This window comes from Lactuca sativa, chromosome 5 (assembly GCF_002870075.4).
Source record: "Lactuca sativa cultivar Salinas chromosome 5, Lsat_Salinas_v11, whole genome shotgun sequence".
NCBI lineage: Eukaryota > Viridiplantae > Streptophyta > Magnoliopsida > Asterales > Asteraceae > Lactuca > Lactuca sativa.
The window spans coordinates 334,262,241-334,324,252 of record NC_056627.2 but is presented as its reverse complement, the minus strand read 5'-3'; the positions used below and the strand labels follow the sequence as shown (position 1 = coordinate 334,324,252).

The 62,012-nt window shown below is 38.6% G+C and overlaps 1 protein-coding gene and 1 long non-coding RNA gene across 2 annotated transcripts; both read right to left on the bottom strand.

Annotated features, from left to right (window-relative positions):
• Positions 1-20,429: 20,429 nt before the first annotated feature.
• On the bottom strand, positions 20,430-22,774 carry LOC122198157 (uncharacterized). Its single transcript, XR_006192035.2, has 3 exons — positions 22,400-22,774; positions 20,921-21,064; positions 20,430-20,767 (listed from the first exon to the last, which is right to left on the bottom strand). It is a non-coding gene; the product is annotated as an uncharacterized LOC122198157 (long non-coding RNA).
• A 1,041-nt stretch (positions 22,775-23,815) lies between these two features.
• LOC111908809 (homeobox-leucine zipper protein HAT14) lies at positions 23,816-26,430 on the bottom strand. Its single transcript, XM_023904611.3, has 4 exons — positions 25,900-26,430; positions 25,402-25,802; positions 24,337-24,416; positions 23,816-24,209 (listed from the first exon to the last, which is right to left on the bottom strand). Exons 1-4 carry the CDS (start codon positions 26,240-26,242, stop codon positions 23,942-23,944), a joined length of 1,092 nt encoding a protein of 363 aa, XP_023760379.1. The 5' UTR covers positions 26,243-26,430; the 3' UTR covers positions 23,816-23,941.
• Positions 26,431-62,012: the final 35,582 nt, after the last annotated feature.

Genomic DNA, 62,012 nt, shown 5'->3' with positions numbered 1-62,012 from the left:
TTCTTTTGGGCCTTGATGATTGGATTATAAATGGGCCATCCAAGATCAAGCATATGAACTAGAATAATTAATGGGCTTGGTGGTAAGGCCCATATGAGGAGTTGGGCCTAATTTGGAAAATTGGGCCATAGTTTGGGCCTCTATGATTATTTGATATTGGGCCATTAGAATGTTGAATGTTGGACTAGACTAAATGGTTGGGCCTTATGGTAAGACCTTGTAAGGGTTTTGGCCAAATTTAGAAAATTGGGCCATATGTTGGGCTTTGATTTCTAAATGACTTTGGGCCTATGGATTGGGCCTTGGGCTTGAATAAGCCAAGTTAGGGGTAATGTAGTAATTACCCAAAGAATATACTTATGGTTATGTATTGGGACCCAATTATTAATTGGGTGTTATTTTGGTGTTGACAGTTCGGGAATCTGTCAGCCAGCAGCTGGGGTCGAGTCTGCGGGACTTCAGCAAGTGTGGGATTGTGTCTTCGGGACTTCAGCAGTGTGAGGTGAGTTACCTTCCAGTAGCGGTGGGTCTACGGCCACAATGTCGGCCCACCAGTAGGAGTTGTATGTTAGATGATTGTCTTTGTGATATCATCTAGGTTTGTTACTACCTGATATGTTATATGCTGGCATGATATGTATATGTGATAGTAGTAGAGTTCGGTTGTTAGGACCGAAGGGTTGCTCAGACACCCCAAATATGTCTGATAGTATGTGATGATATGTTTATATGCTGGCATGATATGTTATATGTGATAGTGGTAATAGGAGGGGTATAGTCCCCAAGTTCGGTTGTTAGGACCGAAGGGTAGCTCAGACACCCCAGATATGTCTGATAGTATGTTTATGTTATGATATATGTGATAGTAGCAGTAGGGGGTGGAATAGTCCCCGAGGGTTGGTTGTTAGGACCGACGGGTAGGTCAGCACCCCAGAATGGCTTGACATGGGTAGGTCAACACCCCTGAATGGCTTGACACGGGTAGGTCGGCACCCCAGAATGGCCGTACCGGGTAGGTCGGCACCCCAGAATGGCCGTATCGGGTAGGTCGGGCACCCCAGAATTGCCCGACAATATGTATGCTATGTGATTGTATGGTATGTGGTATGATGGGGGAACTCACTAAGCTTTGTGCTTATGGTTTTCAGTTTTGGTTTCAGGTACTTTGTTTTCAAAGGAAAGGAGTCGGCTCGATCGCAGCGCATCACACTATGTTTTCCGCACATGAGATCCTTGGGGATTACGCTCTGATATGGTTTTATGATACTATGTTTTTGATTACTGTCACTTGGGTCTTGACATGAGACTTTATTATGAATGTTTTTATATTGATGGTTTTATGTAATAACATAAATAAAAATGAAAATTTTGGCCTGTATTTTTGGGATGTTACAAGTTGGTATCAGAGCCTTGGTTTGAGGGATTCGGACATACTATCGGGTGTGTCTGAACTCAAACTAAGGGCTTGGTATGAAAATTTTCAAAAGTAAAACAATTTTATAAAAAGGAGTTTGAAAAGAATCTGAAAAGAGAAAAGAACTTTGAGAAGGAGAAAGTGTGTGATGCGTGCAATCAGCCGAGCTCAAGTAAGTCTTCCCCAAGATATCCATACATGTTATGAGATGTTATGATATGATATGCTTATGAGAACTGCATGGTAGATTAGGCTAAGGATCTAGGAGGATGCCTTATGTGCCTATTATATGTGCTTGTAGACTTGCATGCTAGTATTGATCAGTCAGTGATAGGATAGCCTGTTTAGGTTATGCCTGATTTTTTTTGAGCCTTTGAACTGCATGTACAGATTCCTGATTAGAGGATAGAACGATCTAATTGGAATATGATGGTTTGATTTTCCCTTGTCTGAATGCTGCTTGCTTTGTGCTTTGTGGGACTTTTAGTAATGTGAGCTAACTATTAAGTGAATATGCTAAGTCATATGTGGCGCAGACTGGATAATCTCAGAGTGATAGATTTGACCCTATTGCGCAGCTCTTGTTTGAGTCCAACCGTTCTAGGGATGGGTCTATTACTCGAAGGATTATCTGATCTCTGTTGCATGTGGCTATATTCATGAGGTAGCTAGTTGACATTACTGGGAATCTTTCAGCAGCTGAGGACTGGGTGGGTTCGGGAACCTAGGGAAACCTAGGATATAGTTCAGTGAGTTAGTAGTGAGGCTCAGTTACACTTGGGTGTACCAGTTGAGGAAGTGACTTGGAGGATCCGGGAGGATTGCTGAGGAAAGTATGGATAGGTGTGGAAGGTAGTATTGGGCCCGTACTACTGAAAGCATAGGATCCATACTCGAATCAGTAAGAGACTTGGAGAATCTAAGAAGCTTCAGGGAAGAGTTTGTGACCCAGTTTGGGAACAGAAGATGTTCCAGTTGTTGCAGCTTAGCCATTGGAAGCGAGATAGTGAGCGTGACAGGGTGTCAGACCCTGAAGGATATGATTTCCAAGAGGTTGTAGATACGAGATCGATTGGAGCACCCTAGAAAGAGAGGGTTGTGCTAGGCGGGTATAGTAGAGGGTCTCGGGAAGAGACCCATGACTTCTGATCATCGGGTGAAAGGCCAGCAGGGCCTGAGTCAGAGCAGCGCGTATGATAATGTACACAAGGGAGTTTGTCGCTCCGAGGGTTTAGGCTACTTCAGGGTAGCAGGATTGATCATGTCAACAGAAGGTGATTAGTATTCCTCCAGATGTTGCGGGTATGTCATCTTATTAGATGGATATTGGGAATACGTATTGCTTTAAGTTTGCGAGTGAGTTTGGATAAGTCGGATCTCGAGTCAGTTTTCTGCTAGTGTTCGGTTATCAAGGACCGTATATGCCATCTTGCATGCCGGAAGGTCCTTGATGAACCTATAGAGGGACGTATCTTGCGGAGTGGGTTCCACGCGCACTGTTATCATTTCGGATCTTTGTCAGGATCTATGCAGGAGTATTATTTTAAGGATACTCGATCAGGGTTGGAGTGATTGTTCTCCAATGAAGTCAGCGTTCAGAGGTTCTATCCTTGTTCAGGTATGGTAGGCAATTGTCTATGGATGAACTTTGGAGTTCAAGGCACTACCGTTGCTAGGACAGAGCCGGTGACATGAAAAGGATAATGTTAGTCGCAGGTGTTAGATGCAAAAGTGGTTGGTCATAGCATGTTTAAGAGAATTGTATTTTCGCATGGGCAGTGCTCGGTCAGTGTTCAGTGGTACTGCAAGATTGGAAATGAGAACGAGGATTCATCAGCCAGAGTGAAGATTAAGGTCTTCAATGGTCAGCCTGGGAGATGAATTGGGGTGTCAGAATGGAACAGATTTCAAGAGTACTCTTCAAGATTTCAGAGGATGGGCGATCTTAAGGTTTAATCGGTGATTAAACGCTAGCATTGGTAAGCACACTTTGTCATCGGTGGGATATTTGAAAGCGAGACGGATTGGGAATCCTTCAATTCTCGCATGCCATGAAGACTTAGTCGAATCTAATTGGGGGAGAGACTTTCTATAAGGTTCTCCAAATGTGAGTTCTGGTTGCGCGGGGTGCAATCTCTTGGCCACCTTGTCAACCAGAAGGGTATTCTAGTTGATCTGGCCAAGATAGAGGTCGTGATGCAGTGAGAGATTCCGAGGTCCCCATCTGAGACTCGAAATTCCCTGGGTCTAGCAGGTTACTATCGGAAATTTACATGGGACTTCTCCGAGATTTCGGTTCCTTTGACCCGACTGACCAAGAAGTCGGTGGCCTTTCGTTGAGGACCTGAATAGTAGGCAGCCTTCAATACTCTCAGACAGCAGTTGTGCGAGGCACTGATTCTCACCCTGCAAGAGGGTGTAGATGAGTCCATGGTTTACTGTGACGCTCTGATCACGGGCATGGGTATGGTACTGATACAGTGGGGTCACATGATAGCAGGTTTCGGGAACCAAATTTTAGTTCCGGTTAGGACTCAAGTTCAGTTGTGTGTTAGGTCGAGTGCGTGTTCGACCCAGTTGGAAAGTGTTATAAGACTACGGGGGTAGCCGTAGCATTCACTAGCAGTCAGATAGTTGGAAAGTGTTATAAGACTACGGGGGTAGCTGTAGCATTCACTAGCAGTCAGATAGTTGGAAAGTGTTATAAGACTACGGGGGTAGCCATAGCATTCACTAGCAGTCAGATAGTTTGGGAAGTGTTGTAAGACTACGGGGGGTAGCCGTAGCATTCACTAGCAGTCAGATAGTTTGGAAAGTGTTATAAGACTACGGGGGTAGCCGTAGCACTCACTAGCAGTCAGATAGTTTGGGAAGTGTTGTAAGACTACGGGGGTAGCCGTAGCATTCACTAGCGGTCAGTTAGTATGGAAAATGTTGTAAGACTACGGGGGTGGCCGTAGCATTCACCAGGTTAGCAGATAGTACTAGAGTGTTGTAAGTCTGTGGGTGTAGCCGTGGCATTCACTAGGTTGGTAGATGGCATGAGCGTGTTGTTAGAACGCGAAAGGAACAGTAGTACCCACCAGTTCGGGTGCGGCAGTGAGGATATGGAAATCCCCATATTGGATTTCGGTATTACCCAGATGGATTAGATCTGGTTGAGCCAGTGATAAGACTGTAGGAACGCCACAACAGTTATGAGATCAGGGAAGTAATGGACTGCTTAAGGGCGTTTGTGATGTAAGGCTATCATTGGTTAGGTAGCAATCACTTTTAGTCTTAGATTGGATGATGACAGGATGCGACGCATGGACCCAATCGATCAGATCAGGAGGTTGTTAGAGCCACAGTGGCATGATAACTAGTCGCAACTAGTTTTAGAGAAGGATCACGTTCAGAAGTCATGCGAGACGACTAAGTGGGAGTCTTTTGGCCCCACAGCCGGGCAGAATCCCGATATTTCAAATGACTGATGGATGAATTGAGGCCAAGAAGGTCTCGATAGGTTTTGGCAAGCGGCCATGAGGCTGAATACTGCTTCAGGCAGTTTAGTATTTGGGCAGTGTTACCATTTGTGTTTCAGGTTGCAAGTACGAACGGAATAGCTGGTTGATCTGGGAAGTGACAAGTCAATCACAGCGGGATCAGCCGAGCCTTGTCCAAGTATAAGTGATCTGCAGGGATAATTGGGTTTGTGAACCTGTTTTATAGTGAGAACCTAAAGCTATCAGAAGTTGAGTAGTCTGTCAGGGAATCAGACTATCACTTGGCAGCAGATTTTAGACGGGGTCAATGAGATCTTGTTGTGAGGCATTCGTTCACCTGTGGATTTTAGGGCTTTATGAGGATTGGTCGTGGCTACCCTAGGAAGGCTAGGGCGTGCCCAGATTGGTAACCATGCTACTAGAGTGGTTGGGCGAGTAAGGAATGGTAAGGAATGATTTCGAGGACGAAATCTAATTTAAGTGGGGGAGAGTTGTAATACTCTGTTTATTTATTAGATAAATAAATAAATTAATGAACGGATTTTAGGAAAACTCTAGTGGGGAGGGGCCGATATTGGCAAAATGGCCAGAAGTTTGTGAAAAAAACGGGTGAACTCGTCACCCTCATGTGTGCAGGGGGGGGGGGGGGGGGTGAAAGTGGGTTAGATCTGATCCCACATCGGCTGGGAAGGAGAACTAAGCATTCCTTATAAGGGGTGTGGATACCTTCCCTATCACAACGCGTTTTAAAGCTGTGAGTGCAGCAGATCCCATAAGAACTCTGCAATTAAGCGTGCTCGGGCGGGAGTAGTACCAGGATGGGTGACCCCCTGGGAAGTCCTCGTGCCGAGTGGCCCAAAGCGGACAATATTGTGATACGTGCCAGAGTGGGATGTTACAAATGGTATCAGAGCCAGGGTACGGGTCGATGTGTTCGACGGGGACGTCGAACCCTATAATGGGGGTTGAAAGTGGGTTAGATCTGATTCCACATCGGCTGGGAAGGAGAACTAAGCATTCCTTATAAGGGGTGTGGATACCTTCCCTATCACAACGCGTTTTAAAGTCGTGAGGGCAGCAGATCCCATAAGAACTCTGCAGTTAAGCGTGCTCGGGCGGGAGTAGTACCAGGATGGGTGACCCCATGGGAAGTCCTCGTGCCGAGTGGCCCAAAGCGGACAATATTGTGATACGTGCCAGAGTGGGATGTTACAAAAGGCTTCGTCTAAGAACTATCACAAAGTTAAAGCCCGAGATAGTGCCTCTTCTAGTGGGACCAAAGTTGATCCTGCTAAGCCCTGCCCTAACCCAAAGGAGGCAGAGTGCCACCACTGCCACAAGATAGGACATTGGAAGAGAAGCTGCCCAGAGTACCTGCAAGCCATCAAGGAAGGAAAGATCAAGCCGTCTTTCGCATGTATATACACAATTAAATCTAACGATTCATCTTATGCTATTTCTTGGGTTCTTGATATCGGTTGTGGTTACCACATTTGTTCTAATGTGCAGGGACTAAGAAGAAATAGGGATGTGGAGCATGGAAGGATTAATCTAATCATGGGGAACAGAAGATCGTCGCCTGTGACCAAGATTGGAGTGTATTCTTTTGTGCTTAGGAATGGTTTAAGTTTAGATTTGAACAATTGTTGCTATAAGCCAGAAATGGCTAGAAACATCATTTCATTTCATGGTTTGTTTAGACAAGGTTTTAGATTTTCTTTTAATAATGAGAATGGTTCTATTTTGGCTTATCTAAATGGTGTCTTTTATTTTGAAGCTATACCATGTAATGGAATTTATGAAACTGTTATGATTGTTGATAACTTAGGAAATGATGTTTTGAACATAGATTCTTCCAATAGTATGGATAGAGCATCCTTGTGGCATTGTCGTCTTGGACATGTCAACAAGAAGCGCATAGCCCAACTCCAAAAGGATGGAGTGTTGGAGTCATTCGACCTTAGGGAAGATGACACATGCGAGTCTTATTTGCTTGGAAAGATGACTAAGTCACCCTTCGCTGGTTCTTGCGAAAGGGGTGAGGGTCTATTGGACCTAATACATACCGATGTATGTGGACCGTTTAGATCAACCACGAAGGATGGGAACCGCTTCTATGTGACTTTTACCGATGACTATAGTAGATATGGGTATATCTATTTAATCAAGCAAAAGTCAGAAACTTTTGAAAAGTTCAAAGAGTTCAAGAATGAAGTGGAGAACCAATTGGGCAGGAAAATCAAGATGCTTCGATCCGATCGAGGAGGAGAGTACCTAAGTCTTGAATTCGACGATTATCTCAAGGAGTGTGGAATAGTTTCACAATTGACGCCTCCTAGGACACCGCAGTTGAATGGTGTGGCAGAAAGGCGTAATCGAACCTTATTGGATATGGTTTGCTCTATGATGAGTCGTGCTTCACTACCTATCTCTTTTTGGGGGTATGCCTTAGAGACTTCCGCCCATATCCTTAGCCGAGTCCCTACTAAGAAGGTTGCCAAAACACCTCACGAGATGTGGACAGGGAAAGCTCCCTCGTTGGCACATATCAAGGTTTGGGGTTGCGAGGCTTTCGTAAGACGAGATACTCACGACAAGCTTGAACCTCGTAGTGAGCGATGTATTTTCATCGGCTACCCACAAAAATCCTTTGGATATCACATTTATAGACCGAAGGACAATGTTGTCTTCGTTGCGAGGAGAGGAGTTTTCCGAGAGCGAGAACTCATATGCCAAGGAGACAGTGGGAGGCAAATTGAGCTTGAAGAGATTCTAGAATCGATAGATGAAGGAACCTCTACCGCTGGCACTCAACCCGAGGAGGAAACTCCGGTTGAACCGATTGACGAGTCCTTACCTCTTAGACGTTCCGAAAGAGTTAGAGTTCAACCCCAGTTTTATGGGTTTCATATTACTACCGAAGGGGACACGTATATTAGTGATGGTACACTAATAAACCTTGATGAACCTAATAGCAATAAGGAAGCCATGGCAGGCCCGGAGTCTGCAAAATGGAAAGAGGCAATGGATAGCGAGATCCAATCCATGTATGATAACCAAGTTTGGAATTTGGTTGATAATGTGCCCGGACGTAAGACCGTTGGGTGCAAATGGATCTTCAAGAAGAAGACCGACGTGGATGGAAACGTACACACATATAAAGCGCGATTGGTCGCGAAGGGTTTTACTCAAACTCCCGGAGTTGACTATGACGAGACCTTCTCACCAGTTGAGAAGATAAAATCTATTAGAGTGATGCTAGCAATTGCCGCATTTCATGATTATGAGATTTGACAAATGGATGTCAAGACCGCTTTCCTTAACAGAAAGTTGGCTGAGGATGTTTACATGGCTCAGCCAGAGGGGTATGTGGATCCGAAGCATCCGAATAGAGTGTGTAAGCTTGAGAAGTCCATTTATGGACTTAAGCAAGCGTCTCACAGATGGAATCTTTGCTTCGATGAGAAAGTCAAAGAGTTTGGATTTGTACGAAGCGAAGATGAATCGTGTGTATATGTCAAAGTCAGTGGGAGTATAGTAAGCTTCCTCATTCTATATGTCGATGACATATTACTCATAGGAAACGACATCCCGACTCTGCAGGAGGTTAAGTCCTAGCTCGGGAAGTGCTTCGCTATGAAGGACCTCGGAGAGGCTTCCTATATTTTGGGAATAAGGATAGTAAGAGAGAGAAGTAAGAGACTAATAGGACTTAGTCAGAACAATTACTTAGAGAAGGTACTGAAACATTTTAGTATGGAAAACTCAAAGAAGGGAGAATTACCGATACAAAGTAATGCCAAGTTGAGTAAGACTCAAAGTCCGAGTACCGAAGCAGAAATAGCAGAAATGAGCCGAGTACCATACGCTTCCGCTGTTGGCTCAATCATGTACGCTATGACTTGTACTCGCCCTGATGTAGCCATTGCTTTGAGCATGGTTAGTAGATATCAAGGGAACCCTGGCAGAGCCCACTGGATTGCGGTGAAGAATATCCTTAAGTACCTTCGGAGGACGAAGAAATGGTTCTTAGTCCTCGGAGGGAGTGATGACTTGAAGGTGCGAGGGTATAGTGACGCCAGCTTTCAAACCGACAGGGACAACTACCGTTCGCAGTCGGGCTGGGTCTTTACCCTGAATGGAGGAGCAGTGACTTGGAAAAGTTCCAAACAGGAAACTGTAGCTGATTCAACGTGCGAATCAGAGTACATTGCAGCGAGCGAAGCGTCGAAGGAGGCAATATGGTTGAAGAACATCATTGGTGATCTTGGAGTTGTACCCGCTATAAAGGAGCCCATGGAAATTTTCTGTGATAATGAAGGAGTGGTTGCCTTGACCAAGGAACCGAGAGATCATGGTAGATCACGACACATCGACAGAAAATACCACTTTATTAGACATCGTGTAGAAGAAGGACAACTCATAGTGAAGAGGATATCATCAGAAGATAACCCAGCAGATCCGCTTACGAAGGGACTGAGTAGGGTTAAGCACTTGCAGCATGTTAAGAGCATTGGGCTGAATGATGATATTAGCATAGATTAGATAGTATTAGAAACGTATAATAGATAAATGTAATTAACATTTGATGATTAAATAAAGGAGTTTTATTTATGAGTAATGTTACTGACTTATGTTAATTGTTTAACTATTGTTTCATTTTGCATGTTTTGACTTCCAGAATAATTGAGTTTATTAAGAATAATCGAATTATTCAAATTGTCCACAATCGTTCATATGTTGGAGGTAGATATGAATGAAGATTGTCGTGAATTGGTGCGTAGATTGTCTAAATGGTATTAGACATGGCAAAAGATTGCTGCGACGTTCATGAGTGCTTATGAACTGGTTTTGAGCATTGGAACAAACCCGTGCTTGCTGGAATCACCTTATGGAATACGAAAAAAAAGGGTGATCGCAAAACGATAATATCATATAGTCTTAAAACCTAGATATATGGTTTGTTATTTGTTAATTGATTGTACATTGATAATGCGAAAATGCATTGGTAACTCGATGTTATAAAACGCATTGTTGTGTATAGTTGATTAATGAATAAGTAAATGCATATAAGTCGAAGTTTATCTGTAACTTTTATCCTAAGAAGGTAAAAGTGATATCTCGGCCGCTCGATGATTTGATTTGACTTATGTGCCGGGCCCGGTCAGAACTGAATTGATGTGTTCGATTAAGTTCTATGTCGAATAAATCGGTGATCGAGAAACCAAAATGCTAGACTAAATATTCCATAGAATTGTCTGCATGATATCTAACAGAGGACTGTACGATCCCTTATCTAAAGGACAAGATTGATTAGATCAGAGTTTGACAGCGTCTTTGAGAGCTACGATTGCAAATCGAATTGTACTTGTGCATATAGTTACTAGACTTATCCAAGTGGGAGACTGTTGGAATAGTGTCTAAGGCTGCAACTATATTAGACAAGTATTTGACCCGGTTATGCATGGTCCTTTTGGGTTGCCTTCACCATAGCAACTTGATAGGATGATTTATTGTGAGAGAATAAATATTATTAATATATTATGAGAATAATATAAGGAATAATAATATTGTTATTTGATTAATATAAGTCATAGATTAATTAGTATTAATTTGGTGACTTAAAAAGATTAATTAAATAAGAGGGTATAAACTGTCAATTGTTTGATAGTTTCACTTTGGGCTGTAAATCCTTAAGGGATAAGGGTTGGACGATTTTAGGGCTTGGGATAGCCTCAAATTCGTCCAAGGCTTATCTTTGGAAAGGATTTGGATTACTTTAAGGAAAGATTATCCAACTAGGGTTTAAGGGTGAAACCTTAGGAGCCTTACAAGTATAAATAGACCCCTAGGGCAAGGGAAATCAGCACCTCTACAAAAGCAAAGAAACCCTGGCCGATTTCTAATCCCTCTTCTATCTCTCAAATCATCCTCCTTGCTAGTTGGTGTTTGTAAGCCATTACAGGAGTGACAATTGTGACTCTAGAGCTCCAAGACAACAAGATCAAAACAAGAGATTCAAAGGTAAACTTCTAGATATGATTTTGTATTGTTCTTATACCTAATTAGTCATTAGAAGTCTTGGATTCAAAGCATGTTTAATTAGAGAAACCTAGATCCAAGCATTAGGGTTTGCATGTGGACATAGGAATGTTCATATGGCCAAAACCCATCACTTTTAATGTCTATTTGGTGTAATCTGGTATGATTGTGATCACTAAGGGGGGGGGGGAATGAGCCATATCCTCCCAACCTACTATAACATCAGTTTTTTTCTCTCTTTTTTCTTCATCTTTCCTTACTCACAACATACGAAAATTATATCTTTCTCAACCAACTCAAACCACTCAATTAAAAAAAAATACAAAACAACTAAGGTACAAGTCTTAAAACACATGATACAAGAGAAAATGAGAGAAAGTAGAGAGAGATGATGAAGCGGGTTAGTGAAACCAATTAAACAACCCATCACTCCCAACCCACTCAAGAGGGATTGGTATCTTGGAGGTACCAGTGGTAACTCTATTCCTAATTAAGATTTTACCTTGATTGTTTTGTATTTTTTTTTAATTGAATGGGTTTAGTGGGTTGAAAAAGATATGGTTTCCATGTGTTGTGGGTTGGGAAATATGAAGAAATATAAAAGAGAAAAATTGGCATGGCAGTGGGTTGAGTGGGATGGGAGGGAATGACTCCCTCCTACCTAATGGCATTACTTTTGTATGATTCTAACATAAATTTCAATCGGGGCAAAAAAATACCAAGTCTTATGTTTGGATTAAAAAAAAGGGGTTTGACCTCAAATTGTATGCTTTTTGTTGGTAATATGTTTTGATTACGCAATTTATAAATTCTGTAATTTTGATTTGTTTGTACCCGTAAAAGAACATCGCAAAACTTACACAACGAGTAATCCATGTCTTCCATTTCCACAAATATGTCCCTGCCTCCCTATGTAACGAACTTTTCATGTAATAGAATATCTATTGTTAACATGTATGTCCTCCTTAGATTAGAATTCCAAATATATGAAAAAAATGTAGAAAACCAATTAAAAAAGTGACCCATGGTTCACCACGGTCTCACTCACTAGTTTAACTTAAATGAGTCAATCTGTCTAACCCATTTAATTAAATAGGTTGGGTTGGGTAAAAATTATCAATCCGTTTTCAACTAGTCAAACCATTTAACTTTAATATATATTTAATTTAATATTATTTGAATATTATCATGTATTAATCAAAGTATTAATTTGTAAATTATAATGTTGCATTATTATTTTCTATGTTTAATAAAATTCAATCTTAATTTCCATCCTTTTTTAGCACCGATAATACTGGTCACTCTCCAAAATCACTATGAAACTAAACATTTTTAATGTTATTTGAACAATTTATTTGTATTTATGAATTATGATTTTGCTTTTATCATAATTATGAAGTTTTATTTACGTTTTATAATTTAATTGGTATAATATTTTATTTATATAATTTATTTAATTGATTTTAAATGAGTTAACGCAAGTTTAATCCATTTATTTAATAGGTGGGGTCGGGAACTACATAAATAGGCCAACCCGATGACAACCCATTTATCTAAAAGGTAGGGTTGGGTTGGAAATATCAATCCATTTAAATAAAGTGGTTGGGTTGGGTTGAAATTTTCAACTCAATTATTAAATGGGTTGAACCCAAACCCAACCCAACCCAAACCAACCCAGGTCGACCCATTGCCACCTTTACCTTTGACGTCTCGCCACCAATGTAAATCAAGTATGCAAACCTGATGAAGAATCCAGACGAGGATGCTTGCAAACTCTACCATTCCAAGATATCCATCGATCCAAGTAGCTCATCGTGTGCATTGATGTTTTACTAGAGGTGTATGAGTTTTGTTTTGAGATAGCAACCAGACTGCTTCACCTACACTTAATTTCAAAAACACATTAAAGGTAATCAATTAAAAAGTACCAGAAAAAGGCAACCAACTAAATTAATTAGGGCATTATCGATGATGTTAAGATTAAAATCGAACAAAGAGACTGTAGTTTGGGCATCGAGGTAGTAGGGAAGGGAGACAAATCTGAGAAATTACGATGGATGGTGCATAGGGTTTGTAGTCGTTGGTGAAAACCATGTTAAGTGTACAAGAGACAGAAGTATGTGGTGCTTTTGAGATCGACGATTGTTAGGACATAAATTTGTGGTTTATACTTTGTTTTTCAAGGCTTTTAGAGTTCTCGGTTTAGGACCAAAATCTCTATTATTTTGGTGGGCTTAATGATGTTTTTGGTTGGGCTGGGCTTTAGTAATTATGTATTAGTATATAATGTGTTATTGTCAGCCGTGAAGAGAGTTAGCCATTCGGTTTTATCAGAGAGAGATTTAGAGAGCATTAATAGTTAGAGAGAAATCGTTTGATCTTATGTACCCAACTATTAATCAATAATAGTGTGCATTGAAGATTCGTGTTTGTGTTCTTATTTCATATTTATTGTTTTGTATTTATCAGTTGACTAGGATTCCGCACTAATCTCATGTTTTAGATTGATACCTAGATCGGGGTTTTACAATTGGTATCAGAGCTTGAAAACGGCTTAAAGTTGTTTTGTTCTCAATCAGTTTTCAAAACAATCCATAAATTTTTAGAAGTTTTTGGGTCTCCTTTGGCAAAAAAAATTCACCTTTGCTGCTATGTTCTTTGTTTATTTGGAAATTGCGATCAGAATCATCAATTTTGGTTTAGCCTAGGTGATTTTGGCGGCTACTAGAGTTCTCGGCCATCAACTAGGTCAAACATCTAGTTTTTGGTCAGACAAGGTTTCAGATAAGAGTTTTCTGTCTGACATTGTGTTCGGTCAACGATCTCGCTCAATGAGAGTTCTCAGTCAAGCTGGTTGACTTTCAAGGTTTTTGGTCAAAGGGCATTTACCTTGGTCTTCGGTCAAAATCAAATTGGTCCTTACCCAAATTTTGCAATCTAAGGTAATTCTTAATGAAACAAATTACTATACATATAAGGTCTTTTAATTAAGAAAATAAGTTCAAAAAAAGCATTGATGGTGGTTTTATTATACAAATGTTCAGTGAAGACCCTAAGACAATCTGCCATGGAAACTTTGATATAAAAATGTAGAAGTGCAAGAAAGCCAGTGTGGTGGCTAGATGTATGCCTCAAGGAAGTCAGAACTGAAAGACCTTAAAGGTTTTAGTATAATTTGTGTTTAACGAATTGGTTGGATATAAAGGTTTTGGAGGAGAACATTAAAGGCCACCAACTCCGACTATTGAATCACAAAATTCCACAGTTCATATTCGCAAGGTATCGTTTTAAGGGTTAAGTATAAGAAATAGCAACATACTTACATATATATATATATATATATATATATATATATATATATATATATATATATATATATATATATATATATATATATATAAGTTTATAATAACATCATGTTTTCATTGCATCTTATTGGAATATTATACTTTTAACATTTTACCCAATTATAACGGTGTCATCCAAATACAAATCAATTTCATTTCTACACTTGGAGGTAATCTTGATTTCAATTTGGTTTTGTTTCCATTTTCTTAAATTGTATTATATTTCTAATCATTAATTCCATTCTAATTAGCTATAAATATTGGATACATGCTTAGTTGTGGAATCAGATCGACTGCGGGAACCAGCTTAGCTGTATGTTCGGGATTTTTTTTATACAATACAAGTCTGGTGGTTTTTGTTTACATTTGAATTTTTACATGTTTGTTGATTTTGAGTACATTTGAATTTCTTCAGGTTTCAATATTATCAAGTAAATTAAATGTAGCTTTTAATTATTTTCAAGTAAATTCTGGTATATAGAAATCTAAATGTAATTTTCGATCCTTTTTCACATAAATTACATAATTACAACAATTTTACATGCCACTCTTCTTTGATGAGTGGAAGCTACATTTCCTATAGTATCTTGAACTGCTACACAAGCTTCCTGTGGGTGAGATTCTTTCCACTCTTAAACTAATTTCTAATTCGTTAATATATATATTGTATGTGAAAAGGTTGACCCATTTGCTTAAAAGTTAAAATTATGAGAATCTAATTGCTATGGATTATCATCAAATAAGTATGATCTTTGATCTATCTTTTTCTTAGGTGCTATAGATGGAAACAACATGAGTTATGATGTGAGTTCACATTATAATCCATAATATAGATGGGTTATCTGCATATGTTAATGGGTGTAATGCACTCAAGGGTAATTTTGGTACTAATCTTCAACCGAGCTTCAAATTATTCAGATTTTAGATTACATAAAATTTAAGAACATTTCTTATAAAAAATCTATAAAAAATATTTTTTAAATAAGCAAATTAGGATCTCTCGTGCAAACTCTAATGCAAGAGCAGTGAAGCTTAAAAATACTTGTTGTCTTTTTCTTTAACCTATCACTTTGGCATTGTCTTTTGTTTTAATCGGATGTTGGTGACAATTTACCATCTCCAAACGCCAATTTCCCGATTTCGAACCAAGACCTTAACCTTAATGATCTTGTGGCACTTTGAATGTCTATTTGGTGTAATCTGGTATGATTGTGATCACTAAGGGAGGAATGAATCATTCCCTCCTAACCTACTGTCACATCAATTTTTGTCTCTCTTTTTTCTTCAACTTTCCCAACCCAGAACACACAAAATCCTATCTTTCTCAACCAACTCAACCCACTCAATTAAAAAAAATAATACAAAACAACTAAGGTACAAGTCTTAAAACACATGATACAAGAGAAAATGAGAGAAAGTAGAGAGAGATTATGAAGCGGGTTAGTGAAACCAATTAAACAACCCATCACTCCCAACCCACTGAAGTAGGATTGGTATCTTGGAGGTACCAGCAGTAACTCTATTGCTAATTAAGATTTTACCTTGATTGTATTGTATTTTTTTTAATTGAATGGGTTGAGTGAGTTGAAAAAGATAGGGTTTCCGTGTGTTGTGGGTTGAGAAAAATGAAGAAAAATAAAAGAGAAAAATTGACGTGACAGTGGGTTGAGTGGGGTGGGAGGGAATGACTCACTCCTACCTAATGACATTACTTATGTATGATTCTAATACAACTTTCAATCAGGACAAAAAAAAATACCAAATCTTATGTTTGGACAAAAAAATGGGGTGTGACCTCAAATTATATGCTTTTCGTTGGTAATATGTTATGATTACGCAATTTATAAATTCTGTTATTTTGATTTGTTTGTACCTGTAGAAGAACATCGCAAAACTTACACAACAAGTAATCCCCATCTTCCATTTCCACAAATATGTCCCCGCCTCCCTTTGTAACGAACTTTTCATGTAATAGAATATCTACTGTTAACATGGATGTCCTCCTTATATTAGAATTCCAAATATATGAAAAAAAATGTAGAAAACCAATTAAAAAAGTGACCAGTGGTTCACCACGGTCTCACTAAATGGATCAACCCGTCTAACTCATTTAATTAGATAGGTTGGGTTGGGTAAAAATTATCAACCCGTCAATCCATTTAACTTTAATATGTATATATATATATATATATATATATATATATATATATATATATATATATATAATTTAATATTATTTGAATATTATCATGTATTAATCAAAGTATTAATTTGTAAATTATAATGTTGCATTTTTATTTTCTCTGTTCAATAAAATTCAATCATAATTTCCATCCTTTTTTTAGCGCCGATAATAATGGTCACTCTCCAAAATCACTGTGAAACTAAACATTTTTAATGTTATTTGAACAATTTATTTGTATTTATGAATTAGCATTGTGCTTTTGTCATAATTATTAAATTTTATTTATGTTTTATAATTTAATTGGTATAATATTTAATTCTATAATTTATTTAATTGATTTTAAATGGGTTAACGAAGTTTAACCCATTTATTTAAAAGGTTGGGTCGAGAACTACATAAACAGGTCAACCCGGTGATAACCAATTTATCTAGAAGGTTGGGTTGAGTTGGGATGGAAATATCAATCCATTTAAATAAACAGTTTGGGTTGGGTTGAAATTTTCAATCCAATTATTAAATGTGTTGAACCCAAACCCAACCCAAGTCGGCCCATTGCCACCTCTACCTTTGACGTCCCGCCACCAATGTAAATCAAGTATGCAAACGTGATGAAGAATCTAGACGAGGATGCTTGCAAATTCTACCATTCCAAGATATCCATCAATCCAAGTAGCTTTCTCGTGTACATTGAAGTTTTACTAGAGGTGTATGAGTTTTGTTTTGGGATAGTAACCAAACTACTTCACATACACTTAATTTCATAAACGCATAAAAGGTAATCAATTAAAAACTATGAGAAAAAGACTGCTGATTAAATTAATTAGTGCATTATCGATGATGTTAAGATTAAAATCAAACAAGCAGACTGTAGTTTGGGCATCAAGGCAGCAGGGAAGGGAGACAAATATGAGAAATTACGATGGATGGTGCATAGTGTTTGTAGTCGCAGGTGAAAATCATGTTAAGTGTAGAAGAGACAGAAGTATGTGGTGCTTTTGAGATCGACGATTGTTAGGACATAAATTTGTGGTTTATACTTTGCTTTTCAAGGCTTTTAGAGTTCTCGGTTTAGGACCGAAATCTATATAATTTTGGTGGGCTTAATGATGTTTTCGGTTGGGCTAGGTTTTAGTAATTATGTATTAGTATATAATATGTTATTGTCAGTCGTGAAGAGAGTTAGGCATTCGGTTTTATCAGAGAGAGATATAGGGAGCATTAACAGTTAGAAATCGTTTTATCTTATGTACCCAACTATTAATCAATAATAGTGTGCATTGAAGATTCATGTTTGTGTTCTTGTTTCATATTTATTGTTTTGTGTTTATCACTTGATTAGGATTCCGCACTAATCTCATGTTTTAGATTGATACCTAGATCGGGGTTTTACAATTGGTATCAGAGCTTGAAAACGAGTAAGATGAAGGGTTGCTTGAATGGGCGGTGAAGGACACATCTCCACATATCAACCAAAGATAGAAGAAAAAAAGACGAGTTTGTGTAAGCATCTGATTGGAAGCGTATCAGGCGGTGAGGACCTATGGAAACCATTTATTGATGCAGAAGAGAGCGATCAGTGAGAGTTGACGAGGATAACGTCGTTTGCTTAAGAAATTAGTGTTAGAAATTTAGGGCTTCTGGTGGAGATCTGGATACCAACTTGGATCGTGAGAACACTTTCCGAATTGATATTTCTATCCCATGCTTGGGTTATAAGAAATTCAGCCTAGGATAATCCAAGTGGACACTTACGATACTAGGCACATAAATCGTAAGCCAAATTGCTAGAAAGATTTTGTGAAAGTTTGAAGAAAACGAGAGCTAAATTTCGTGTGTTTCTTCTGAGATGGAAGAACCGTTTATATAATAAACGAGATTAGGGTTTCATTAGGGTTGGGCCGTCATGAGTTGCTTTGGAAGCAAGTCAGGGTAATCCGAATTTTAATGAGGATTTAAGGTTACCAAAACTAACGAGTTTCATTAGTTTTACCATATTCATCCTCAAGAATCCTAATTTCCCACTATGTTACCATATGTAAAATTCGGAGAGGTAGACAGGGGCTCTGCCCCTTGGACCTCGCTAGGGGCAGCGCGCTGCTCCTTTGGAAACTTTGGACCCAGGGGCGCTGTCCCCGGACCCCCGACTTGTTGTCGAACTAGCTTCAAATTTGATCTAATGCATGTGTGCACTTCGTACAAACCCGAACATATATTAGAATACAAATTATGAAGCCCCTTAGCTCACATATTAATTCCAATTACATAAAATGACATGGTGACAGTAAAATCACCAACAATTGGGTGAAAATAGGGATAATGGCAAAGAGGTCATATGGCGATAGCTATTTGATCGGAAGAAGATGAGGCGAGTCGATCAATGCAAAAAGAAGCCACGACTCTACATCCCAAGCCGACTTGTGAAGTTCTTGTTCATAAGTCGTGATGAGAATTAATATATATATATATATATATATATATATATATATATATATATATATATATATATATATATATATATATATATATATATATATATGGTTGTTTTTGCAAATAGCAAACAAAATTATTCACATAATCTTACAAAATTAACAAATGATTATTTTGATTTATATGTTTGTAATGAAAATATTTGTAAAAATGATCACATAATTATTTTGAGCTAACGTAAATGATACAACTTTTATATATTTCGCTACTAGATTAAAACCCATGTACTATACGGGTGATATGTTAAAATAACATATACTAACAAATCTCTATCTATCTTAGAAACGTTGAGTTAACGTAAATGATACAAGTTTTATATATTTCGCTACTAGGTTAAAACCCATGTATTATACGGGTGATATGTTAAAATAACATATACTAACAAATCTCTATCTATCTAAGAAACGTTGAGGGAAAGACCGACCTTAGCTTGGTTGGTAGATAGAGTGGAGGATTGTAGACCTTAGCAAAGGATACCACCAAAGGAAATTCTCTTATTTGAAGGAATTGTTTTTTTCAGGAGGATTTAAACATGTTTTTGGAATAAAAGTCTGATTTACAATATTACTTTTAGATATGATAACTGTCTAAATAACATGTTTGTCCAATGTTATCACTTATAGTACCATTACATAGACTATTTTTCTAATCAATATTTCTCAGTAATGTTACTGGAACCCATATAAATGGAACCATGACTTTTAAAAAAACTAGTTCAGATTTTTGGTCCAAATAAATCTATTGAAGGAATACATGTCTCATATGTTAGTATCACCTACCTTATTTTAAATTTTCATTTTGTTATGGTTTTTTTAGAATTATGTATCTTTTTTGTCGTAATACATATTGTCCGACAAAAGTTGATTATTTGATATTAAATACAATTAACAAATTTCAATCAATCATAAATAATTAAAAATATTAAGAACATTATTGGACGATGTGGTTTTAAAATTTTATATACATTTTGGTTAGACACCGTTTAACAAACATAGTAAATCTAATTAACAAACAAAAGTTACTGATGTAAAAAATTGATTTTGAAACTTGAATAAAAATAGAAACATCGATATCGGCTATTTCTTTATTTATATCGTCCAGTTAAAAACAAAAAACATTTCAACCTTGTACATTATACCACTACAAGTTCATGGTAACCCCAATTTTTAAAAGCCCTTTAGATCAGAACCATAAGTTAACATGCAACTGTTATGCTGGAGGTCGGTAGTTCGATCCCCAGGAGGCTACATTTTTTATTTTAAAACAGAAAAATAATTTGGAATAGATTTTGAACATGGAACCAAATGAGAGTAAAAGTGTAAAATACTTTAAGGCCAACAGATCAATTGCTTTATTTATTTACTTATAATTGTAAGAAATATTTAACTTCAACAAACAATAAAATAATAGTAAGAGATCTTTAATTTAGAAAAACCTTAAAATATTAGTATAAATATAACAACTGGATGTGCAATGTCCTCGAGTAATTGCAACAAAGGCGGTTTCAGTCTATTACTAAACCACAAAAAGTTGACCGGTGAATAAGTGATTTGACAGATAATTTAATGTCGTTTTATAGTATGGATAGACATCAAAAGCTCTTTGCATATTTTCCATTGCTCCCCTAACACATAAGCTAAAAGGAACATACATAACCACTATTATAGAAAGTAAAAATTCTGCAAAAAGTAGTTGGCATGACTTTGTTGCAACACATGATCATAATTCTTGGTTTCCCCTCTCAAATTGACCCAATTTGTTGCAATAGGGACAAATGCTAACTGCCAAGTCGTACAAATGCATGATACTGTGGATACAATTGCAAGAACCTCTTTCAAAATAAATGCAAAATTAGAATAAAAGTGTGCAAGAGAAGTAATCAAGTAGGTTTATACATGGCCAATAAGCGAGAATATTCGATAGCTCTCCATCACAAAATATAGATTCAAACTATCTTTACCTTGGTTTGTCTCTTCAAAGAGTTTTTTTTGGCTCGGTTCTTGTTCATGAAAGTTTTAGGTACTGAAGTTTGATCTTATGATCCATTCAAGTATGATTCCCCCACAACCGAACCCAAGCTTGGCAAATCCATTTCAAATGTTACCTGAAAATAGCAACACATCAAAATTTAACGTCTAAGTGTGTTTTTGAGTTCATACTTATCATGTTAATTCCTGATATTGTATTTTCTGCACACAATAAGGGACCGGTTCCATTCAAAGAGTTCATATTTGTCATCTAAACAAAACTATGAAGCTAAAAAATACTACCAACACAACCCTCTGTCATTAACATATTAAAGATTTTATATACTTACCGATATAACATATATTTAAAATTCCTAATTCTAAAAACTTTACGTGTAAGAAGAATCACATGTTCATGATGCTTGAAAAAGGAATATAAGAAGAATGACCGATATTTATTAGTTCATCAATTGAAATTTTACAACTATTTTTACAGTTCACCGGTTGAGATTTTCTTCTCATGTTGCGGTCGAGGAAACTATGAATGCCTTGATCAAATTTGACTATTAAGTTAATAGATAATTCCTATAAATGCTAAAAATCCAAGCAGTAAAACATAACAACGAAGGCTATCAACAAAAAAAAAAAACTCCTTTTTATAACATGAAAATAACTTGAATTTATAAATCGGTGATGTTTAAAAAACTCTAGGTTGGAGAAGCAGTTAAAAAACACAATAAATGTTGAAACTTGAATCGCCTTACCCAAATAAATTTTAACAGATAATACTGTTAAGTTAGTAACCCCAAATAAAAAAAGGATGACGTGATTATAGTATTATCATCACCATGATGAGCTTATGCAACATTTATTTGCAAGTGATTCAACATGCATTCATTAATTATATGCTCTTGGTTAAGATTTAGAGTCGAAAACTGAATTCAAAGTAAATTTTGGATTCCCCACTGATACCATGAAAAAAAAGACAACAAAGCATACAAATGGCTAGAAGATACAAATGAATATCTTTGGGGATTAGAGATTCGATTGATGCATATGCATATAATGATTTCGGATTTCAGTCATGGTTTATAGGAAAGTAAGAAATTCGAAGCCAATAACACCTACATCTAAACAAAAAGTGAAATAGACAAAATAAAACCTAGATAATCCAAGTATCCAACAAACACACCTCAAACCAATAGAAATTACAGATTTGAAGCTCAACCTGCGTCTGAATTTTAATGTAGCTCAATGTTTCTTAGATAGATAGAGAATATTGAGATTTGAATGCGAGGAAGATACAGAAAACCTGCCAATGATTTTTGGTCTTCTTGAATTTAAAGGGCTACTGATTTTACAACCGAAGGGAGTGAATTAGGGATTTTGAAATCCAAGTTAGAGTGAATCAAGGACTGAGATTTGAGGTTGGTTGAAGATTGAATTGGAACATGGAGGAGAAGCTATCGAACCTGAACATGGTGATGAGTCCGAAGATTTCAATCGCTCTCTCTATCTGCTTTTCAATCGAACACTTATGTAGAGGTGGTGGAGCTTATTAGGGATGAATTCAATATTGTAAAGCTTAATTATGGAGAAAGTTTGTGACGATTATGGTTTACATCATAAGATACAGAGTGATCACTTCCTGATTTAATAGGATTGCACTGAGCGGTTGAAGATTATATGATTTGCTAATTTTACTGGATTGATTGCAATGGAAATTGGAGAATACACTTAGTTCTAAAACATTTGAGTTGGATCGATTACATAACGGCAGAGCAAGAATTTCACGTGACAAAAATAGATAAGAGGGTGCTTAGTTATTGTCACGTGACAAAAATATACTTATTTATTAGATTAGGGGATAAATGAGGCCATTTCATATTTGAGATATATTCTAATTTGAACCGACCACTTGCTAAAATTATTTTTTTCCACATAGACTATAAACGTGTAGTATTATAGGCTTTCCAACTAAATGTCATATTTGTGTACCTTTGTATGAGTATCATTATCCACTTTAGTACTGTATGTTTTAAAAAAAAAAATTCCGTCAAATTTAAGTAAAATTACTGATAATTATTATATTATTTTTTAAGTAATATATTAAATTTTGTTAGATTTCGGTGAAAAATAAAACATGTTCGTTAATTTACAGTAGATTTCCACTAATTCAAAACAAATAAATGACATTGAAACGCGGTATATGTTTTAATTTAATAGTTATTTCGATAAATACAAAAAAGTCAAAGTCATTTATAATAATGTGGGTTTTCTTTTTCTTAAAATATATTTTTCTCTATTATTATTTATTTCGAAACTGAAATGATTAGCTCCGTAAATTCAATTCAAAGACTCGATAATCTCTAAAGACCAAAAGTTTAAAAGTGAAATTTTGGAATTAAATGTTTGGCCTTTTGAGGAATTGACTACATCACTTTTACTACTCACCAAATAGTAGTTGAACAATCAATTTTATGGTAATTGATTAGCTCATTACCCATACTTCTAGAATAAATATATATAAATTTTGGAATTTAATATATATATATATATATATATATATATATATATATATATATATATATATATATATATATATATATATATATATATATATATATATATATATATATATATTAAGTAACTCAATTTCAAGATGGTTGCATAATCTTGACTACATCAAAAACATATTGATATAGAAATATTCTTTTCCTTTATAAAGTCTTTCTAAATACGTGGGAATTGCTCGAAGTTTTAAAAGATTAATGATAAGATAAATAATAGAGAAAGGAGGGCAAAATAATCTATAATATAAAATTCTTAGTCAAACCGTAATATCTAACGAAGAAAGATAGAGGCCAAAAAACGAAGAAATAAGCATGTGGTCAAGAAAGGGCAAAATATTATTTACATAAGCAAGCATGCGAATTGCGTTTCAGTGGTTTTCTCAGTTGTTTAATTAGTCAAAATCGCATGAGCCAAAACGACATGCTTGATATATGTTAATGCTAGTGTCGGTGGCTGCCAGTGGGTGGTTGTTGTGGGCGGGGAGTGGCGGTGTTGGTGGTGGTGGTGGTGGTTGTGGTGGTAGCCACTCGTTCACAAGAAGGGCACATGGTGAGAGTGGTGGCTGGCATTTGCATGTAGAATGGTTGAGAAGTCTTTAACGCACGTAGTTCTTGAAGCTCCTTTTGCAATCTTCGGTTTTCTTCAGTTAGGGTTTCACAACATCTCTTTAAATACTCACAATCGACCTCCGTTTGCTTCAGTTTTGTCCTGTGATTATTTCATCAAATTTGTTTCAGTTTTTCTCTTATTAAATTATCTTTATTCAAAAATAAAATTCGTCAAAATTAATTGCTTTAATAATAAAAATAATAGATATATATATCATAATCATTACCTTGCCCTTCTGTTTTGAAACCAAACTTCGACTTGTCGTGGACGAAGATTTAACTGCTTTGCTAAAGCTTGCTTTTGTTTCTGCAAAAATAATGGATAAATAATATTAGTTGCATATTAAGAAAAATGTATTCATAGCCCAAATAATAATAACAGAATACACTTTCGCAACATATTCTCAACTACCTATAGTTTCAAAACCAGACAATTAAAATGTAAATGACATGATGACGTGCAACATTTATCATGTCATAAAGATATATTTTCACAAAAAAGTTGGTGTTAATATAATGCATCCCATAACATATAATCAATGAAATAGTACAAACATAACATACGCTTCTTGACAAAGTAGCACAGAATATTTACTACACCCAAATCATTTATTTCTTGTACTTGTGTCTTTGTGAGATATATTATGATGGGTGCATTGATGTTTGGCCGGATACATTCGGACCATCTTATAATATGATCATAACGAATGGGACCAGAAGTTTCTTCATCCACATACAAATAATATTATCTTAAATTTTGATAAAGAACAGAAAGTCTCACAGCTAACTGATACTAACTTGAGTTTATTCGATAATAATAATAATAATAAGAAGCTTTGAGTTCTTGGGTTTGAAGCTATAATGTGTGTTTAGAGGCATATGCAAAATCTTGAGCTTGAATGCCACAGTTAGTAAATTCACGAGAACCATGAGTTTAAATGGTAGATATCCCAAGATCATGTTAAAAAACTTCAAAAAAGATGACATCTTTTGCGACTTCAGACATATATACATACATAACTTAGACTGTGTATATATGTTCAAGCCCTAAACTCCAAGAACTAAGAATATCTTGTATGATTTCACTTTTTAATGTTTCTACCCAAAAAAAATTAACATGGTTTCACCGAAAAACTTTTTAATCTGAATCAAATATGATATAATTAATACCATCCAATTTCTTATATAAATTACGAACGATTTGAACACTTCAATCCCAAGATGAAATCTGCATGCCAATATCAAGAGAGAGAGAGAGAGAGAGAGAGAGAGAGAGAGAGAGAGAGACTTACAGGGTTGAGGGTACTGTGTTCTTTGAAGCTATCTTCAAGAAAAGCAGATTGTTCTTTAGTGAGTCGGAGCTTTTTTCGGGTCAACCCGTTTTCATCTTCATCACTCATACCACCTCCCCTTGAAGAAGCTCTTTGATCACTTTCGGTAGCCTCTATCAACTCCAAATTAACTGTTGCTAGATCCAAATCTCTTTTCCTCGAATGGAATGATCTTCCACAGTTACTGCTTTTGAAGATGGAAGAGAAATCCATCTGAAAAGATGACGTACCACTGTTACTGTTGTTCGGAGATGACTCTCCGCCGGCGGTTTCTTCCATGTTTTCCTGATCAGACACAACCGCCAACGGCTTAACATCAAGAACTTGCACCGCTTTATTCTGCGAACCCATTTCTGTTATCACTGTTCCACAAGCAAGATCAAATAATTAAAATCAACGAAGCAAAAACTGAAACATTAATTTGGATACAAAATCTCAATTATGAATGTTGGGTTTTACAGTTTTTTGAGAGCCACGGGAAGGACCGGTGAGAAGGCGTTGGTGGTGGTGCAGATCGGAGAACAGGAGAAAAAGGAAGGAGATCAAGTTGCAGTGGTGGTGGTGGCGGTGATGGATCCGATGAAGAAGAGGAACTTCTTTTCTCCTCGGATTTCCGATGTGCGTCATCATCATCTTTCTCTCTCATCATGTTCTTGAAGTTAAGCTCTACTTCAAGATTTTTACTACCTCCCAACCCCATGCAAAACCCTAAATCCTTCATCTTCTGCTGCTGAGATCTGCTGTGATGATCCAACAATGAAAAGGGTTTTGGAGTATCTCCCAAGCTCAAAGCTAGTTCCATACTTTCTCTCTCTAAAAATTCTCTCTCTCTCTCTAGAAAATCTGTAATGACATGGGAACTATCTACGGACAAAGGGAGACTTATATAAATGATGTTCTAGGGTACAGTATGTACGTATTGAATTAAAGAGCTTCTAGAGAGAGAAAGAGAGGGGATAGAGAGAGATTTTCTTGATATTGTTAAAAAAGAAAGAAAAAGGAGTTTAAACAAATGGAAATTGTATAAACACACGGCCCAACAACAAAGACAAAGTCATTTCTTTTAATGTTGTTTTGTTTATTTCCAATTAGAGCACTTGTTTTTGTTTGTTCTTTTGGTTTTTTAAAGTATCTTTCTTTGGATTTGATTTAGGGGGAAAAGATTGACCAAACCCAAATCTCGGTTGACAATCTCACGTGAATTTCTTTATTTATATAGCATGCCTACTTCTTGTGACTACAAGACTAAAGAGATAATATTTGCAATATTCATACACAAAAAGATTTGGTCGAGATAGTCGTAACCAAGCAAGGCTAGAATTGTCTTTTACTTACGCAAAGAACTGAACAATGGTCTTTTACTTGGCGTTTCACAAAAAGTATAGCGTAAGTCTTTATTCACATCATATCTGTTGTAGTCTAAGTTTTTAATTGCGTCAAAAAAGAAAATAATCACATGATCATATCTGTTGTAGTCTAAGTTTTTCATTCTTCCACGTTAATTATTTCAAAGTATGTTATGTTATTTTCTTATTTTTTTTTTATCAATTTATTAACATAAATAATTATTTTAGTTTTAGAACAAACAAATAAGACATTAATTATGATTAAAATTTTCCGTTATCTTAAAACAAAAAAAAAAACACATAAACCGAAAATTAAAAGAATATAAAATATTTACTATGCGTTTTTTCTATATTTTTGAGCTTTGTATATATGTTCAATCAAATTTAGGCAAATATTTTATGTGTTTTTGTATATATTTTTGAGTCTTGGTCAGGATATGTCTCCTGTGGAGTACCGAACTATCATTCGTTACCGCCTCATGATTCTTTTATTTCCAATTGACGAGATATGCCCAGTTTGCCGCAAGACGTGTTTGGATATCTTTGAGAAACATACGGTTCATTGTAGAGAGCTTCCTGGTTTCAAGTACAGACATGATGTGGTTAGAGATGTTCTCTTTGATGCTTGTCGGTGTGATGATATTTCTACGAAGAAAGAAGCGTCAGTGAACTTTTTGACGGACCCATAGGATGCAAGATCCACACTTAGACCGGCTGACATTTTGGTCTTTGGATGGGTAGGAGGGAAGCACGCGATCTGAGGATAAGTCCAGTCATGACGAAGAACTCATACATGTAACGCCTGGTTCCTGGTATGTATTTAATTCAAAATTTATTCACTTTTGTATAGAAACTCGACGAGTTGGAGGCCCCAAACTTGTCGAGTAGGAATGGACTAGGGCACGGGTTGTGAAGTCTACTTGACGAGTTGAGAGCCTCAACTCGATGAGTAGGACTGGCAGAATGAAACCCTAAATTTTAGGGTTTTACACCCTATTTAAACATCTTAACCCCAAGGTGTTGGTCTCATTTCCAACTTCCACGTCCCAAACCCTAAATCTCGAAACCCTAATGCATTGTGTAAGTTTGTGAGCCAACCTTGAAAGATTTTTGTGTGTTTAAAGCTTGTGGAAGAAGAAGAAGCTTGAGGACTCAAGAAGGAGTTTGTAGATCCAGAAACTTCACCCCATCCTCGTCACTTTTTGGTAAGCAAGTTTCAAACTTGCCAAATGATTTCTTAGATTTCTTTCTTAACACTTTTATTGGGTTTTTGGTCCAAATATTTTGATCATTGGGAAATTAACGTCCCAATTGAATACTTTATCAAATCTAGGGTCTTAAAGGGCTTTCATGGCATAAAGGTGCAAACTTCATGGCCATAGAAGCAACATGCAACCTTTAGACTACCATTTTGGCCTTTTAAGCTCCAAAGGGCCATTTATGAAGAGAAAGTTGAAGGCTTTACGTGTTCATCTAGTCTCTAAGGTCCAAATCTCTATTTGTACACCCTATTTTGAATTATTGATGGCTTTTGGATCAAGATTTAGATCTTTTAGAGTTAGGGTTTGAGCTAAATATCTTGGGGAAGGGTATTGACGGGTAAAGTTGGAAACTTTACCCTCCTAAGGACATTTCCAGCCTATATCTGAAGTATAGAGCTTAGATCTGAAGATTAGTGACTTAATCCATTGAGAGGGAGCAACAGACTGAGGAACTCGACGAGTTAATAGAGGAACTCGGCGAGTTGGGTCAAATTGTCCCAATTTTGTAAAAAGAAGAACTCGACGAGTCTGAGGAAGGACTCGATGAGTTGACTCATTTTATCACGATTCTGAGAAGCATGGAAACTCAACGAGTTAGAGGATGACTCGACGCGTTGGGTCCACTCGGAGTGTTGACTTTGACTTTGACTTGACATTGACTTCGACTTGGACCTTGACCAAGGTTGACATGTGAAATGGGTTTTGGTATGGAATGATATCTAAAGGATTATTGGATTTTGACTAAGTATTATGTTGGTAATGACAGTTCGGAGAATCATTGGGCGGTCGTTAGAGAATCAATACCGTGAGATTCGGCATTCAGCTTTGCGATGTGAGTTTCCTCATGTAGGAATGGGTCGAAGACACCAATGTTGGCCCGTTTATGTATGTTAGTATATTCCGGACTAAGGTCCGATGCCAGGCAGTGCCCGATGTAGGTTTATATGTTCCCAGACTTCGGTTCGATGTCGGGGAAAGCCCGAGGAATGTTTGTGTGCTGGATGTCTATGTGATTCTTGCATGTGCTTGTTTTATATGTTTCCAAACTTTGGTCCAAAGTCGGGGAAGGCCCAAGGAATGTTTGTATGCTTCCGGATTCCGGTCTGATGTCGGGCGGGGCCCGATGCCAGACTTCAGTATGATGTCGGGTGGGGCCCGATGTAGCGGGCAAGGCGCATGATATGTTATTATATGATTACATGATTATGTGATTATGTGTATGTTATGTGGTAGTTTGGGGAGAATCACTAAGCTTTGTGCTTACAGCTTTTAGTTTTGGTTTCAAGTACTTCCGGTAGCATAGGGAAGAGCTTGGGACGACTGCAGTGCACACACCATGTTTTTAGCCTAGGATGTTGTAACACCGTGACTTCCAAAAACAAAATTTTCATTTAAATAATCAATTTAATATTAAAAACACTTGTTTAAAATCTTATTCACATTCAAATTACAAAACATAGTTTCATTTTCATTATAATAGAAGACCAGGATCCTCCAAAATACAACTCTTTCTTCGGTGTGTACAATCGAACCGTTGCCATCCCGTGTTACTGTAAGAACCTGAAACAACATAACATAAACAACGTAAGCACGAAGCTTAGTGAGTTCCCCAATATACCTTACGCACATACGCCTTCCGGCCCGGACCTTTCGGTCCACATAACATTGCCTTCCGGCCCGGATCTTTCGATCCACATAACATTGCCTTCCGGCCCGACCTTCCGGTCCATGTGTCTCAGGGGACTTCCGTCCCTGCTGGGTAAACCTTCCGGCCTTACCCACGCCGACCTTCCGGTCCATCACACATCATATCGCCTTCCGGCCCATAACATATTCGCCTTCCGGCCCATAACATACATAGCACATATAACATATAACATACCACATATAGCATACATATCACATATCATATCCGACCTTCCGGTCACACAGTCAAACCCTTCCGGGTACAGTATAGTGAGAAGACTCACCTCGCGGACACTGGTAGATAGCAACTCCTAAAATCCCTTGCACTTGATCCTCCGAGCTACAAGCTCCCTGTAACATCATATATCCCTTATTTAATACTTCTATCTTCCACGTTAACTGCCCCTAAGAAATCACACCAGTCAACTCTGGTCAACAGTCCATTGACAGCTCGACTGGACTCGGCGAGTTCCCTGGCGACTCGGCGAGTCTGGTCGTCCTTCAATCCTCTAAGATTCCCCTTCTACTCGTCGAGTATCCTCTTTGACTCGACGAGTCACTCATGGAAGAATCGCGGGGCCACCCCGACTCCACTCGCCGAGTCTGAAGAACAACTCGGCGAGTCCCAGTGAATCTTCAAGCTACTCGCCGAGTCTGATCATCCGACTCGGCGAGTCCACGCCATGCAGTCGATCAAACTGCTTCCTGAGATACATATTTTCCCGAAATACACACTCATGGGACTTCTGGACCTCAAATCATCCTATTACTAGGGTATAAACTTTTGTATAACAACATAATAATCCATCAAATCACCAAATGGGTTTCATAAACCCTAAAATCGTGTACACATCAAAATAACAGGAATGATCCGAAACATTACCTGAAAACATACTCTCTGTGTCCTCAAACCTCAGAGCTCGATCCCCTTGATCTTCCTTTGGCCAAAATCCTTCCTCTTCTTGCACTACAATTCCCTCCAAGTCACTAATGGCCTTCAAGCTTGCTCTAGATGCCACAGTCGTTTAGGGTTCTCCACAATCGGCCAAAAGACGTGAAATGACGACATAACATCCCTTATATACGACCCAATACGAAACGGCTAGGGTTTACGCTGAACAGCGTCGACTCGCCGAGTCCATACCTGGACTCGTCGAGTCCAGTCGTGAACCCGCGACCAAATCTGCGACCCTACTCGGCGAGTCTGGCTCCAACTCGCCGAGTCTCCCCTTTAAAACACCCCCAAAATGCAACTTAGCAATACTTGAGATTTTGGGCTGTTACAATTCTCCCCCACTAGAATTAGACTTCGCCCTCGAAGTCTCATCCTGAAAATAGCTCCGAATACTGCTCCCGCATCTCACGTTCCAGCTCACCGGTCATTTCCGGCTCGCATCCCCTGAGTATCCTCTAATGGAATCCACTGCCGACTCATCGGCTACATACTTCCTCAATTGCGACACATGAAAAGAAATATCATGGATTTGTCTCAATTCCATGAGCAACTCCAACCGTTAGGCCACCCGGCCTACCCCCGCAATCACATGAAAAGGCCCAATATACCGGGGCCCCAACTTGCCCCTCTTCTTGAATCGAATCACTCCTCTCCAAGGAGAGGCCTTCAAGAGTACGAAGTCACCGACCTGAAACTCAAGCTCGGATAGGCGTCTGTCTGCATAACTTTCCTGTCAACTCTAGACGATCACTAACTCTCTTTAACCTGCTGAGTCTGCTTTGTCAACTAAAGCACGAACTCTGAACTGCTCATCACTCTCTGTAATCGGAAATTACCCAAGATGCACTCTGCTCCAAATCTCAACGATCACTCAACCCATAAGGGTTAGGAAACCCTGAACCACCGGATCCCCGATCCAAAGCCCACTTTGCCCATTCCGGGCCGACTGAGAGATCCGTTCTCCCTCTCAAATCAACTCTCACAAGTTCCCTCTTGCCATCATATACACATGCTGAACTAGTCCCAACGCCCGCAGGTGGAAAGACCCGATACACTGATGATATCCTCGAACATCTCCCAAGATGAACCACCACATCCACCCTACACTCTGATCAGATTCACACTGAAATTTTAAAATTTTCTCTCTCCATGCATCCCTTCTGAGCCTCAACAGACATCCCAACCGGATGGGTTCCTACTCCACTGCCGCGAACACGATGCTCAAAACCATACTCGAAATACTCTAACCATAACTCTGCTCTGCAGCTTTCACTTTCGTGAACTTGCACCCCCTTCGGAGTTACATACCCTCCTCTTTTCCTTTTCCACGGAACTCTCTTGTACATAATGCCACTCCAACCGGTGCCACGGTGCTCGCCCCAAGCGACACCACCCTTTTTGCGTAACTGCTATTCACATACTCTGGTTCTCATTGCAGGGGCTCTCAATCCCATGCACTCTCTCAACTCATCAAAATCACTGCCTCAGCTAAACAAGATCAATAACCCGGGGCCAGACCTTCCAATGCAATCACACTGCAACGTACGCGATCCGCAAATCTCGAGCTAATCCAACAATACCAACAGAGTCTCCAGTATGACTGGACCGACTCTCATAACACATACTAGCCACTCGAGGCTATATCTCTGTGGGTCCGTACACCCAAACTCTGCGAACCCTCAGGTTCTAACTCTGGGAACCTTCCGGTTCCTGCTCTAGAAACATGCACAACATAATCCCGTGGGATTAATGCAGTACAACCCATCTCGTAACTCAAACGTACCAATACTCTGATCGCAAAATTCCGATTACTTACTCAAGCTTGATCCCGACCTCCTCGCAGGCCTCCATAATCAAATGCCTTAGGTCTGTATCTCGCCCCGCATACTCAACACTCGCTCTCGTCGGCCTATACTCTGCGCTGACAAACACCGCTGAATCCCAATAGCTAAGTACCCTTACATACTCATCAATCTCCCGGAGAATTTTACAATTCTCCCCCACTAAAGCACTGACTAACTGCCACCGATCGTCCCTAACGACCTTTCAGAACCATCCTGCACAAAGAGAACATTTACCCACTGGCTGCTTCCCACAAGCGTAAGCAACCCTCAGCAAAACACATCTCCTCCCTGATCAATCCGCTCAAAAAGAATCCGATCCTTCAATTATCCACTCCACAACTGCAGATGCTACCCGTCGTTCAACCCAGTGCCGCATCTCCACTATCAACCCTCACGAACGATGACCAACGGAAATCCCAAGCAATAATCCATAAACAAACCCACAACCCGCCAAAGATTGAATACCACCTCGCAAACCGCACAAAGCTACCGGCACCAAAACACCAAACTATAATCATACTAAACCATCAGGGAACAACGAATGCCAAGCGAAAACCTGAAGCACCAATCCATAACCATGCCAAACCCGCGAAACAACGAATACCGCATCGAAATCCACACCAGACACCAGCACAACAATACGCCACAATCAACGCAATCTACTCAAGACATCAAGAGAGCATCACACCCGCAGCTGCCTCCGGCACTGCTCTGTCTCCCTCTGCCGCAATCCGATAAGCACAACCCTGAGCCCTTGGACTCTACTCCATCCTGTCCTCCTCCTGAACTCCTCAAGGTGGCCGGTGCTAGAGCCTGCACCGATCCTGCAAAAAGCTGTGGACAGTTGACCCTCAAATGTCCAACCTGCCGACACTGATAACAAATCCTGGAATCCCGAATTGGCACTGACTGCCGACAATCCCGTGCACCATGCCCCTCCTTTCCGCACTTGCGGCATGCACCATTGGGCCAACGAGCTCCGGTGCCATCTCTCTCTCACACTTCCCACAAGTGTGACCGCTCCGATCCCCCCATTCTAGCGTCTACGGTCATGGACCGTTTCGGCGCCGACTGCGACTGCATCGGGGCCTGCCTCACCTCACACAACTGCAACTCAACCTCTACCTCACGCCACATGGCGGCCTCCTGCGATACCAACACGGTCTCGCGCCTCTGCGCAGACACGAACTGTCTGATACCCCCTTGAGCATACTCAGATATCGGGGCATCTGAGCCTGCTCCGAAGCGAACTTAGGGCAAAACATCGCCCTCCCAATAAACATCTTGGTGATCTCAGTCACCGACTCCAAATCCTGCTTCAGCTCAAGGAATTCCCGGGCCAATCTCTCCTTTTCATCTCGCGGAACATAGCGAGTACTGAACATCTTTATGAATTGATTCCATAAAACCGCAGCCCTCTGCGCATCGGAAAATGACCTCGTGGTCAATCTCCACTAATCCTTCGCCCCGAGCCTCAATAGGTTCAGAGCACACCCCACCCTCTGATCAGCAGGGCATAAACTCGTGGAAAAACACCCCTCCATGTCTGATAACCATCTCATAGCAACAATCGAGTCCTGAACTCCATCGAATGTGGGAGGCTTCGCATAATAGAAGTCCCGATACTGAAAACCCCACTAGCCCCTTTCTTTGCCGTTGCTACAGCCGCTGTAACCGCCGCGGCAGCCGTCTCTGCGAAAGCCGCATATCGTTCATCAAACTACTTCAATCATAGTGGTCCTGATCGACCCAAACAATTCTGGCGACTCAGCCCGCAACAATGCAGCAACCTCATCACGCCGGATCTCGCGAATCCTCGCATCCCGCTCGCTCGTGCTCGTCCGATCGATAACCGGATAACAAGATAGCCACAAGCATCATCCACTACGAACCATGGTACTCATCCCATGACATCCCTCCTCAACATGCTTCGGTGTATGGTACCTGAACCATAGCACCACTCCTCAATCTGCTCCAATGTATAGCACTCGAACCACAACATCTATCTCAATCTGTTCTGAAGTATGGTGCCCTGACCATAACATCACTTTGTATCCGCTCCGATGTATGGTATCCGAACCATAACATCACCCCTCAATCTGTTCCTTAGGACCTTTAGGATGCCCCCTGTATCAAGTATGGGTCCTCTGCTTTCAGTAGTACGGGCCCATACTACCTGCCACATCTACCCATACTTTCCACACGGACCATCCCAGAGTTCCTAAGTAGCTGATAAACCTGCTCTTTCACCCCATCTCATCGCGCGTGCTCGCTTTCCAGCGAAATCTTCTACTCTACCCGCGCACTCATCTGGCTAGGTTTACTCCCTAGTCCCTTCCGCTGTCCTCCCACTTCTTTGCTATCAGCTGCTGAAGAGTTCCTAATGACGCCAGCCCTCTACCTCCTGAGTATCGTCATACTCACTTAGTAGCTGACTCCCATCATCGACAACTCCACAAAGCACAAAGCAAGCAGCATTCGAGCATTGAAGCATACATAGGACTCCCCATCTGTGGTAGCTCCACCTTCTCGGCTCATCCTCGGAAGTACCTCTGTACCCCGTAGCTTTACCCCTTGTGCGTTCTAACTAGATACTCTCACTCATCACATACACACAAAAGCATAACGCACATATAACAGCAAACCCTAGACTAAGGCATCACAAATCAGGCCACTCTAGTCCTAAGATGTGAAATACCTAGCCTGTCTCTTGCATGCAATAATATCTCATAAAGTGCATAATAGATATTTCATAATACAAAAGTAAGGGTATTTTGGGAAATCACCGTTTGGCTCTGGCTGATTGTACACACTGCTCTTTCTTGCTTTCTCTTTGAACTCTTATTCACTTTTAGAAAACCATTTATTTGGAAAACTTTTTCTTACTTCCTCAGTTTGAGTCCAGATTTACCCGTAGGTGCGTCCGAATCCCTCAAACCAAGGCTCTGATACCAATTTGTAACACCGTGACTTCCAAAAACAAAATTTTCATTTAAATAATCAATTTAATATTAAAAACACTTGTTTAAAATCTTATTCACATTCAAATTACAAAACATAGTTTCATTTTCATTATAATAGAAGACCAGGATCCTCCAAAATACAACTCTTTCTTCGGTGTGTACAATCGAACCGTTGCCATCCCGCGTTACTGTAAGAACCTGAAACAACATAACATAAACAACGTAAGCACGAAGCTTAGTGAGTTCCCCAATATACCTTACGCACATACGCCTTCCGGCCCGGACCTTTCGGTCCACATAACATTGCCTTCCGGCCCGGATCTTTCGATCCACATAACATTGCCTTCCGGCCCGACCTTCCGGTCCATGTGTCTCAGGGGACTTCCGTCCCTGCTGGGTAAACCTTCCGGCCTTACCCACGCCGACCTTCCGGTCCATCACACATCATATCGCCTTCCGGCCCATAACATATTCGCCTTCCGGCCCATAACATACATAGCACATATAACATATAACATACCACATATAGCATACATATCACATATCATATCCGACCTTCCGGTCACACAGTCAAACCCTTCCGGGTACAGTATAGTGAGAAGACTCACCTCGCGGACACTGGTAGATAGCAACTCCTAAAATCCCTTGCACTTGATCCTCCGAGCTACAAGCTCCCTGTAACATCATATATCCCTTATTTAATACTTCTATCTTCCACGTTAACTGCCCCTAAGAAATCACACCAGTCAACTCTGGTCAACAGTCCATTGACAGCTCGACTGGACTCGGCGAGTTCCCTGGCGACTCGGCGAGTCTGGTCGTCCTTCAATCCTCTAAGATTCCCCTTCTACTCGTCGAGTATCCTCTTTGACTCGACGAGTCACTCATGGAAGAATCGCGGGGCCACCCCGACTCCACTCGCCGAGTCTGAAGAACAACTCGGCGAGTCCCAGTGAATCTTCAAGCTACTCGCCGAGTCTGATCATCCGACTCGGCGAGTCCACGCCATGCAGTCGATCAAACTGCTTCCTGAGATACATATTTTCCCGAAATACACACTCATGGGACTTCTGGACCTCAAATCATCCTATTACTAGGGTATAAACTTTTGTATAACAACATAATAATCCATCAAATCACCAAATGGGTTTCATAAACCCTAAAATCGTGTACACATCAAAATAACAGGAATGATCCGAAACATTACCTGAAAACATACTCTCTGTGTCCTCAAACCTCAGAGCTCGATCCCCTTGATCTTCCTTTGGCCAAAATCCTTCCTCTTCTTGCACTACAATTCCCTCCAAGTCACTAATGGCCTTCAAGCTTGCTCTAGATGCCACAGTCGTTTAGGGTTCTCCACAATCGGCCAAAAGACGTGAAATGACGACATAACATCCCTTATATACGACCCAATACGAAACGGCTAGGGTTTACGCTGAACAGCGTCGACTCGCCGAGTCCATACCTGGACTCGTCGAGTCCAGTCGCGAACCCGCGACCAAATCTGCGACCCTACTCGGCGAGTCTGGCTCCAACTCGCCGAGTCTCCCCTTTAAAACACCCCCAAAATGCAACTTAGCAATACTTGAGATTTTGGGCTGTTACAGATGTTTTTGATGGGTTTTAGCCATAAGAACTTTCTTATGTGCGCATGCAAAACCCTAATGCTTGGATCTAGGCTTTCTAATAAACATGCTTTGAATCAAAGACTTCTAAAGACTAATTAGGTTAAATAATAACATTGAAACAAATCTAGAACCATACCTTTGAGTTCCTTGTTGATCTTGAGGTCTTGGAGCTTCTAGAGTCACAAATGTCACTCCTCTAATGGCTTACAAACACCAATAGCAAGAAAGATGATTTAGGAGAGAGGAGAGGGGAGGAAATCGGCCAGGGTTCTCTTGCTTTAGGAGAGGTGCCGATTTCCTTATGCCATGGGGTCTATTTATACTTGTAGACTCCTTAAGGGTTACAACCTAAACCCTAATTGGATAATCTTCTCTTAAGGCTATCCAAATCCTTTCCATAGATAAGCCTTGGACGAATTAGCTATCCTTTTAGCTTCTAGAATTCGTCCACTATATATCTATAAGGATTTATAGTCTAAAGCTTAACTATCAAACAATTGACAGTTTATACCCCTTTATTTAATTAATCTCTTTAAGTCACCAAATTAATTCTAATTAATTCTATGACTTATATTAATCACATAACAATATATCATTCTTTATATTATTCTCATAATATATTAATAATATTTACTCTCTCTTAATAAATCATCCTATCAAGTTGCTATGGTGAAGGCAACCCAAAAGGACCATGCACAATCGAGTCAAATACTTGCCTAATATAGTTGCAGCCTTAGACACTATTCCAACAGTCTCCCACCTAGATAAGTCTAGTAACTATATACACAAGTACAATTCGGTTTGCAATCGTAGCTCTTAAAGACGCTGTCAACTCTGATCTAATCAATCTTGTCCTTTAGATAAGGGAACGTACAGTCCTCTGTTAGATATCATGCTGACAATCCTATGGAACGGTGAGTCAAGCATTTAGGTTTCTCGATCTCTGATTTATTTGACATAGAACTTAATCGAACACATCAATTCAGTTCTGACCGGGCCCGACACATAAGTCAAATCAAGTCATCGAGCGGCCGAGATATCCCTTTTACCTTCTTAGATAAAAGTTACAGATAAACTTCGACTTATATGCATTTACTTATTTATTAACCAACTATACACAACAATGCGTTTTATAACACCGAGTTACTGATGCGTTTTCGCATTATCAATGTACAATCAATTAACAAATAACAAACCATATATCTAGGTTTTAAGACTATATGATATTATCGTCTTGCGATCATCTTTTATATCGTATTCCATAAGGTGATTCCAGCAAGCGTGGGTTTGTTCCAATGCTCAAAACTAGTTCATAAGCACTCATGAACGTTGCAGCAACCCTTTGCTATGTCTAACACCATTTAGACATTCTACACACCAATTCATGACAATCTTCATTCATATCTACTTCCAACATATGAACGATTGTGGACCATTTGAACAATTTCTGTTATTCTTAATAATCTCAATTATTCTGGAAGTCAAAACATGCAAAATGAAACAATAGCTAAACAATTAACATAAGATAGTAACATTACTCATAAATAAAACTCCTTTATTTAATCATCAAATGTTAATTACATTTATCTATTACACGTTTCTAATACTATCTAATCTATGCTAATATCACCCTTTAGCCCAATACTCCTAGCATGCTGCAAGTGCTTAACCCTACTCAGTCCCTTCGTAAGCGGATCTGCTGGGTTATCTTCTGATGATATCCTCTTCACTACGAGTTGTCCTTCTTCTACATGATGTCTGATGAAGTGATATTTTCTGTCGATATGTCTTGATCTACCATGATCCCTCGGTTCCTTGGTCAAGGCAACCGCGCCTTCGTTATCACAGAAAATCTCCATTGGCTCCTTTATGGCAGGTACAACTCCAAGATCACCGATGAAGTTCTTTAGCCATATTGCCTCCTTCGACGCTTCGCTCGCTGCAATGTACTCTGATTCGCACGTTGAATAAGCTATGGTCTCCTGCTTGGAACTCTTCCATGTCACTGCTCCTCCATTTAAGGTAAAGACCCAGCCCGACTACGAACGGTAGTCGTCCCTGTCGGTCTGAAAACTGGCGTCACTATACCCTCGCACTTTCAAGTCATTACTCCCTCCGAGGACTAAGAACCATTCCTTCGTCCTCCGAAGGTACTTAAGGATGTTTTTCACCGCAATCCAATGTGCTTTGCCAGGATTCCCTTGATATCTGCTAACCATGCTCAAAGCGAAGGCTACATCAGGGCGAGTACAAGTCATAGCGTACATGATTGAGCCAACTGCGGAAGCGTATGGTACTCGACTCATTTCTGCTATCTCAGCTTCGGTACTCAGAGTTTGAGTCTTACTCAACTTGGCATTACTTTGTATCGGTAATTCTCCTTTCTTTGAGTTTTCCATACTAAAACGTTTTAGTATTTTGACTAAGTCCAATTAGTCTCTTACTTCTTTCTCTTACTATCCTTATTCCCAAAATGTAAGAAGCCTCTCCGAGGTCCTTCATAGCGAAGCACTTCCCGAGCCAGGACTTAACCTCCTGCAGAATCGGGATGTCGTTTCCTATGAGTAATATGTCATCGACATATAGAACGAGGAAGCTTACTATACTCCCACTGGCTTTGACATATACACAAGATTCGTCTTCGCTTCGTACAAATCCAAACTCTTTAACTTTCTCATCGAAGCAAAGATTCCATCTGCGAGACGCTTGCTTAAGTCCATAAATGGACTTCTCAAGCTTACACACTCTATTCGGATGCTTCGGATCCACAAACCCCTCTGGCTGAGCCATGTAAACGTCCTCAGTCAACTTTCCATTAAGGAAAACGGTCTTGACATCCATTTGCCAAATCTCATAATCATGAAATGCGGCAACAACTAGCATCACTCTAATAGATTTAATCTTCGCAACTGGCGAGAAGGCCTCATCATAGTCAACTCCGGGAGTTTGAGTAAAGCCCTTCGCAACCAATCGCGCTTTATATGTGTGCATGTTTCCATCCATGTTGGTCTTCTTTTTGAAGATCCACTTACACCCAACGGTCTTACGTCCGGGCACATGATCAACCAAATTCCAAACTTGGTTATCATACATGGATTGGATCTCGCTATCCATTGCCTCTTTCCATTTCGCAGACTCCGGGCCTGCCATGACTTCCTTATAGCTATTAGGTTCATCAAGATTTACTAGTGTACCATCACTAATATACGTGTCCCCTTCGGTAGTAATATGAAAACCATAAAACTGGGGATGAACTCTAACTCTATCGGAACGTCTAAGAGGTAAGGATTCGTCAATCGGTTCAACCAGAGTTTCCTCCTCGGGTTGAGTGCCAGCGGTAGAGGTTCCTTCATCTATCAACTCTTGAATCTCTTCAAGTTCGATTTGCCTCCCACTGTCTCCTTGGCTTATGAGTTCTCGCTCTCGGAAAACTCCTCTCCTTGCAACGAAGACAACATTGTCCTTCGGTCTATAGAAGAGATATCCAAAGGATGTCTACGGGTAGTCGATGAAAATACATCGCTCACTTCGAGGTTCAAGCTTGTCGTGAGTATCTCATCTTACGAAAGCCTCGCAACCCCAAACCTTGATATGTGCCAACGAGGGAGCTTTCCCTGTCCACATCTCGTGAGGTGTTTTGGCAACCTTCTTGGTAGGGACTCGGTTAAGGATATGGGCGGCAGTCTCTAAGGCATACCCCCAAAAGGAGATAGGTAGTGAAGCACGACTCATCATAGAGCGAACCATATCCAATAAGGTTCGATTACGCCTTTCTGCCACACCATTCAACTGCGGTGTCCTAAGAGGCGTTAATTGTGAAACTATTCCACACCCCTTGAGATAATCATGGAATTCAAGACTTAGGTACTCTCCTCCTCGATCGGATCGAAGCATCTTGATTTTCCTGCCCAATTGATTCTCCACTTCATTCTTGAACTCTTTGAACTTTTCAAAGGTTTCTGACTTTTGCCTGATTAAGTAGATATACCCATATCTACTATAGTCATCGGTAAAAGTCACGTAGAAGTAGTTTCCATCCTTCGTGGTTGATCTAAACGGTCCACATACATCGGTATGTATCAGGTCCAATAGTCCTTCACCCCTTTCACACGTACTCGTGAAGGGTGATTTAGTCATCTTTCCAAGCAAACAAGACTCGCATGTGTCATCTTCCCTAAGGTCGAATGACTCCAACACTCCATCCTTTTGGAGTTGGGCTATGCGTTTCTTGTTGACATGTCCAAGACGACAATGCCACAAGGATGCTTTATCCATACTAGTGGAAGAATCTATATTCAAAACATCATTTCCTAAGTTATCAACAATCATAACAGTTTCATATATTCCATTACATGGTATAGCTTCAAAGTAAAAGACACCATTTAGATAAGCTGAAATAGAACCATTCTCATTATTAAAAGAAAATCTAAATCCTTGTCTATATAAACCATGAAATGAAATGATGTGTCTGGCGAATAGCAACAATTGTTCAAATCTAAAACCAAACTATTCCTAAGCACTAAAGAATACACTCCAATCTTGGTCACAGGCGACGATCTTCTGTTCCCCATGATTAGATTGATCCTTCCTTGCTCCACATCCCTACTTCTTCTTAGTCCCTGCACATTAGAACAAATGTGGTAACCACAACCGGTATCAAGAACCCAAGAAATAGCATGATTAGAATCGTTAGATTTAATTGTATATATACCTGCGAAAGATGGCTTGATCTTTCCTTCTTTGATTGCTTGCAGGTACTCTGGGCAGCTTCTCTTCCAATGTCCTATCTTTTGGCAGTGGTGGCACTCTGCCTCCTTCGGGTTAGGACAGGGCTTAGCGGGATCAACTTTGGTCCCACTAGAAGAGGCACCATCTCGGGCTTTGACCTTGCGATAGTTCTTCGATGAAGCTTTCCTCTTCTTTCCCTTTCCTTGACCAATAGCCAAGACAGGAGCAGTAGTTGGATTGGGAGTAGGTGCAACAGACTTGTCCTTGAAGTTGCTCTCAGCGACCCTCAAGAGACCTTGGAGTTTGCTTAGGGTGACCTCCTCTTTGTTCATGTGGTAGGTCATCCTAAATTGGTTGTACATCGGAGGCAAAGAGTGAAGCACCATGTCGATCGCCAAGTCTTCCCCAAAGTCAACATTTAACTTGCGAAGGCGGTCGACATACCTTTGCATCTTTTGCAAGTGCACGGTAAGAGATTCTCCATGACCCATCTTAGCGGAAATCATGTTAGTGAAAATCTCATAACGCTCTTGTCTCGCGTTCTGGTGGTATCTCTCCAATAAGTCTTGATGCATCTCGTACGGGTACATGTCCTCGTAGGACTTTTGGAATTCGGAGTTCATGGTGGCAATCATGATGCAATGTACCTTCATTGCATCTCGCTCATGAGTCTCAAAAGCGGTGATTTCGGCCGGAGTAGTGATTTCGGGGTTGATTTTCTCGAGCTTCTCATCGAGGACATACTCCCTATCCTCATAGGGAGCAATGGTGCGAATGTATCTTATCCATTTGCTAAAGTTCGTTCCATCGAAGGTGACCTTTTGGCAAAGGCTCATCAACGTGAAAGAACTAGCAGCAGCGTTGTTAGCGTTCGACATCTACAAAAGAAAAGGACAAAGATAGATTAGAATGACAATCCCTAATTATCACCCAATAAGAAAAATTAGGGTTAGGATCCAACAATAACATTTACATACTAGAAAAGGGATGCCGTAATCTAACATGCAAATAAATTGAAGGTAAGTGAATGACGATTCACTAATTCTCCATCACAAAAACTTAAACTATTAGTCCTAAGTGTATTGAGAATTCCTAGGTTCGGATGAGATTCATTGAAACTATTCAATGGCATGTTTAAATCTCGATATGCCCCTCTTGTTTGTGACTGGGATACCGAGGATCACAAAGCGGGTGTGAATTACCATGCAAATTCACATGGTGCCTTCATTGTTACGATCACCTATTTGATGTGCCGGTAAACCACACACGCTCCATCGAACTATGATAAACAATGAATCACCCTTTGCCACCTTTGCTTAGAACCAATTAGTGTGCCGGTAAACCACACACGCTCCACCAACCTCTTAGCAAGGGTGCAAAGTGTAATTTCATGGGATTGCATCAATTCACTTTTCCTAAAGTAACTAAGATTCAGAATTTAAAAAATGTGTAGTTACTTTGTATTACTTATTATACTTTTAATGAGAGGATGAGGTTGCCCTATCCTACCCGTTCGGCTAACGACCCTCCACCAATCAAGCAAGCGATGGGTGTGAGTGTACACCCATTAAGCGCCATTTTATAGGCCGCAACCTTATACCCACCTTATAGATCGGCTTCGTGAATGAGGCCTACTAACGGTAAGACTAGCATTTAGTTATACATATATATATATTATTCTAGTAATATCATATTAGTATAGGGTTGTATTTTAAACCTTTTAAAATCTAGGGTTTGAAATTTAAGTTGTCTAAATTAAAACTTTTAATCACAAATATAAATTTCAAAACTTGAGGGCAAGTTTTAAACATTTAAAACATGGAGGATCAAATAACAAATAATTCTAATTAACAATTAATATCCTAATTATCTATATTTGATTTTATTCAAGATTTCTTTGAAAGATAATTACCAAAATAATTAAAATAATTAATTAATTATCATATAAGGAAATTAAATATTTTATTAGATGATAAATACCTTTAACTAGATCAAGATAATAGTCATATATATCAAAAAATCGGATTTAGATTGATCTATTATGATTAAGGTAAGTTTCCATAAGATAATTATGAAAAAATCCCGAATCTGGCCATTCCTGACGTCTGGACTCGCCGAGTGCACAAAGGGACTCGCCGAGTCAGGCCTACTCGCCGAGTCCACTTTGGAACTCGCCGAGTCCATGACTCAGAAACCTAAAAATCGAATTTTGCAGGTTTGTTTCTGTTAATCAAGCATCAATTTAAAGAAAACCAAGCTAGGCTCTGATACCACTGATGGGTTTTAGCCATAAGAACTTTCCTATGTGCGCATGCAAAACCCTAATGCTTGGATCTAGGCTTTCTAATAAACATGCTTTGAATCGAAGACTTCTAATGACTAATTAGGTTAAATAATAACATTGAAACAAATCTAGAACCATACCTTTGAGTTCCTTGTTGATCTTGAGGTCTTGGAGCTTCTAGAGTCACAAATGTCACTCCTCTAATGGCTTACAAACACCAATAGCAAGAAAGATGATTTAGGAGAGAGGAGAGGGGAGGAAATCGGCCAGGGTTCTCTAGCTTTAGGAGAGGTGCCGATTTCCTTATGCCATGGGGTCTATTTATACTTGTAGACTCCTTAAGGGTTACAACCTAAACCCTAATTGGATAATCTTCTCTTAAGGCTATCCAAATCCTTTCCATAGATAAGCCTTGGACGAATTAGCTATCCTTTTAGCTTCTAGAATTCGTCCACTATATATCTATAAGGATTTATAGTCTAAAGCTTAACTATCAAACAATTGACAGTTTATACCCCTTTATTTAATTAATCTCTTTAAGTCACCAAATTAATTCTAATTAATTCTATGACTTATATTAATCAAATAACAATATATCATTCTTTATATTATTCTCATAATATATTAATAATATTTACTCTCTCTTAATAAATCATCCTATCAAGTTGCTATGGTGAAGGCAACCCAAAAGGACCATGCACAACCGGGTCAAATACTTGCCTAATATAGTTGCAACCTTAGACACTATTCCAACAGTTTTTACTCTGATATATTGACAGATGATTATGATGTTTTGAGATACAATGACTTATGATTTTATGTGATGATTTAATAACTATGGCTTTACTAATAATTAAAAATGAAATTTTTGGACCGTATTTTTGGGTGTTTCAAGTTGGTATCAGAGCCTTGGTTTGAGGGATTTGGGTACACTCTTGGGTGTGTATGAACTCAAACTGAGGATTTTGTATAAAATTTTTAAAAGAAAAACCATTTTTACAAAAAGGATTTTGAAAAGAGAAAAGGGTGTGGTGCATGCAATCAACCGAGCTCACGTAAGTTCTCCTAAATTACCCATACAAGTTGTTATGTTATGATTATGAGAACTGCATGCTAGATTAGGGATAAGAATCTAGGAATGATGCCTTGTATGCCTGTTATATGTGTATGAGAACTGTATGCTAGTCTAGGTCTAAGGATCTAAGAAGGATGCCTTATATGCTTGCTATATAAGCTTATTGAATTGTATGCTAGTACTGATTAGTCAGTAATATGATGGACTGAGTAGGATATGCTTGATTATGGTTACTCAATGCTCGAATGCTGCTTGCTTTGTACTTTTAGGAGTCCTATTTATCTTTAACTAATTAGTAAACGAATATGTTAAGTTAAATATTACGAGGAATAAATAATTTCAGAAGGTTAGGTCTAGCTCTATTTCACTGCTCTTTTTTTAGTACAACCGTTGTAGGGTAGGACCTCTCATTCGAAGAATTATCTGTTCTTAGTAATATGTAATTGTATTTGCGAGCTAGTTAGGGAGAGATAGCATAGACTTCTTATGCAACTGATGGTGAAGAGTGGGTTGGAGATTATCCTAAGGCAATCCTAGGATGATTTTAGCGCAGAAAGCAGTAGTAGTAGAAGAGACTTGGTGGAGTCAAGGCAGTTGTTGAGGAAAGTATGGATAAAAGTGGAAGGTAGTATGGGCCCATACAACTAAAAGCAGAGGATCCATACTCGAATCAAGGAAGGCTGAGATGAACCCATGAAACTTGTAGTATGTGTGATCCCTTGATTTATGACAAGTATATTGATGTTTGTTATGGTGTATTTTCAGTATGGTGATGCTACGCACTAGGCGAGTTGGTAGCTCTGGCGTCGGTGAGGGATCATGCTCGGGGTCTGGAGACGGGCAGCTCGACGAGTAGATGAGAGAGTTCATTTCATCTGAGGTCACGCACAGTATTTCAGACCAGACTTCTGTGATCTTCGGTACGGTCAAGGAGGGCATCTTGGAGATACTGTTGGATTAGATGTCTAAGCCCATAACTATTATTGGTATGTACTCGACCCAAGAGTAGCATGGTTCATTTGGGTTGCATAACACTAGGACAATTTTTTCGGATGGACTCTTGAGAAAAGGTTACATATGATTTATTAATATATTATAAGTTCTAATATATTAATATGAAATCATATGTTTTAATTAGTATTGATCAAGAATTAATTTGGAATTAATTCAGTGATCAAAAGCGACTAATTAACTCTATGGGGATTAATTATGGAAATTAGTTATATTTATATGTGTTGGGATTATGATCCATGTTGGACCAAGTTTATGTATGGACACATAAAGAGTTGGGCCACATGAACCATGGATCTTAGAACCTATGGGTATGGATTTGGGTTATACCCATGAACCTTGAAATCCTACATATAAATACGTACTCAATAGCCTAAAAACGCCCACTTGTAGTTCTTGGAGGTGTTTTTGGTGTATAGAGATTCTCTCTCAAGATCCACCTTTATCGTAGGTGAGTTGTGAGCCATTTGAAACATTCATACTTTTGGCGCTAAGCTCTTAAGGCCAAATACAACAAGGTTTCAAGCTACATAAGAGGTATGTCATCCTAACTAGTATTTCATATTATTTATGTCAATTGCATGCTAGTTATAGGCTTAATGTTTTGGAAATACTATTACATGTATAATTAGAGAAAACATAGATCGAAGGCATTTAGGGTTGTGCACCATAGGATGTTGTAGTATACATAATCCCAACAGCGGTATCAGAGACATGGGTTGTTTTCTAATATACTTGATGTTTTATATGTTTTCAAAGTGAAAAAATCAAAAATTTTGCCTTCTGCCCAGTGAACTCGTCGAGTCCATTGGGTGACTCGCCGAGTCGCATGCATTTTTCCTTGGACTCGTTGAGTCCAGTAATGGGCTCGACGAGTTGGCAGTCCAAACAGCAAAATTTCAAGTTTTTTGGCCTATTTTGGATTAGAATCATTACCACAAAATGTTTTTGTTCATAAAATTTGATTTTGTTGTTATGGCAATGTTGATTCTCTTCCAATTATTAGATAATTGTCAAAGTTTCAAGACTTGTATTAGTTTATATGATTAGGTTAATTTTTAAATTTGTTTGATATGAATTATCTTAATTTATGAGTTTGTTTTTGATCAACATAAAGTTGTATGATGATAGTTATTGTTCAAAGTTTGATCTAAAATATTCTTCACATGAGTTTTGTAACTTTTCCTCAAGTTATATGAAAAGTCTCATTCAAGAATTTTAAAATTCATAAAGTTCCATAGGTTATGAAAATGAAGAGTCTTATTTTCTTAAATGATTTTAAAGTCTTCCGTAACTTGTTCTCAAGTTATGGAACTTGAAGAGTTGTTCATTAAACCACTTTAAACTAATAAGTTATGGAAACCAAAAGATTTTGAATTATACAAAACTTGCCCTCAAGTTTTGGAATTTGTAAAGTTACCCCTCATGTATACTTTAATTCCAACCCCTAGAATTCTGTTTAAAATTCAACCTTTATACTATTATAATATTATAGGTTTAATATTTATATATACGTATAAGAGTAAGTCAGTCTTACCGTTAGTAGGCCTCATTCATGAAGCCGGTCTATAAGGGGGTATAAGGTTACTGCCTATAAATTGGCAGTTTAATGGGTGTCCACTCTCACCCACTGCTTCCTTGACTGGTGGAGGGTTGTTAGCCGAACAAGTAGGACATGTTATTAATTCTCCCTTTATTAAAAGTATAATGATAAATATAAAGTAACTAAACTTTTATTAAATTCTCAATCTTAGTTACTTTAGGAAAATGTGAATTTGGTGCTAACCCATGAAATTGCACTTTGCACCTTGTTAAGTCGTTAGTGGAACGTGTGTGGTTAACCGACACACTAATCTGGGACTGACAATGCGTGGCAAAGGGTAGCTTGATGTTAATCATAAATCAATGGAGCGTGTGTAGTTAACCGGCACATTGATTAGGTGGTTATAACATTAAGTGTACCAAGCTAATTTGCATGGTTATTCACTCCTTGTTTGTGATCCTCGACATCCCAGTCACAAACTTGAAGGGCATAATCGAGATTTAAACATGTCATTGAATAGTTCAATGAATCTCAAAGGATCTAGGAATTTCAATTCATTTAAAACCTAATGTTAAATTTCATTTTCATGGTGGAAATTGGTAAATCGTCATTTACCTACCTTTAAATATTTTGCAAATTGGATTACGACATCCCTCTTCTAATTTGTTAAATATTGTGTTGGGTCCTAGCCTTAATATTTCATATTGGGTGTTATATTAAGGACTTAAATCAACTTGTTTGAACTTCTCCCTCGTAGATGTCTAGTTCAGACAACTGTGGTCTTCCTTATCCGTTTGGATAAAGCTTTCCTAATAAAGATGATATCCCACATGGCGATCAAGGTGAAAGATTAATCCATTTATCATGCATTAATAGGACTGGAAATCATACTTCACTTCCTCCACCTCCTCCAATTATTCTCCTTAACCCACAAATTCATGAAAAGTTCAAGGCCACTCAATCCCTATTGGCATGCAATGTCAACATGTTCTCACATCTTGAAGATGAAGTCACATATTGACAAGCTGGGAGAGGTGGGTGTCGAAGTCTTGAGGAAGTTGGCTGTTGACTGGGTTCTTTAGTCACTCCATGATGACAGATCACGACATGACCCTTATTGATCTTACTTATTTGCTTGTTGATACTGAACGAACAATGATTTGGAGCACTGGTAAAGCAAATTTCATTGGAAGATCTACTTCCAAAACTTCCATGGACATTGACAATGGTAACATTGGAAGTCCAGAAAAGCTTTATCTTCCCAATGGAAGGGATCAGCCATGGTCAATTCATTTGACCTAATGGTAAACAGAAAAGCTAAGTCTGAGATAGTCCCATGCACCATTACCAAAGAGTCCATATGTTTCTATTGCCAAAAGAATGAGCATTGGTTGCGAAGCTGCCCTATTTACCTGAAAGTTCACTAGGATGGTAAAAGTCAAAGAGTTTGACTATGCTTCAGGTAAAGTCCACTATCTAACTCTATTAAGTTCCTATTTGTAGATCCTTATTACATGATGTGACTAGGTCGCATTTTGATGTTTTGTAGAATCAAAGAAAAAAGAAAGGAAGCTTAAAGGAAGAGTAAGCTGATTCTGATCGCGAAGAGATGGATATCAATCGCATGGTTCGATGATCATAATTTTGAGCTGCTGCTTAAGATTCATGATAGATTACTCAGGAACAGATAACAACATGTTTTTCATTTGTAATTGCATTGTAAGGAAAAGTTTTTCTACAGTTTTTTAAATAAAGGAAAAGTTTTTTTATTTTTATTTTAAGTTTTCTTACAATGAAATTTGTGAAAAATTGTTGTTTATATGATTCCATTGATAGCAATATTGGAAAATGGATTTGATTCTTTTGTTTGCGGTAGTATCATAATTTACCAAATAAAGAAAGATTCTCATCACCAAAATTTCAGTTCGATAGAAACTTGGAATCATGCAACTTGTATTGTGTGATGAATGAGAATTTTCCATCTTTAGGAAATTAAGACTGATTCCTTGTTCACATGTATGTGTGAGTCTGGTGAAGGACTAGGAGATCGGGTACACTTGGTTGTGCGCTGGTCAAGTCCACCACAAAGATCTATAAGACTATTCGTCATGATTTACTAAAGTTTAGTAAATATGGTTGTGCTTACAAGTTTAAGTATAATTCTAAAATATTGGAAAAGTTTCAATGTATGGCAGAACGAATGAGAAGAATCAAATTAGGCAGAAAGATAAAAGTTTCTCCAATCTGAAAAGATGGGAGAGTATTTGTAGTATCATGTTTTATGCTTATCTTAGTGATTAAGAAACCATATCACAATTGATCATCTAAGGACATCTTAGTGCATTTGTTTGACTATGAAGAGGAATCGTGAATTGTTGAAATGGTTAAATTAAAAGATAAATCATACTTCGTCCTAAAACAAGTCTTAGGGTCATACTCCAAGATTGTAACTTGAGTGACATAATCTTTAGAAGGTTTATAACATTTATCAAATGCAGAGTAAAATGTTTTCTTACACTTATACATTTGAAATTGGTAAGTTGTGATGTTTAAGATAAAACAAAGACCAACTAAGATCAATTATGTGAAGTGTCCATCTTGATAAGAATCCACACTAACTCTTGAATATTTGTTTGTCAAGAAATGGTTCTTGACATAGAGAATCTTATATGTCAAGAGGTTAGTGGGAGTCTTAAAGATCGTGAAAAGGTTCAAGAACTAATCAAGAGTAAACCTATCGATAATCACTAGCACACGACTTGAGGTAGGTAACCTATCGTGTTGACATTTTCTTATTTCTATGCCCATTCCGGTTAAAGTTGACTATGCTTGTGAGTTATATGAGTTCTCAATTGTTTGCATAACAACCTGGAAGCAATGGTAGGCCCTTGTGCTGTCGGGTAGCAAGAAATTAAGATTGAACAAGTTCAGTCCATATAAGCTTGGATTTGTCACTAACCTTATCTTGTGATTATGGTTTTGACAAATTCATATGGATAGGAACACATACACTATAAAAATCTAAGTGTCATAAGGTTTCTCTACGAATCATGAAAATGATGGTGAGGAAACGCTTTCACTAAATAGATTTTAAAGGCTTAGAATATGCAGTTGTGTAGTTGCATTCTCAAATTCGAATATGATTACGACATTCCTTTTCATAGTTCGAATTGTGAGAAATGGCAATTAGTTTGAACATTCGAGACTCATTAGTTTAAGTCCTGAAAGGTTCAAACACACACATGTGCTATTTAATCTGAAAAAGTGTATGGGCTTGAGAAGTCTTGTAAAGACTTATTGGGGCATCAAGTATCATAAATCTGAACTTTGGAAAGAAAGTCAATAAGTATTGGTTTCTAGAAGTCCAGCTGATTTCTGGGTACGTGTCAAAGCTAGTAGGAGCATAAGTGTTATGCTAATATGGATATAATCATCATGTTAGTGGGAGCATGATTATTATGTTAAGTAATGCAAGTTAGCAATGTTAATTATAGAAAACAAAAAATTTCAATTTGCAGAGTTGCAGGGTTTGAAAAAGTTGTTTTGCTATAATTAAGGGAGAGAAAGTTATACTTCATCCCAATTCTAGAAGCTTAGATTGAGATTTTAATCAAATTTATTCAAGTATATATATGAATGTTATGTTGGAATGGTTCAACATAAGGAAATTTTATATATGGAAATGTTAATTGCGTTCTCAAAATTCGATTAATCTTCATAGTCTGAATTGTGAGAACATGGCAAATAGAAACAATATAGCAAGAGACTGGTCAGTATCATGTCTTTATGTGAGACATTATGAATCGTATCTCATATGCTTCGGGTATAGGATCGATTGCATATGCTGTAATATTTCTATGTGTTCCGAATTTCCAAAATGCCTAGGGCATTAAGAGGGAAAAAGGACCATAATTGTATATGACTAAAATGATTAAGCAGCTGTCAAGGATAATCTGAGGATTACCAAAGATTGGTTGCTCATGGACAGTTGGAAGTATAGTGGTAATTTTGGAAGGACCATATTGACATATTCTGGAAAGAGGCAACTGTTGTTCAGAAGTGATAATAAAATTGGGAATATGGAAATGTTTCCATAAGTGGAAGTTATTCATTAAATCCGTGTAAGATTAGAAAACTTAATGCAAGAAGGATGTTCAAAGGAATGTACTTTGAATGTGAGACTTTGTTTCCATCTAATTGCTCTCCATTGGAATACTTTGTAACGTCTGTTCCCAAGTCTTTGTGACTTTTGTGCATAGTCATTACTAGAGGATCATTGCATATAAGTTTATAATCTAACAGATTTCAGTAAATAGCAAAGAATCTTGAATTCTTACATGTATCATAAGGATTTGGAACTGTGAAATAAGCATCATTGAAATGTTTTCAATTGATTTATTTCACAAAGAAAGGACCATAGGTAAACAAAATGTGCATGCTTGGAGCATGGTATAACTATTGTTTTAATTCAAGTATAAAGTTGATTATTCGAAACATTATACAGTGAATAATGAGTAATCAATATGACACTCAAAAGTTTTGGGGTCATATAGGATTAGTATTATTCTTGTGTTTCACTTTGCATGTTTTGAATTCCCGAATAACTAGGTTATTCAAACCGTCGACAGTCGATCATACTTTGGAAGTAGGTATTAAGGCAAGACTATCATGAATGGGTATGTAGTTTGTCTAGGTGTTTTAGACATAGCTGCAGTATTCATGAGTGCTCCTGGAATAAGATTTGAGTATTAGATTAAACTTACAGTCATTTGAATCACTTCATGGATTTTATCATGAGTGATCATGAGACGATAATATCTTGTATTCCTCAAACGAAGAGATATGAGTTGCAGTCTACAAGTTGCTTGCACATTGATAAGGTGAAAACGCACCAGTAACTTGGTGTTATAAAACACATTGTTGCGTGTGATTTGATGAGTAGATAGAGCAAACATATGAGTCGAAGTTTATCCATTTATTTTACCCTTGGAGGGATAAAAGCGATATATGTGGGCACCTCGATGATTTAGTGATGACAACCCCAAGTGCTCGGCCGAGTCTGGACTGATTTGATTTGTTCAATTAGTCGGTCATCATAAATCAGAAAGTGGGAAACAACAAATGGACAAAGAGAATGACTATAATCAATGTCTCAGTCCATATGATATCTAGAATGGAGGAATATATGATCCCTTATCTAATGGACATGTTATTGACTAGGTCAGAGTTCGACAACGAATTTTAAGAGCTACAATTGCTAGTCGGGTTTTGGAGTCTTACTTGCAATAATAGTTTTAGGCTTATCCAAGTGGAGATTATTGGATTAGATGTCTAAGCCCATAACTATTATTGGTATGTACTTGACCCGAGAGTAGCATGGTCCATTTGGATTGCATAACAACAAGACAATTTGTTAGGATGGACTCTTGAGGAAAGGTTACATATGATTTATTAATATATTATAAGTTCTAATATATTAATATGAAATCATATGTTTTAATTACTATTAATCAAGATTTAATTTGGAATTAATTCAATGAGCAAAGGAGACTAATTAAATCTATGGGGACTAATTATGGCAATTAGTTATATTTGTATGTGTTGGGCTTATGATCCGTGTTGGACCAAGTTTATGTATGGACACATAAAGAGTTGGGCCACATGAACCATGGATCATAGAACCCATGGGTATGGATTTTGGTTATATCCATGACCTTTGAAATTCTACATATAAATACATACTTTATAGCCTAAAAACACCCACTTGTAGTTCTTGGAGTTCTTGGAGGTGTTTTGGTGCATGGAGATTCTCTCTCAAGGGCCACCTTTGTTCGAGGTGAGTTGTGAGCCATTTGAGGCATTCATACTTTTGGTGCTAAGCTCTTAAGGCCAAATACAACAAGGTTTCAAGCTACATAAAAGGCATGTCATCCTAACTAGTATTTCATATTATTTATGTCAATTGCATGCTAGTTATAAGCTTAATGCTTTGGAAATACCATTACATGTATAATTAGAGAAAACATAGATCCAAGGCATTTAGGGTTGTATGTGCACTATAAGATATTGTAGTATACATAAACCTAATAGATACTTGATGAGAGGTTAGGTGCATTCCGCACTGAGATGACGGCCATGCTAGGGGTGCGCATAATGACATTCATGGAGTTCCGAGCTTGTAGAGCTTCAGACTATCTTGGGGCTCGGGACCCCATTTCTAGCAGCAGGTGGTTGGCTGATGACGACAACGCCTTTCGTATGAATCGATGTCCCGATGGGGATAAGGTCCGACTTGTTTCCTGTCTTCTGAAGGACAGAGCACGTGACTGTGGGAGGAGGTCGGACATGCCATTGGAGATGGTGCAAATTTAGATGCGATGACCTGGAGTGACTTCTCGGACAGGTTTAAGGCCGAGTTTGCACCTGTGATTGAGGTGCAACAGCTTGCTAGGGAGTTCTAGGATCTCTAGTAGACGACTGAGATGGTGACTGAGATCACCACCATGTTCAAGGAAAGGGCCATTCTCATTCCGCAGTACGTGGCGAACGAGGAGATGAAAAAGGCCCGATACCATGAGATAATGCGGAGTGATATCCGCTAGTTTGTGAGTCGATCCAGCTGCAAGATGCTGGAAAATATGATTGTGAGGACGAGAGAGAGAGAGAGAGAGAGAGAGAGATGGAGAAGAAGAGGAAACCAGAGGGGTTTTAGTCAGGGAGTGTGGGCAAAAAGCCCAAGGTATCAGATCACCGATCGAGGAGTCAGCAGGGCTGCAACCATTATGGCAAGTACGGTAAGCTGCACGAGCGGACGTGCAGGGCAGGTAGTCCGGGTTGCTTTAAGTGCAGTCGAACGGGTTGTGTCAGTAGGGATTCTATTGTTACCACCACCACCACGACAATATCAAATCTGATTTGATTTTAGTGCAATCAGAAGGGACACAAGCGGTCCCGGTGCCCAAGTTTAGCAGCAACAGGACAGGTGGTGGCACCCGCTCCTACTATGTTGAGGATTAACTATTGCCGTCGGGGTCGGTCAGAGGCGCATGTGGTGAAGAGCAGAGCCTTCCAGTTGATAGAAGAGGCGGCACATGCAGCTCCTGATGTGGTGACGAGTATGTATCTTCTCATTATCTTTTTATTTATATTGATTATTGCTTATGTTTATGTGTTTCATTATAGGATTGTTCCTTATGAGCGGTATATCTGCTCTCGTATTATTTGATTCGGGGGCTACCCGATCTTTTATGTTGCTCGCGCTCAGCAAGCGGTTTGTGGGAGCTCCAGGGGAGCTGGACTATCCACTAGATGTAGAGATAGCAGATGATAGGACCGTTCGGGTTGTGAGGGTTCATCGGGGATGTACATTGTAGTTATTTGATGAGCAGTTTTCTGTGGATTTAGTCCCCATTCCCCTGCGAGAAAATAAGGTTATAGTGGGTATCAATTGGTTGAGCCCTAATGAGGTAGTAATCGACTGCGAGCAGCAGCTACTACGAGTTAGGACCCCAAGTGGGGGAGGGTTGGTGATCCAGGGCGAGAGGCCACATCATGGGCTGACTTTGTGTTCAGCAGCGAGGGCTAGGCGCTACCTTCATCAGGGTTGCGCATGTTATGTTGCCTATGTTATGGATACCCGGGATAAGGGTAAGGCGACGGTGGATGATGTACCTAACATACGGGAGTACCCGGACGTGTTCCCAGAGGATTTTCCTGGGGTACCTCCGGAGAGGCAGGTAGAGTTCACGATTGACCTAGTCTCTGGTGTGGCTCCAATAGCCAAGGTACCATATCGGTAGGCTCCTCCTGAGATGCAAGGGTTGTCTACACAGTTGCAGGAGTTGTTAGACAAGGGATTTATCAGGCCGAGCTATTTGCCTTGGGGAGCCCCGATCCTGTTTGTGAAGAAGAAGGACGGGTTACATTGGATGTGTATAGATTATTGGGAGCTAAATAAGGTAACAGTGAAAAACCGTAATTCCCTCTTGAGGATTGATGACTTATTTGACTAGCTTCAGGGTACATCTTGGTTCGCCAAGATTAATCTGCGATCGGGTTACCTCCAAATGCGAGTCAGGGAAGACGACATGCCAAAGACAACCTTTTGGACTCGCTATGGTCACTATGAGTTTGTGGTAATGTCGTTTGGGCTCACCAATGCTCCTGCCACGTTCATGGACCTCATGAACCGCGAGTACAGACCAATGATGTACCGGTCTGCGATAGTATTTATCGATGACATCTTGGTTTATTCCAAGACTCAGGAGCAGCATGAGGAGCACCTGAGGGAGGTGCTGGAGAAACTAAGGAGGGAGATACTTTTCGCAAAGTTCTCCAAATGTAAGTTTCGGTTGCACGAGGTGCAGTTTCTGGGGCACCTTGTCACCCGGAAGGGTATTCTAGTCGATTCGGCCAAGATAGAGGCAGTGATGCATTGGTAGGTTCCGAGGTCTCCATCTGAGATTCGGAGTTTTCTTGGTCTAGCGGGTTATTATCGGAGATTCATCCAAGATTTCGCCAAAATTGTTGTTCCCTTGACCCAACTAACCAAGAAGTCGGCGACATTCCGCTGGGGGCCTGAGCAGTAGGCAACCTTCGAGACTCTCAAACAGCGGTTATGCAAGGCACCGATTCTGACTTTGCCGGAGGGCGTCGATGACTTCGTGGTTTACTGTGACGCTTTAACCATAGGTATGCGCGCAGTGCTGATGCAACAAGGTCACGTGATAGAACACACTTCGAGGAAGTTGAAGCATGTCGGGCGGGACCCGATGCCAGACTTCGGTCTGATGCCGGGCGGGGCCCGATGTAGCCGCCAAGGTCCATGACATGTTATTATGTGATTATGTAATTATGTGATTATGTGTATGGTATGTAGTAGTTTGGGGAGAATCACTAAGCTTCGTGCTTACAGTTTTTTACTTTTGGTTTCAGGTACTTCCGATAGCAAGGGGAAGAGCTCGGGATGACTGTAGTGCACACACCATGTTTTTAGCCTGGGATGTTTTTACTCTGATATATTTGACAGATGATTATGATGGTTTGAGATACAAAGACTTATGATTTTATGTGATGATTTAATGAATATGGTTTTATTAATAATTAAAAATGAAATTTTTGGACTGTATTTTTGGGATGTTTTAATACAGTTGAGAGATAAAATATAAAATGTATCAAGCGTCGTTCAACCTATACCAGAAGGGTCACCTGTCAGCCATAAGGTCTCGAAATTTGCACCACTATCTATAACATTGATGTTTAGAAGAGATTTTAGAGACCCACATTGAGATGTATGTGTTGGATTAGGTGTCTAAGCCCATAACTATAATTGGTATGTACTTGACCCGAGAGTAGCATGGTCCATTTTGGGTTGCATTCACCAGAACAATCTGATAGGATGGATATTTGAGAAAGAGGTTATTTATGATTTACTAATATATTATAAGTATAATATATTAATTGAGGAATCATATTATTTAATTAGTATTGATCAAGAATTAATTTCATGATCAAAAGAGACTAATTAAATTTACAAGGGCTGATTGTGTAAATCAATGATATATAAAGGTTGGGCTAATAATCCATGATTGATTAGTGATGGGCTAAGCTTATGCAAGTATCCATATAGTGTTAGTCCATTACAAGCCCAAGTGTAAGAATTAGGGTTTACATATAACCCTTGGAATTCTACACTATATATATATATATATATATATATATATATATATATATATATATATATATATATATGTAACTCCTTGGCCTAGAATGGGGACACTAGTCATCTTAGAGATACTATAGCTGATTCTTGAGTGCCTCTAACCTCTCTCTCTCTCCCTCCTCTCTCTCTCTCTCTCTCCCTCTCTCTTTCTCTCTCTCTCTTGAGTTCTCCAATTGTTGGTGGTGTTTTGTGAACCATTTGAGGCATCACACTTGAGTTGCTAAGTTCTTAAAGGCCAAATATAACAAGATACAACAAAAGGCAATCTTCAAACTAGTTTTTATGATTCATATATTAAGTTGTATGCTAGTTAGGCTTCATGCTTTAGAAATTGTTTATTGCATGTATAACTAGAGAAAACTTAGATCCAAAGTATTAGGGTTGTATGTGCACCCTAAGGATGTTATAGTGATCAAAACCCATCAGTATGATGGGACCATAAATCTTGAAGAGTATGTTTCCCAATACAGAGAACTCATGGAGATAGTTCTAATTCCTCAACATCTTAAGGATGCTTGTCTATACAAGGGTTTTGGTTCAACCATTATAGGATCAGCACTAATGTAAATCTTAAGTGTGCCTCATTATTCTATAACTGATTTCTCTCATCTCATTAACATGTTCAATAATCAATTTTCTTGTAATAGAACTTTTTAGAAACTAACAAGCGACGTTTATAGAGTGACTCAAGGCAACAATGAATGAAGAAGGGAAAAATATGTTCTACGACCATCCTAAACCTTACTCAAGACCTGAGAATCATAGGGTTAATGCTATGGAAGATGAAGAGGAAAATGAATAATATCCTAAGATACTTGATTATTGTTTTTCTGTTAATGTTTCAGGTCTGGTACGTGCAATGCATAATCTTGGGGACAAAGCGAGATGACCCGAGGAATGGTCAAGATCAATTGGATCCAAGATTCCAATGCCATAAGGAATGGTCAAGATCAATTGGATCCAAGAAAAAGCCAAATATTGATAAACCACTTCAATGTAAAACTCAACCTTACCCAGGAAGGCATAACAATTAAAGAAAAAAGCATGAGATGTTATGGTAGCCAAAGAATGTGATGTCAAAAAAGTCTCACTAACCCCTGAGGATCTTCACATCAAAGTGCTACTTTGCATAAATCTTGACCATGATCTTGAGCAAGATCTCACCAAGTTCCTAAAAGACACAAAATCAACCTTTGTTTAGAAACATGAGGATATGATAGGTATATCCAAAGATATAATAACTCATAAATTAAATGTTGATCCAAGTTTCAGCCTGGTTCATCAAAAAAGAAGAAATTTTGTACCCGCGAGGAACTTGATCATCCAAGAAGAGTTTGAGAGATTTCTCAGGGCTAATATGATTAAAGAATTAACATTCCCAAGATGGCTGGCTAACACAGTAGTTGTTGAAAAGAAGAATAGGAAGTGGATAATTTGTTTAGATTTCTTGGATCTTGACAAAACTAGCTTGTCCCTAAAATCCAATTCCACCCCCACACATAGACTCTTTAGTGGATGCAACCGCATGTCATGAAACTGTTACCTTCAAGGATGCTTCATCAAATCCAAATGGCGCCTTCAGACCATAAAGATGCAACTTTCATAACACCAACATGTATATATTGTTATATAGTAATGCCTTGTGGTTTAAAACAATAAGTGCTACGTATCAAAGATTGGTGAAAAAAAAGTTCAAGGGACAACTTGTTAAGATCATGGAAGTCTACATAGATGACATGTAGTAAAATCCAAGAAAGTTGAAAACCACCTCTAAGATTTGGAAGAAGTATTCAATATCCTGGATGAATTTAACGTTAAGCTCAATCCTTTCAAATGCCATTTTGGTGTTAATGTTTGAGAAATTCTTAGGCAACATGGTGAAAAATAGAGGACTTGAAGCTAGCCAATAACAAATTAAGGATATCTTGAATTTACAATCTCCATATTCAACCAAAGATATTCAGAGGTTGACATGTAGAGTTGCGTCCCTAGACAAGTTTTTATCTCTATAGCATCTGAGAGATGCAAAACTTTCCCATGACATCTTATGAAGAAACAAGAAGTTCAAATGGACATCAGACCATGAAAAGGCATTCCAAGAGCTGAACAATTACTTATCTTTGAATCCACTGATGGCTAAAACCGAAGATAGAGAACCTTTGTTCCTATGTCCATTCTTATCCAAGAATGCAACAAACACGGTTCTGGTCAAAGAACAAGATGGTACTCAACATCTAGTGTATTATGTAAGTAAGAGTTTCTTGGATGTTTTCTAACATCCCAAAAACCGTAGTAAAAAATTTAAATTTTAAAGGAAATGAAAGCCAATGTCATCAAAATATATGTTTCTCATCATAAATCTAAAATCAGATCATCACATCAAAACACTTCTCAAAATCATGAAGACTATTGGGAGCATGTACAATCACGCCTTTGCTTTTCCCCGATCCATAAAAGTACATGAAACATTCAAATCAACAACTGTAAGCCAAAGCTTAGTGAGTTCCCCAAAATATCTCATACAACACAACACGGCCAAACATATATAACAACTATGAGTTATCAATAACTCTAAGTTATCAACAAATCATATACAACATATTTGGGTTATCAGCAACCATGAGTTATCAATAACTCAAACAAATCATATGTGGGTTATCAACAACCATGAGTTATCAATAACTCAAACACATCATATGTAGGTTATCAACAACCATGAGTTATCATCAACTCAAATACAACATGTGTGGGTTATCAAAGACCCCAAGTCATCAACGACTCACATACATCACATAATATAAGTAATACAATGAGTATACTCACCTCGCAAACAAAGCATAAAATTCTTACAGTCTGCAAACGTGATGGGCAGTACAATAACCACCTAAAGATGTAATAGAAGGTCAAACCTCAATCTATGACCTAAAACCTTAAAGTTTGACCCAATGTCAAACTTAGTAAAAAAGTCAACAAATTCAACTTTTTGGTTAAAGAGGCACCCCACGTCCCTTAAGGGCATACCACGCCTACTATAGGACAAACTAGTTGGACTTTCATGCTAAATCAGGCACACACTAGAAAACCTTACAAGAACGCAACACCCATAAAAGGCACGCCATACTTTGTCTTAATCCATAGGTATTGTGACTTGATTCATTAAGTCAGAACACCATCTTTTAGATATGGACTCCCATAATGGCACACCCCCACCCGGCGGCGGGAACGTGGTGAGACGACATCAGGGATCACAGTCATTGATTACATTGAACAAAATAGTATATCATCAATACAAATTTTATTATCGAAATAATATATTACAGCAGATACCAAGTTCAAAATACTAATATTAAAATACAATTAGTGCCTCAATAGTTAGGTAGTTCAAATAAAAGATATTGATAAAAATGTATGTCAGCCAATCCATGATTGTTCCCAAAAGATGTTACCCTCTTGACCTTAATTCCCTGAGAATACATGTGATTTAAAAAGTGTCAACATAAATTTGGTGAGTTCACAAGTTTGTATGTTTATATTAAATATACCTTTTAAACCAATAAGTATATGTCTTACTGTATATATAAGTGCTTCCAAACTTATATATTTATATGTACTTTTTAACCTAAAAGTATGTGTTTTACTCTATATAAGTATTATTATGGGTAGAATTTTAAACTTGCTATTATTATATCTTGAACTTGAACTAACATCCCGGGAAAGCCCAAGATCCTATAATTACCCAATATTTTGTATAGTCACTGTTTCTCTTATGAAATCTTATGGAGGGAATTAATACCTAATGGAGAAGAACAAGACCAAGTCCATATCACATGTCAATACTAAAAGAACGTTGAATACCCTCGAAAAATTTGGCTCAACCGAGGTTCAAGGAGAATCCCAAGATTCTCGGAGATTTAGTTAAATCGTTATGTATAAAAGACTAGTTGATTGCACACACACACACAAACACACACATTCACTTCTCATCTCTCTCTGATTTTCTTGACACTTAAGCAGAAACACTTTCTCTCTAAGATCAACTAGCACTTGTAACCATTTTTGTTGATTTAATATAAGTTCTAAGTCATGTGAGTTTATCACATCCGACGATTTTATGCCGGAGATTCAAAAGGATTAAGGGCTTTCATAATATATCACAATGTTCCTATCTTGATTTTACTTTTTTATGTTTTTTTAACCGATCACGACACTTTTTGTGCACTTATTTGATTGTTATTCTATTTTCACATTAAATTATCACGACATCCTCTGGTATCATGATATCTTTTTGAGTACTTAATAGCTTTCTTATGTATAAATCACTTGAGAATTATCTTAACACCATATTTGTCCCAATTACCTAAAATACACTTGTTTTTAGTTTACAACTAATCAATTTATTCGATAGTTTTCTAAATATCATTACCTTTACCCATGATCATGGGCACTGCTAAGATTTTGGACTTATTTTAATATCTTTAACACTCTAATTCGTAACATCCTAAATTTAACATCAAACCACACAT

Coding starts and splice junctions, on each gene's coding strand:
- LOC111908809 (XM_023904611.3), bottom strand. CDS start 26,242: ATGGAACTAGCTTTGAGCTTGGGAGATACTCCAAAACCCTTTTCATTG. Junction 25,803..25,899: donor CCCGTGGCTCTCAAAAAACT/GTAAAACCCAAC, acceptor CTTGTGGAACAG/TGATAACAGAAATGGGTTCG. Junction 24,210..24,336: donor TTTCAAAACAGAAGGGCAAG/GTAATGATTATG, acceptor AAATAATCACAG/GACAAAACTGAAGCAAACGG.